The 72,089-nt window shown below is 42.9% G+C and overlaps 2 protein-coding genes across 2 annotated transcripts in view; one reads left to right on the top strand and one right to left on the bottom strand.

The window, feature by feature from the left end:
* LOC145411394 (neural-cadherin-like) overlaps positions 1-1,008 on the bottom strand; it is a 24,800-nt gene extending 23,792 nt beyond the window's left edge. The window contains exons 1-3 of the mRNA XM_080281438.1: positions 961-1,008; positions 508-651; positions 1-112 (exon numbers count right to left, since the gene is read on the bottom strand). The exon at positions 1-112 is cut by the window's left edge and continues 19 nt beyond it. Of these exons, the coding sequence (XP_080137564.1) occupies positions 1-112; positions 508-651; positions 961-1,008 (304 nt within the window). The remainder of the gene's footprint in view (positions 113-507; positions 652-960) is intronic.
* A 36,433-nt stretch (positions 1,009-37,441) lies between these two features.
* Positions 37,442-62,478, top strand: LOC145411387 (neural-cadherin-like). The gene is made up of 13 exons (XM_080281429.1): positions 37,442-37,489; positions 37,773-37,916; positions 38,316-38,446; positions 48,442-48,787; positions 52,692-52,925; positions 53,020-53,358; positions 53,504-53,843; positions 54,582-54,759; positions 54,967-55,199; positions 55,456-55,644; positions 55,792-55,971; positions 61,949-62,116; positions 62,348-62,478. The coding sequence occupies exons 1-13, from the start codon at positions 37,442-37,444 to the stop codon at positions 62,476-62,478; spliced, it is 2,661 nt and encodes an 886-aa protein (XP_080137555.1).
* The last annotated feature ends 9,611 nt before the right edge of the window (positions 62,479-72,089 follow it).

The following is a 72,089-nucleotide window of genomic DNA, read 5'->3' as shown; positions in this document are numbered from 1 at the left end:
GACCACCGTTGAGGCAGGGTGTGTTTGCGCAGGTGTGGTGGTGGCGGACTAAGCAGCTGTGGGCCCGGGTGAGGCGTGGAGTCACCAGGGCAGTGGAGTTAGTGTCCACCACCTGCACACACACACATACATATACACACATGCTTAACGACTGACAATACCTGTTCTAATATATACGTTCACGTCTAAAACACTTAGTTCATATAACTTTCATTATACAAATGTATCCCAGGCATTGATGAATGTTAAGCAAAAGAGTAAGATCAATAACAACGCAGAGAGAGAGAGAGAGAGAGATGTGAGCAGGGAGCAGGGCAGTGAAATGACGGGGGAGAGGGCGACATGGAGGCGATTTGTTTATGACCACCCCTTACGGGATTATGGCGTCTGGCAATAGATAGTTATATTGACTGAACAACGCAAAGAAAATAGTGCATAATTATTAAGATCTAACTGATAACACCAATGTATTCAAAAGTTCAACATGAATGAAAACTTTTACTGTACCTGGAGTGAGAGAGAGGTTGAGGCCCGAGAGGCAGCAGAGGAAGGGTCGAGAGGGCCTTCTGGGTGTCGTGGGTGCTGGTTGTCACTTGTGTCCACGGCTGTAGTTGTTTCCAGCACCACGGTCAGGTTGGTTGAGGCCTGCAGCTGTGGTAAATGCGATGTCATTATATTAATTGGATGCATCACGTCCCGCTGAAAGTAGGTGTGCTACACTCATCTCATTTTCGAGAAACATTGAAGAACCAGGCACGAATATAATTCATATCAAATAACTGTATGAAACACACACACACACACACACACACACACACACACACACACACACACACACACACACACACACACACACAAGCTTATCTCAAATATTTTATACAACTAAGTAAATAAACATTCATACACTCACATAACTCTCAACTCCCAAAAACACACACACACACACACACACACACACACCTGATTGGCATGGAGCAACAAGAGGCCCTGTAACTTAATGGGGTCCATGTAACGAGCACTGGTTTCCCTGACGCAGAGCCACACGACCACTGCTGGTGCGGCGTCCCTGGGAGTGATGGGCTGGCCGACCCTCCACACTGACGATCTCAACTACTTCTTCCACACCCGCCACCTGCTGCACCCTCCAGCACCCGGCTCAGCCCTCCTCCACCATGCTGAGAGTACACGAGAAGGCGGTTAAAGCCCTTGTTGTAAGCTGCACTGAGTCTTCGTGGCACTGCTTACTGAGAGATTTATTTTGCATATTACACCTTATAATCCTCCTCATTGCTACTGTATTTCCATTGGTTTTATATCGATACACTTTGCTACAGTAACATACATAAGGATATTGGGGGAACAATCTGTCGGGCTTCCCTGTATTAAAAACAAAAATATCGAGAATACGAGCAAATCGGTCACAATATGAAGTTACGATGCCTATAGTGCCAGTAAGAGTACGACTGTTAAAGTGTATCACCTGGGCAAGGCTCGTTATTCCCTGCATTACTGTGGTTTCCAACAGTACAGGTGACTTGGGATTAACTTCTATCGAACATATGATCCTCGTTCTCCAATACCGTATAATGTTTTGCTCTTCCTCAACCCTCCACCGTGATGACAGGACAAGAGAGAAGGCCTGGGGTTCATGCTTTGACTGTGAGATCCAGTATCCTCTTTACTGCATACGAGAAAAGAGAACTGAGGATGAATGGCTATCGACGGTACATGATGACAGGACGAGAGAGAAGTCTTGGGGTTCATGCTTTGACTGTGAGATCCAGTACCCTCTTAACTACGTACGACAAAGAAGAAAATTGAGGAAGAATGGCTATCGACGGTACGAAGATAAGTAACGTTTTCAATATGGTCGTCTCTTGTTTTTCTTCTTCAGCCATCCTTCATCACGGGTTCATGCTGAGATCCACTACCCTCTTTACTACATACAAGAATGGAGAAAACTGAAGATGAATGGCTAAGGACGGTACGAAGATAATTAACGTCTTCAATGTGGTCGTCTCTTATTTTTCCAGCCATCCTTCATCATGTGACAACAGAAGAGAGTAAAAGGTTTAAGATCAATGCCTACCAACGTTAAATGAAGACTATACCTAACTCTCCAGATCGAAAAATATCCTGTCTATCTAACTACTGCCAGATCCCTTAATTCCTTTACGGGTGGCCACAAACAAATCGCCTCCTTGTCGCCCTAACCCCCGTCATTTCGCTGCCCCCCCCCCTAGCTCACCCCCCCTCTCCCACATACCTCTCCACTCCATCCCTCCATCTCATCCTCGGTCCCCCCCCCTTCCCTCAACCCCCGTCCACCTCACATACACTCTCCTCGTTAGTCTCTCGCTCTCCGTCCTCTCCACATGGCCAAACCATCTCAGTGTATTTCTCCTAAACGAAAGAAAATCGTGAGGACACAGCAGTAAAAACAATAATGACACTGAATCTCAAAGGGTTAAAGAAAAAAAAAATACTTAGGATAAAATCGTAGAGTGCCGAGTACAAACCAGCTTTTTTCTGTGTGTGTGTGTGTGTGTGTGTGTGTGTGTGTGTGTGTTTACACTATCTCTAGACGATTTTATTCAACTCAGGAGACAGACTTCGAACTGGCTGGTTTTTGGTACTTCCTTCACTAAGCGCTGTCTTTCCCTTGCTGGATAAAATTGGATGGAGGTGGCATGAATAATTAAAAATGCATCACCTTACGGAGGAGGTTTAAATCGTGGGTAACATCACTTGCTATCTGTAAAAGGAAAAGGATGAGGGGGGGAGGGAGACAGGAGGTGGGGGAGAGAAGGGTGAAGAAGAGGGAAGGGAGGGGAAGGAGAAAAAACAGAGGAAAAGGAGACGTAAGGGGGAGGGAAGGTGTGAAGGAGGGTGAATTAGGGGGAAGCTGGGAGAAGAAAAGAGAGAGGGGGAGGGACGGAGTGTGAAAGGGGGGGAAGGAGAGGGCAGGAAAGGGGAAGAGAGAGAAAGGACAAGGGGATGGGAGAGGAAAGGTGGGTGAAGGAGGTTGAAGGAAAAGGAATGAAAGGACGAAGGAAGGTAGGATGAAAAAGGAGGGAGTGGGGAGGGGCTGAGACAGAAGGGGAAGGAGGAGGGAAGGATGTACAGTACACACAGAGGAGAGAGGGAGCAGGGAGGGACGAGGAGAATATGAGGAGACAGAGAAGAAACAGACTATGTTAATACTACAACAAATCCCAAAAGAGCTTTAAGGTAAGTCAAAATTATGAAAAGTAATAACATGATGCGCCTCAGTGGCCTGGTTGAAATGACAAAGATCTCGGGCGTCAAACCAGTTTGTGCTGATTTACTTCGGATCGAATCGTAGAGACAGTCGAAGTTTTATATTGTTCGCCTACTTAACTACCGCCAGGGACATAGAGTGGTGTTCGACGGCCTGAATGATCTGGACTACAGTATACCAGCGTCAGATCCTCTGTAGGCATTATACAGGCATTAGTATATATCTCATAAACACAATGTACAGGATGTAGTGTCTGTTGGAGACGTACACGGTTTCTCACTACGAATGTCAGTTCACATAATGTATATCCACAACCTTGTTGTCCCAGATCATCAAGAATTCTTAACCATATGATGTATAGGCCCTCTCCCACTTCGGCGTAAATAGGCACTATGAAGCCACGATGAAAATCGTGGCTGAAGTCGGTGATGTGTCGACGATTCTGACCAAGAATCGTGGTGTCGGCGTAATACCTGCGACACCAGTACGACAAAACGCCGAAACCTCGGCAGAGTATACGATATAACTGGCGACTAGTAGCCGACATATCGCTGATATGTCGGCGTAATGCACAAGCATTATTCTAAATTCAAATTTTAACGGTTTTTTGATGGCGACTCAATGGCGATAAAGGTACAACGGCGGCGTGCTGTGGACGATGTATCGTCGATGTGTCGGCGAATGCATCGCACACTCCTAGCAGACAAAACGCCGAGGCCATCGCAGGTGCCTCGCCGTCATCAGCGTATTTAAGGCGATTAATCGACGGTTCATCCGCGAAATATCGGCGATATATCACCGACATTCATAAGATGAAATATTACTGTCGCACAATCCGGTACATATCGTACGGTTTACGTAGGCTATGTCGTATTAACCTCACCGATGCATCGCCGATACATTGCCGACGCTTCGCCGTATGACCGTATGACATCTCAACGTTTTTTTTTTCACCGCCGATGCCTCGCCGATGTCGGCGATCATACGTGGTTTATACGCAGGGTAATCGCCGATGTCGTCGAGGCGTCGCCTTGTTGTTTACAACTAATCTGCGAAATTTTACAAAATCGTGGAGGGCCACGACATTTTCATGCAGCATGAAAACGTCGTGGTCCCCCACGACAAATTTCCACCTCGTGCGACGTATCGGCGCCATGCCACGAATGGACAAGATTTTGATGACGAATACCCACGATTAGGGATTTTTGACACATCGTGACTTTATCTTCCACACTTTCGCCGAAGTGGGAGAGGGCCTTATCTCAAACTTCCTCGTAGTCCGGACGACCAAGAATTTCATGACGTATTCAAACACGTGGAGTAACCAGTCCTAGGAGGTTAGTCACGTGAAAGGAAATCTGGCAGACACACACATCCTCTCCAAGCTGTATATGATGTCGGAGAGCTTCCCTTCAGATCAGAAGGGGTTGGAGAGTAGGCCAGATAACACGATGATCAGAGAGAGGGGAGAGAAGGGCTAGAGAGAAGGTCCGAACACTAGGGTCACGCTCCGCCACATTGTAACTCACTATTATAACTGTGTGCAATAAACTTCATGACACAAGAGTGCTGTAACTCACCTCGTTGACACTACGTCTAACTACTTTATTCTGGCTGAGCTAAGCTATCCATAATCGATTTCCTATCTCCCTATAAGTACCTAAGACCACGCTATCGAGATTGGTGGCAAGCGGTAATACAGAACCAACTACGATAAACTACGCCACTCGAGACTGGTGGCGAGCGAAGTAAACGAACCACAATCAAACCACGCCTTAAGAGTTTTTACAACTACGCTATCGAGAATCCCAGGCACACGATCAATCGGGGATCCCAAACGGATAATGAATACCGTACTAATTTTTTAAAATTTTTATTCATTTTTATAATCATACAGACCTCCATTTAACCCTTGGGTGAGGTAAAAAAAAAAAAAAAAAAAAAAAACAGAATGAGATAATAAAGTATGTGCAAGTGGTGGGCCACACTGCCAAACACCCAACATTCAAAAACCCGGAATCCTGGCGCCACCTGATGGGCACAAATTTATTCTACAAGTAACTTCACATTTATGCATCCGACAGTCAGTCCAAGTTTTCAGTAATTACAAATTAGTTTTACAACGGAGGGAGGAAGGACGTGGGAAGGAAGGGGGTAGTAAGGACATAAGAAATAATGTGGCTGGTGAGGAATATGGAATATGAAAGTTTGTTAACAAGAGGGATACTGAGATTGCCTTGGCGTTATAATGACAGTGAAAGACTGGATGAGATTGGTTGGTGGTGAAGGTGTACGTGAGTGAGTCTGAAGGACGTATAGGGGGTGGTGGACCAAAACGAAGGTGATGTGGTTAATGAATGTGTGAGAAAGTGAGGCATGGAAGCTGACAGGGCAAAGTACACTGACAGGAGATCGAATTTACTGGATGAAATAAGTAGTGAAAACCATACGACAAGAGCCTGGCATCTTACTATTAATCCGGTGATGGTAGGTATGTTTATGTGCAGTATGAGAAGTACTTGAAACTGTGGTAGGAAAAACCGGAGCAGGAGTAGCAGCAGGAAGAGGCGAGTTCTTAACGAAAGGAACATATCAGCAGTAATGATAATAATTTTAGTAGTAGTAGTCGTAGTAGTAGTAGTATAACAATACCCACTGCTACTACTACTACTACTACTACTACTACTACGAATAATAATAATAATAATAAAATAATAATAATAAAAATGATAATAATAATAATAATAATAATAATAATAATAATAATAATAATAATAATGATGATAATAAAAATGATAATAATACGGATGAGAGAATGATGGCACGCTAATAACAGCTCAAAATTTGGGGTAAATACTGTACCAACCCCCCCCCAAAAAAAAAAAAAAAAAAAAGGAAACGTGACAGGAAAAAGCATCATAGCAAAAATAAACCTCATGAAGCAGCACAGCACAGGTCAAGGGTTAGAAGCAGCTGCCAACCCTGCTTCACACGGCAAAAGGTGGCAGTTTCAGTATTGATAATTGCTACAAGCATCAGATATAGGGTGATATTCTCGTTCGTTTAGGCGCCTCCTTGTTACCTCTGCCTAAGCGACATATTTTACCATTTACACCTTTATATTCGAGTGTATGTTACAGATGCAAAGTATATTGATATTAGAAAGTATAGGTAGTATATAAGAGAAGGTTAATGTGTAATATTTATAATACTAAAGGCGAGTGTTTGTATGTTGGTTACCTATAAACTCGGCTCCCTTAGGGTCTACCCTCACATATGATACTGTACATATTCTGAATCAGCATGATCCAGGGAGTGTTTTGGTACATAATTTATTTGGATTAATTGTGTGTTGAAAAGTTACATTAGGTATATTAACCGAAGGCCCAATCAGCCCTCCGCAGGAGTTAGCCGAAAGGGGGAAATTTTTCGGCTAGTGCTAAATAAATTGCTTAGGCAAAGGAGATAATTATGAACGACTCCCACGCCAACGAAATGCTTACAACAGTCTTCTCAACACTGTCTGTGGCGCCGTCTTGGAGTCAAATCATACATAAAGCGACTGGCGAAAGGGAGTTATGGTGTGAATCTGGCAAGAGGAAGTGCGTAACCTCACTGGGACGATGTTGCGGGGACTGTGCAATGCTCTCTCTATACAACCAGCCCTGCTTCTCCCCTGAACGCATCATTTACGTATCAGTTAAGACATCAGAGGACGCGAGAAGGGATGGCAGTGCTCAGGTGTTTTTAAGCAGGGGTAGCGGGCGTTCTCTGACATTATGAACTTCTACCCTATGGCGCTGCGTCACAGGGTCTCTGTGGGCTTAACACAAGAAGAACAGATAACAAAGTGAGAAAAATGTCAAGAAAAATCCAGCACATCGATCACGGGCAGTTCAGTTAATCGGTGTTCACATCAGGCAGGAGGAGTCCAATAGGATAAGCTACATGGGTAAAAGCAGAAGAGATAGGAATGAAAATAGTAGAAGTAGGGATAAGACGTAGGGGTAGTACTAGCAGTATGAGGAGCAGAAGCAGAGTATGAGGAATATGAGTACCAGACCTTATGAAAAAGAAATCCAGGAAAAGGAAGGGGACAGTATGAGGAGTATAAATAACAAAATAAGTATGGGATAAAGTACAGTATGAGGCTAGTAATAGCAGTACAGGAAAAATACAGTCTGAGGAGGAGTAGTAATAGCAACAGGTCCATACGAAAGAGCACAGTATGAGAAGGTGTAGCAGCCTCAACAAAAATAAATATCAGAGGTAAACAGGAAGTACAGACAACATGAAGGAGGTAAACAGGAAGTATAGACAACATGAAGGAGGTAAACGAGCTCTAACACCTTTTCCCAAGCGATTTATTTTTCTTTTGGACCTTACTGTCCTACTCTGTTATACAAGTCCTTCAAACCTTATTGTACTCTGCATATATAACATACAAACAAGTTATATCCAAAAAATAAATCGCTAAGGAAGAGGTGCTAGGGAGCCTCCTAACCAGACGAGGATGTGGGCCTTTGAGTGGAGGCGGACGAAGAATAAGAGGAGTTCGAGCCATGAAATATCAGCAAAATCTGTCGCTAAAGAGGAAGTGGTTAAGTCCAGTAGAATATGATCTCCTGCCCCCCTCACCTCGTCCCTTCTCCCACACGACCGTCACAACTCCCTCCCTCTCCCTCCCTTTCGCCTTCTCTGTTTTGTCTCTCTTACTCCCTTCCCCTCATATCTCATGTGGGTATGACCTCCAGTAACAAGAGGATGCGGGCGGTGGTGATAATGACCTTCTTCAAGGCACTGACGAAGGCGAAGGAGAGGGTGAGCCAGAGGGGGCCTTCTCTGTTTTGTCTCTTTCCTCCCTTACTCCCATCCCTTCATATGACCTCCAGTAACAAGAGGATGAGGGCTGTGACGATGATGACCTTCTTGAAGACACTGACGAAGGCGAAGGAGAGGGTGAGGCAGAGGGGGCGGGGATCTTAGCCAACCATCCTCTAGTACCACTCGCACATGCTCTTGAAAAAGGCAAAGCGGGTCAAGGAGAGTAAGACTATGGTGAGCACCGTCCACATCGCGTAGCACCACACCATGAACTACACAAACGAGATCATGGTGAATTTTTGGGGGTTCTAAACACTAAAATGAAGTGACACGGGCTAATGAGGCCAAAATTTATGTTTCTCAATGACAAGGGTAGTTTTGGGGATGGTAAGTATAATGAAATAAGGACAGGAATGACGCCGGATTAAACAGAATACTTTAAGATACTTACAAATTGCAGTGAGACATAAGAAGACCATAAGTGAGTAATCCACTGCAGGTTTTAGTAACATTTTCAACTTAACTGGATAAAGCTGAAGATAAAAACAGAGAAGAGAGGTAATAAAAAAAAAAAACAATCACTAAAGCTTAGAACGTGGACCACAACTTCCCATACCATCCTTTATGCATTTTTTTTTTTTATAACAGAACGGAGGAAGGAAAAACAAATGGGTAAAAAAAAATAATCCATACACCAGATTACTGGTGTCCTCTGTTCATAAAATATCTGTAACAATTAGACTTGAACAGTTGTGGGTTGAAATTTGGAGGAAAACAACTCTGGGGAAGCGGTGGGTAAATTTCTGAGATATCAGTAAAATAATTAAGTACTGGGAAGGGAAGAGCTAGGAAGGCGTACATTGAAAACAGGAATACACACGTAGGCTATATAAAAAAACAGGAACACGGCTAAAATGTGAAGTATGATTAGTAACGACAGAGTAGAAGTAGTAAGCGTACCAGTAGAAGAAGCGGAGGCATTAAAAGTAGAATGGTAGAAGAAGCAGTTACAGTAGAAGAGAATTAAGAGGAATAGTAGGAGACGTAGTAACAGCAGCAGAAGTAACGAAGGAGTATGAGTAGCAGTAGCACTAGTAGAAGGTAAGCGTGAAAGCAGTAAACAGTAGAAGTATCTTGAGCGCATTATGAGGTGGGCGAAGTATAAAGAGCAGACCTAAATCAAAAATAAAATCAATGAAACAAACGTGGAACAGAATACCCATCATCATCACATAATTCGGTGTTCATGGTGAGACTGGCGGAAGAGTGGTGATGATAGGGGAGGTTAGAGCTTCACACTGACTGATAATCCTACCCCTCAAGGAAAAAAAAAAATTGTGCCTGATTAAACAAGGTCCATAATTATAATAGGCTTTTTATATGTGGCCAGCAGAAACTTCGTCTCATTTTTCTACCTGTCGCTCCTCGTTCACGGAAATCATGTAGTGGACGGCAAGAAAAATGTGTGTGTGTGTGTGTGTGTGTGTGTGTGTGTGTGTGTGTGTGTGTGAGAGAGAGAGAGAGAGAGAGAGAGAGAGAGAGAGAGAGAGAGAGAGAGAAATATCCAACAAGTTGAAGTGCTTAATCTCACTGCCAAGACACTGCAAAGGTGTATCGACAGCACTGTTCCTACACATTGTAGACGGAAAGCCCTTCATCGACAGGAAAAACACATCATACACTACCAGAGTGGAGGTTACTATGTTTCTGGACACGGGACAGAGAATATTTTTTTACAAATGGATCAATACAATGGCACTAGATCACCACAGACTTTCTAGGGGCTGCACTCCGGAATGAACAATACAAGAAAACAAAAAGAAAAAAGAACCCAACACACCAACCAAGAGCAGTTCCCTTCACTGGTGTTTACAGCTTCAGGTGGGATCAGTCAGGAGACACGAGATTCTACCCTAAAGAAGGTGAGTTATTTATGCTCGTGGGCCATAGTTTTTCTCAACTTCTACCCCGCCCCTGGTTGAAGGAAAGCTGCAACCAGGACCTTACACTGAACGAAGATCTGCCATACAGTACTAAGGTTGTTGTTATTGGTGTTGTTGATCTTTGATTTATCAGGCCAAGCACACCCGTCGACCACAAGCAAACAACTGCTCCCATGGCGTCGTGGACTGGAAGAGGTACGAACTCTAATTTTCCTTTGTCAACTTTGCACTCATCCGCCTCAGAGGATCCAGATAACGAGCCCGTACGTATACCTGACTGTCCGTGGCGGAGGGTGTTATTGTCAACTAGCACGGATAACTTGAGGATGTAAGACTCAGGCTAAGGGAATAAAGATGCTAGGCTGCGTTGATGTATTTAGTTTTAAGTGAAATAAAGAGAAAGAGAAAAAAGAAACAGAGATCCGAGCGACGCTGGGCTCGTGGAGGGCGACGTCATGGACAGACAGCTCTGAAGAAGGCGGATTGTAGGAACCAACATATAACACGAGGGAATAGCTATTGGGAGGAGGAAGAGGAGGAGGAGGAGGAAAGTAGTAGTAGAAAAAGTGTAATTAGCAACAGCAACAATAGCAGCACAAAAAGGCGGGAACAGCATCAGCAGGAGGAGGAAGAGGATATTATACAGATAAAAGCTTTCATCAAGAGTGGAAGTTGTACGAGTATATGCAGGAAGAGAAAGAGGAGAAAGGGGGAGTCCATTTTTTGCTGTGTGTACGACTGCCTTCCTCGCTATATGCTCCCTCATTGCCCCCTCCCTGCATACCTCTACTCCAGGCCCAGGAAATTCTGACACCCTTGTTCCTGCACTTTGCTCCTCATTCTCTTTTTTCCCCTCTTTTCAGTGCGGTGTTTAGAATACTTAAATAATGAATGGGTACAGTATCCGGCATATTTTACTGAGCACTATAACTATCATACTTGCTCATCTCTGTTTTCTGTTTTCTGGATCCTGCCATCTTGTGTACTGCTGGTCAATAATACACTTACACTACTAGGATTTCTAACTAATGAACCAAACCTGCACCTGATTGTTTTCAATAAATTTATAAGATATAGGTAGGTTTTAACGTTGTTCTATTCTTCTTCTTCTTCTTCTTAATATTGTTATTATTATTATTATTAATATTATTATTATTATTATTATTACTACTACTACTACTACTACTATATTATTATTGTTGTTGTTGCTATTATTATTTATTTTACAGTATGTGTCACGTATATATGTCTTTTATTTGAAAACAAAACTATGTTGCATGTAAGCGACACTAATAAACATCGTGTGTTAATCCTTCCATATGATATAATTACATTCATCTACTCCAGCCTTGCCCTACGAACACATTTCAGCTAAATATTCAAAACATTAAGGCAATGGGATGCTATAGTGAGGGCAGCCAACATGCCGTGTCAGCGATTATGACTGCGCTAACTACATGTGCTTAACTTACCACACACTGGAGCGCTTTGAAGGAGAATGTACTAGGATGTTTTAATATGTGAAAATGTGTTGGGAAGTTCTGATATGCGAGTTAACTGCTGCTATGTGTAAGTGTTGGTTCTTGGTTAATATGAGAGGTGAATACCCGTTACAGTGAATCAGTTCTGACTGATGTGACTGTTAAGTGTTACTATATATGTATGTTAAATTAATGAACTGTACGTGCCATTGTCGCTTGTCAGTGACCAATGTAAAGGGGGAACTACAGTAGTCCACCAGTCTAACCGGCTCGAGAATCAAACTACAGTATTTTTCTTTTCCATGCGCAAAATGGATACGCTAACCAATGAAAAACCAATAAAAAACTATAACAAGGGGAGGGGGCAGGTGGCTTAACTCCCTCTTCCCCCATCCCCCCCACCACAGTACGAGGGAGGGCCAGTGTGTATGGTATTTGGCTTTTTCATTTCGTTCATGCACCCCAAAAGAGATTTAAACAAAGCATGACGCAATGGTGTTGGTAGAATTTGGGAACTAAACAGTGACTTCTACTTAAGTTAAACTGATCTGTTCCATGCCAAAGTGGAAAATACGTTTACGAAAATAAGGATGACGGTGATACAACTTTCTAGGAGTCTAATACGGTATATAAAATGCGACTATGATGCCATGCGCTGTATTCCTGGGAGTGACGAAGTGGAATTTCTTAATCCCCACTATACGAAGGTATTTTACAGATCAAACTTTATATATATGGGCGCTTTTATTTAACTGAAAGTACCCTTTTATTCAGCTTAGAGCAGCGTGTACACACACCAAAAAAAAAGTATCGTTACACCTACTGCACAATACAAACTGACACTACGAATGAAACGTTTGATAACTGCCTTCCTCCAACCCTACCGAGACAGCTGGATTGTACTTTTTTGGGTGTGTACACACACTCAAAAAAGTACCGTTACAGGGAGGTCCGATGAGTTTTGTACTGAACAATCCAGCTGTCTCGGTAGGGTTGGAGGAAGGCAGTTATCAAACGTTTCATTCGTGGTGTCAGTTTGTATCGTGCAGTAGGTGTAACGATACTTTTTTTGGTGTGTGTACATTATATAAGGCCCTCATTAATTCTTCAGTGCTTTGGAGCTTTCAAATTTTACTGGCCAGCAGTAAGATACGATGTTAGGGTTATCACAGTGAAGCAGATTTCGGGTCCCCTTGCAGCTTTGTCTTTCTGTTCTGTTTGACACTGCACAACATAATATTATTATCTCCGACAAAGATAGTGTTTTCATCCCTGTTTGTTAGTTTGCCTGTTAGCAGGATTACTCAAAAACTAAAAGAAATTTGGAGTAAATTTGGTGGGTAGATAGCCATGTCCCAGGGAACAATCGATTAACTTTTGGGACCGATCCGGATCGTATTACAGATTCTGGATCCCGATAACATTTTTTGTGAAACCCTAATCAGTGATGAGAAACCTAACCCATTATGAAGAGTGGTTTGGAAATTACGTTGCCCTTGTCGGAGAAATGCGCTTCACTGAGTGTCCCTTCTCATATTACTTTTCTTATTTCGACCTTCAAAATGACTTTTCGAGCCGCCAAACTAAGTACGACGGGCAAGTAAACACCATAAGACGCACACAAAAAACATCAAACGCCAAAACAACCACTCCATTATAGGCAAGGGTTTTATTCGGTTTCAATCGTACTTTTACGGTACGGAGCCAGTTTGATTCGAACGGCCTTCTAGCCTGCTTATTCGGTGATTCATTCGCTTCATATGAGCTGCGACTACAAACAAGTACACGTATTTACGTAAGTAATGAACTCTGGGATATGTTAGCGCCTTTGATCGCATTTACTGTTTATTTAATTTAATGACGTCTTCCTGTTTTAGCAACTTCACATTTTTTTCTTGTTCACCAAATGGACCAGGAGGTAAATGAGAGCTTATGAGAGACAATACTGATTTTTGACTGAGTATGGGAGGCAGTAGCAAGAAAGTGAAGTGAGGCACCATGCTTAGTAAATATTGTTACATAGCCTATGATTTCATCATCCTTTGTGTAATTTTAACGCACAGTTGCTGCATGTTTGATCACGAGCGTGTTCTGCCTCAGTTCCCCCCTTCTACCGTTATAGTAGAGTAAGTCGTTCTCTCTGTTATTCAGAGCGGGATTTTCAGCTTTTTGTCCCCATGGCTTCATTTGCGCGTCCTTCTTACAAATTGTATCAAGCTCTCCTGGCCCCTATATAATGAGCTCAGTCTCTGCATCATTGCCACTTAGATCTGCTCCTCATTTTGTTCACATCTCTGTCCTCCCCTGTACAGATATTATTATTGTGAGTGCTCAAGAAATCTCCAAACATCTAGCAGCTGTGTGTAATTTGAGTATGAGTGTTATTGCATTTTTTCTTGTACTGTGTAGCATAAGGTTAATTCTTAGGCCTAGTGAGGTTTTTGATTAATGTTGGGTTTTATGTCAGTCATTTTTTATAATAGTTTGTATCTGTAATAATTTATTTGGCATTCACTGAGAATTATCTGGTATCTCATTTTATCAGGGCTGACTTAGATAAATTTACTCTTGCTAATTTCGTGTTAATCGAGGCTATTGCAGTTAACCATATATTTAACCTGTTTATTTGCCATTACATTATCCTTATGAGTCCTGAATGTTTTGTTGTTAGTTTGAGCATTAAACTTTAACTTGTAATTTTACCTAACCCTTTTGTTTTGAACCTGGAACTTTACGGGACAATAGTGACTCTTAGTATTCTCACTTAAAGTGTACGTTATCTTTCTCTGTTCCGTAACATAAATTTGGCGACCTCTTATCAGGATATTCAGGATATTATCATAAGGATATTGCTTGATATTCTGTGACTGTTACTTATTAATTATGTCTACTATTACTACACTTGATGAGGCCAAAGATTTTTTGTCAAATGTGCAAACAGTGTGTGATGTAGAAAACAGAACAAAGAATGAACTTAAGCTTGTTGCTCAACAATTGGGAATTGCTGTTCGCTCTCATCATTCTAAAGATCAAATTGTTGACATGATTAATGAAAGCTTGTTTAATGTAACTCCTCCAAATGAGCAAACGCAGATTGAATTAGCTAAGTTACAGCTAGCCCTGCAGGAGGCTAAGGCTAAGGAGGCGGAGGCTCGTGTTAATGAGGCAAATGCTCGTATTCAAGAGGCACAGGTACAGGCTCAGGCACAAATTGAACTTGCCAGGATTCAGGCAGACCATGAGTATCGCATGAAACAAGGTGGAACTGGATCATCTAGCTCTGATGATTTTGATGTGGCTAAAAATGTTAAACTTGTCCCTCCTTTTAATGAATCTGATTTAACAAAGTATTTTCAGTTGTTTCAGAGGGTAGCTACAGGTTTTAGTTGGCCCAAGGAGTATTGGCCAGTACTCCTTCAAACTGTTCTCACCGGTAAAGCTCAAGTAACTTATGCATCTTTGCCTCAGGATCAATCTGATAATTATGATGTAGTTAAGAGCTTGATTCTTAAGGCCTATGAGCTTGTTCCTGAAGCCTATAGAGTAAAATTTAGGACAACTTACAAGCAAGATAAGCAATCCCATGTTGAGTATGCAAAAATCAAAGAAGATTTGTTAGAGCAGTGGTTAAATTCTAAGAATGTGGATTCTGATTTTGACAAATTTAAGCAGATGATTTTGCTGGAGGACTTCAAAAGGTGTATTTATAAAGATGTAAGCCTATATCTTGATGAGAAAAGAATAGATAATTTGTCTGATGCTGCAGTTTTAGCTGATGAATATGTTCTCACTCACAAGAGATATTCTAAAGAAAAAGGGAAAGCTGAGAGTAAGTACGTTGCCTCTACTCAGAGTACAGGTAACAGGAAAGAGAATAAAGATGATGTTTCTCAGGAAGTAAATACCAGCTTCACCTCTACATTTCAGAAAAGTAAATGTACTTATTGTAGTAAGCTTGGTCATACTACGGAGAAATGTTTCAGGAGACAGTGTGATGTGAACAAAAAGGAGTCTTTAAATATTCAGTCAATTGGTCTAGTGTCCACCCTTGAGAGTTCCCAGAATTCTTTAACTGAGTTAACTGAACCTGCTTTGAGGGGTAACTTAAATTCTCATGATGGAGCTCCTCTTTTGAGCAGTAACGTGGGTGACACTCTCAAGAGTTCATGTGCTAATTTCCTGTCTGATGGTTTTGTCAGTCCTCTGGACAGTAATGACAGGAAATCAGTTCAAATATATCGTGATACAGGTGCTTGCCAATCCCTTATGCTGACCAGTGTTCTAGGCTCTAAAGTTAATTCCTCTGATGAAACTGTAATCTTACAAGGTGTAGGGAATAATTATTTCTCTGTCCCTCTGTGCAGAGTGAATTTAGAGTCTGGTTTTGTTAATGGTTCCGTTATGGTTGGGTTGGTTGAGACGCTCCCAATGTCAGGTGTAACTTTCTTACTTGGAAATGATATTGGTGGAAGTCAAGTGTGTCCAGCTCCTCAGTTGTCTGGTGAGCCGGTGGCTGCGGCCCAGAATTGTGATGTCCCTGATGTGTTCCCTGCATGTGCTGTCACTAGGGCTAAGTCTAAAGTTACTGGTGATTTAGAGGATAATGATGATGATGATGTTATCCTAGCTGACACTTTTCTTGCTAATTTGGACCACTCACCAGATGAGGCAGTACCCCGTAGTGTTGATAATTTGTCTCGTCAAGAGTTGGTTGAGTTGCAGGTTGCTGACCCTGAGTTGAAAGGTCTAGCTAACTCTGCTTACAGTGAAGAAGAGTCAGCCGGTGCTTCTACTTGTTATTATGTAAAGTCAGGAGTACTTATGAGGAAGTGGAGACCCCCAACAGCATCAGCCGACTGTGAATGGGAGGTTGTACATCAAGTTGTCATCCCTCGTGTTTGTAGGCAGGATATCATTCGAGTGGCTCATGATTCCAGTTTGGCAGGACACCTTGGAGTGAGGAAGACTGTGGCACGCATTTTGAAACACTTCTACTGGCCAGGTATCTTCAGGGATGTTTCCTGGTATTGTAAGTCTTGTCACACCTGTCAAGTTGTGGGGAAGTGTAATCAGACCGAAAAGGTTGCACCTCTAGTTCCCATTCCTCCTTTTGAGGCGCCTTTCACCCGTGTGTTGGTGGATATTGTGGGCCCTCTTCCTAAGACTTCTTCAGGATTTTCTTATGTGTTGACCATGATTGATATGGCTACTCGTTATCCTGAAGCCATTCCACTTAGAAATATCTCAGCAAAGAACGTGGTTAAGGAAATGCTAGGGTTCTTCACAAAGTTTGGTCTGCCCAAGGAGGTACAGTCAGACCGGGGAAGTAATTTCATGTCAAACGTTTTCAAGCAGTCTCTGAAAGAGTTGGGCATCACCCAGATCACGTCTTCAGCTTACCATCCCCAGACCCAAGGAGCGTTGGAGAGATACCATCAAACACTCAAATCGATGCTCAAGAAATACTGTTTGGAACATCAGAAAGACTGGGATAAAGGTCTTCCATTCGTTGTGTTTGCTGCAAGAGAATCTCCAAATGAATCACTGGGCTTCTCACCTTTTGAACTACTGTTTGGCCATGAAGTAAGAGGACCCCTTAAGTTACTCAAGGAATGCTGGCTGTCGGAGGAAGATGACGTCAACCTGCTGGAGTATGTGATGAAGTTCAAAGAACGGCTGTCCACTGCTTTACAGCTGGCGAGAGAGAATTTAGGAGCTGCTCAGGAGAAGATGAAGACTTGGTATGATAAGAAGTCCAGGTTACGCCACTTTCAGCCAGGAGATCAGGTTTTGATTCTGCTACCAGTTCATGGGCAACCTCTTCAAGCCAAGTTTAGTGGCCCTTATTTCGTGGAGAAGAAACTCAGTGATGTCAACTATGTCATCGCCACACCAGATCGTAGAAAGAGCAAGCTACTATGTCACATCAACATGCTAAAGTTATATCACAGGCGGGACGAAAATAATCCAGTCTGCACTGTAGCTGTTCCACCCGAGTCTACAAGTGAAGCTCTCCCATGCAGTATGAGCCTGAGTGATAGTTTGGGGAAGAATCCTGATATCATGAATGATCTCCAGACTAAGCTTTCTCATCTACCTCACGAGGAAAGGCAGGAGTTTTCGGCGTTACTGCAGGAGTACCCGCAAGTGTTCCGTGCCACTCCAGGAAGAACCACTGTGTTGATGCATGATGTCGATGTTGGAGACGCAAAGCCAATTAAATTGCCTCCTTACCGTGTGAACCCGGTGAAAGTTCCTCTCATCCAGAAGGAGCTTGGCTACCTGTTGGACCACAAGATGATTGAGCCCTGTCAGAGCGAGTGGAATTCTCCTGTCACTCTAGTCCCTAAGCCAGGTGGGTCACAGCGGCTTTGTATCGACTACAGACGTGTTAATCAGATAACCAAAGCAGACACTTGCCCTCTCCCTCCCGTGGAAGGTTGCATAGACAAGATCGGAAAGGCTAGGTACATAAGTAAGTTTGATTTGTTAAAGGGATACTGGCAAGTACCTATGACTGAACGTGCTAGGGAGATCTCATGTTTTGTAACACTAGGAAAGACTTTTGCATGTTCTGTAATGCCATATACAGATTGTTTTAGAGTAATAAGAAATTTCCTTTGTAAATTTCTTTTTCTTTGTGGGGAGGTGTTACATAGCCTATGATTTCATCATCCTTTGTGTAATTTTAACGCACAGTTGCTGCATGTTTGATCACGAGCGTGTTCTGCCTCAGTTCCCCCCTTCTACCGTTATAGTAGAGTAAGTCGTTCTCTCTGTTATTCAGAGCGGGATTTTCAGCTCTTTGTCCCCATGGCTTCATTTGCGCGTCCTTCTTACAAGTTGTATCAAGCTCTCCTGGCCCCTATATAATGAGCTCAGTCTCTGTATCATTGCCACTTAGATCTGCTCCTCATTTTGTTCACATCTCTGTCCTCCCCTGTACAGATATTATTATTGTGAGTGCTCAAGAAATCTCCAAACATCTAGCAGCTGTGTGTAATTTGAGTATGAGTGTTATTGCATTTTTTCTTGTACTGTGTAGCATAAGGTTAATTCTTAGGCCTAGTGAGGTTTTTGATTAATGTTGGGTTTTATATCAGTCATTTTTGATAATAGTTTGTATCTGTAATAATTTATTTGGCATTCACTGAGTATTATCTGGTATCTCATTTTATCAGGGCTGACTTAGATAAATTTACTCTTGCTAATTTCGTGTTAATAGAGGCTATTGCAGTTAACCATATATTTAACCTGTTTATTTGCCATTACATTATCCTTATGAGTCCTGAATGTTTTGTTGTTAGTTTGAGCATTAAACTTTAACTTGTAATTTTACCTAACTCTTTTGTTTTGAACCTGGAACTTTACTGGACAGTAGTGACTCTTAGTATTCTCACTTAAAGTGTACGTTATCTTTCTCTGTTCCGTAACAATATCCACATAATCATCGCTCCTGGGCAGGACATATTCAACCACAAGTTCTTGAGTCAAAGTTCAAGCTGAAACTCTCACGCTTACAAATCATATTACAAATTTTAGATTTTTTTTCTTCAACAGCTTCCAGCAACAGCTGGGAATAAACTAGCTAGATTTGGCACCTGATTTAACTTCCAGTCCAGAGAAACAAACTATATCAAGGCTAACCCCAATATGGGGGTTCCTTTAAGAGGATGTTTGGCGTCATTTTCATGTATGTATGTCAAACCACTAAGGTCTAGGGCGTCCTTTTCAGTAGGCCTACATTCTTATCATATGACAGTTCATTACCTCCGCCAACGAAGTTAGAGGACGTTATGTATTCAACTGTGTTTGTCTTTTACTTGTTTGTCTGTCCATAAGATTTCAAAAAGTTATTGATGTTATTTCATGGAAATTTTGTGGATATGTGGGTCATGTGCCAGGGAAGAATTTACCAAACTTTGGTGACGATCTGAGTGCAAGTTCCGTTTCAGGACTTTTGCTTGCCTGCAAGATATCTAAAAAGAATTATGGATGAATTTTAGTGAAATACTGTGGGTCATGGACCAAGGAGGATGTTTATAAAATTTTTGTGGTGATCTGTTCTCCAGTATAGGCGTCGACGGAGGTATGCACTCTCTGGGTGTGCTTAACTTGTTAAGACTTGAATAGACTTTTCTACCAGGAGGGGTTGGATATTATGTTAATAAGCCTCTTCGATACCGGAATAATTTCCGAAGTTGAATAGAATCACCTGGTAGAGCCAGAATAAACTAAAAATGACGTGACCCGGAAATGAGTGATAAGTGACACCACTCCGAATGTCAACGGTCTTACCCCCCGTCATGATTAAGTCAACTCCTGTATTCTCGTCTATTTTGCACCTGACAACTGTACTGTACTGGAGTAAGATCTAGGAGCTTGAGTGTGTTAATATTATCACCATTATTCCTCTCTAGGCCAGGACAACTCTAAGTATTCTATTCTGTCAGACACAAGACGAAGTTATTCAGCCAAGAGGGTGGCAAAAGAGTCCAGGAGTGTTAACCTCTCGTAAAAGCGGGCATGATTTGAAGGCAGAAAGAAGGTATAAGGCAACGGGTAACAAAGCAGAGTATGACGTAAATAAGAGCATACTGATAAAAGTACCTTAGAAATAAAGAAGTAAGGAAGAGGGTAATTGTGTTCGTTAAGAAAGACATATTTAAAGCAAAACATATTCAGTAAAGAAAAAATGAACCCTAACCCAACCCAACCTAACCCAACCTTACCAAATCACACCAAACTAAACCTAACCTAACCCAACCCAACCTAACCTAGCCTAACCCAACACAACCTAACCTAGCCTAACTTAACCCAACCCAACCTAAGCTAACCTAACCTAACCTAACCCAACCCAACCTAACCTAACCTAATCACACCAAACCTAACCTAGCCTAACCTAACCCAACCCAACCTAACCTAACCCAACCCAACCCAACCTAACCTAGCCTAACTTAACCCAACCTAACCTAGCCTAACTTAACCCAACCTAACCTAGCCTAACCTAACCTAACCTAACCTAACCCAACCCAACCTAACCTAATCACACCAAACCTAACCTAACCTAGCCTAAACTAAAACTAACCTGGCCAAATCTAACTCACCCTACCCTAACATTCTATCATAGCTAACAGTGACCCACACGAAGAAGAAAGGGATGGGGTTAAGTAAAAAAGAATGTTGTGTACTTACCCTGTCTCGCCAAACTTCCAAATCCGATTTAAAAAAAAAAAAAAAAAAAAAAGGTCATGTACTGCAACGATTAAAGTTTGTTAATAATTCCTGCCGGCACTGTATGCGAGGGGGTGGAAAGGGAGGGGGAGGCCGAGGATGAGATGGAGGGATGGGGAGGTATACGAGAGAGGAGGGTGCGAGCTGGGAGCAGGACAGTGAAATGACATTGGACAGGGAGACATGGAGGCGATTTGTTTGTGGCCACCCCTTACGAGACTGAGGCGTTTGGCAATAGACAGATAGACTGTTTACTGTTCTCCATATTTGTCATTCCACCTCGAACATCACAGAGTAGCCTTCCCTCTGATATTCTTCTGCTGTATGTTTCTGTGCTTTATAATGCTAGCTTGAAAATATATTTCATACACTCTCCATCGACAAAGCCAGAGGGAAGTGTCAGCTAACTTTTGATATTGACAGTACAGTGGTTAAGTATTACAATGGATTCTACAGTGAACTTGTAATGATCTTATACTTATGTACCGCCCCTAAAACTAATTTTCAAAAATGCAAAAGGGTGGCACTGCTCAGCTAGGGAGTAACATTTTATTTTCTAACGTGAACAAGACTACTGGTGGCAAAATTTCTCCTGTACTGCAACATCTGCAGAAGTGTATTGGTAATGGTGCTGAGTCCAACTTGGGTAGAAAGGGGTGGTGTTACCTGAGGTCCATCCCGGGGTGTGGGCCTGGGTTGTGGTGGGGGTGGGGGGGAGGGGGGCAGCGTGAGCCAGGGCGTCAGGAGGTAGCACCCGCACCACCACCGTCACGTTGGCACCCACGTCCTTTGGCCCCACAGCTGATCACTCACCGCCAGACGCAGCTCGTACCTGCACGTACACAAAGTTGGCCTTACCGACAGCATACATCCATTAACAGCTACCCTGCACTGTATCACATATCAAGAACTTACCGGTGAGATGGTATGGCAGTTATATGGACTTTTCTTCATTACCTGCCTGGAATGTAGTACGGCACTCCATTCTGATATTTTTAGGGAGTTTAATCAGACAGCAGGAGCCTTAGCTAGTTTATGGGCTGTGTATCTAGAACAGTGTATGAGATATAAATCCAAGAACAGAAATTTACACTTATTTGTGCATCCTTCAAATGGTGGAATACAGACTGATGTCTTGCGTCTCATTAATGCTTTGTAAATGCTCTCGTTATAACTTTAACACAGGCAACTTATGTGCGTTTTATAACAGCTCTCACAGTTGAAACTAATAAACAATGAGTGTGAGAACTGACTCACCTTCCCTCCCTGACCTGGCTGGACGCCAGGAGGTCGCCAGTGTGGGTGTTGAGGGAGAAGAGCGGGTGTGGGGAGCCAACCCAGCTGAACGTTTTGTCGTTCAAGTCCCAGTCGTCTGGGTCCTCCACGAATACTCGTCCCAGCGGGGCTTCCGCTGCACCACCCTGCCAAGAAAAATCAGACTTTGAACCCCATTATGAAGAACTGGGCAGCTACAAGAAGTGCAGAGTTATTGAAGCCGATAATGTAAGTACACAATAACATCAAACGATAACCCTAACGTTTGAATTCAAAGTAAATGACAGTCTTTTGCTGCATCACTTACTTTTCAAGGACCTTCTAGGAACGTCTGTAGACAGACGTTCCTAGAAGGTCCTTGAAAAGTAAGTGATGCAGCAAAAGACTGTCATTTACTTTGAATTCAAACGTTAGGGTTATCGTTTGATGTTATTGTGTACTTACATTATCGGCTTCAATAACTCTGCACTTCTTGTAGCTGCCCAGTTCTTCATAATGGGGTTCAAAGTCTGATTTTTCTTGGCAGGGTGGTGCAGCGGAAGCCCCGCTGGGACGAGTATTCGTGGAGGACCCAGACGACTGGGACTTGAACGACAAAACGTTCAGCTGGGTTGGCTCCCCACACCCGCTCTTCTCCCTCAACACCCACACTGGCGACCTCCTGGCGTCCAGCCAGGTCAGGGAGGGAAGGTGAGTCAGTTCTCACACTCATTGTTTATTAGTTTCAACTGTGAGAGCTGTTATAAAACGCACATAAGTTGCCTGTGTTAAAGTTATAACGAGAGCATTTACAAAGCATTAATGAGACGCAAGACATCAGTCTGTATTCCACCATTTGAAGGATGCACAAATAAGTGTAAATTTCTGTTCTTGGATTTATATCTCATACACTGTTCTAGATACACAGCCCATAAACTAGCTAAGGCTCCTGCTGTCTGATTAAACTCCCTAAAAATATCAGAATGGAGTGCCGTACTACATTCCAGGCAGGTAATGAAGAAAAGTCCATATAACTGCCATACCATCTCACCGGTAAGTTCTTGATATGTGATACAGTGCAGGGTAGCTGTTAATGGATGTATGCTGTCGGTAAGGCCAACTTTGTGTACGTGCAGGTACGAGCTGCGTCTGGCGGTGAGTGATCAGCTGTGGGGCCAAAAGGACGTGGGTGCCAACGTGACGGTGGTGGTGCGGGTGCTACCTCCTGACGCCCTGGCTCACGCTGCCCCCCTCACCCTCACCCCAACCACACCCGAGGCCCTCACCCGGGGATGGACCCCTCAGGTAACACCACCCCTTTCTACCCAAGTTAGACTCAGCACCATTACCAATATCCTTCTGCAGATGTCTCAGTACAGGAGAAATTTTGCCACCAGTAGTCTTGTTCACGTTAGAAAATAAAATGTTACTTCCTAGCTGAGCAGTGCCACCCTTTTGCATTTTTGAAAATTAGTTTTAGGGGTGGTACATAAGTATATGGTCATTACAGGTTCACTGTAGAATCCATTGAAATACTTAACCACTGTACTGTCAATATCAAAAGTTAGCTGACACTCCCTCTGGCTTTGTCGATGGAGAGTGTATGAAATATATTTTCAAGACAGCATTATAAAGCACAGAAACATACAGCAGAAGAATATCAGAGGGAAGGCTACTCTGTGATGTTCGAGGTGGAATGACAAATATGGAGAATAGTAAACAATCTATCTGTTTGTCTATCTATTGCCATATGCCTCAATCTCGTAAGGGGTGGCCACAAACAAATCGCCTCCATGTCTCCCTGTCCAATGTCACTTCACTGTCCTGCTCCCAGCTCGCACCCTCCTCTCTCATATACCTCCCCATCCCTCCATCTCATCCTCGGCCTCCCCCTCCCTCTCCCCCCTCTCCACCTCATTCGCATACAGTGCTGGCAGGAATTATTAACAAACTTTAATCGTTGCAGTACATGACCTTTTTTTTTTTTTTTTTTTTTTTAAATCGGATTTGGAAGTTTGGCGAGACAGGGTAAGTACACAACATTCTTTTTTACTTAACCCCATCCCTTTCTTCTTCGTGTGGGTCACTGTTAGCTATGATAGAATGTTAGGGTAGGGTGAGTTAGATTTGGCTAGGTTAGTTTTAGTTTAGGCTAGGTTAGGTTAGGTTTGGTGTGATTAGGTTAGGTTGGGTTGGGTTAGGTTAGGTTAGGTTAGGTTGGGTTAAGTTAGGCTAGGTTAGGTTGTGTTGGGTTAGGCTAGGTTGGGTTGGGTTGGGTTAGGTTAGGTTTGGTTTGGTGTGATTAGGTAAGGTTGGGTTAGGTTGGGTTGGGTTAGGGTTCATTTTTTCTTGACTGAATATGTTTTGCTTTTAATATGTCTTTCTTAACGAACACAATTACCCTCTTCCTTACTTATTTATTTCTAAGGTATTTTTATCAGTATCCTCTTATTTATGTCATACTCTGCTTTGTTACGCGTTGCCTTATACCTTCTTTCTGCTTTCAAATCATGCCCGCTGAATCATGGCTGAATAACTTCCTCTTGTGTCTGACAGAATAGAATACTTAGAGTTGTCCTGGCCTAGAGAGGAATAATGGTGATAATATTAACACACTCAAGCTCCTAGATCTTACCCCAGTACAGTACAGTTGTCAGGTGCAAGATAGACGAGAATACAGGAGCTGACTTAATCATGACGGGGGGTAAGACCGTTGACATTCGGAGTGGTGTCACTTATCACTCATTTCCGGGTGACGTTATTTTTAGTTTATTCTGGCTCTACCAGGTGATTCTATTCAACTTCGGAAATTATTCCGGTATCGAAGAGGCTTATTAACATAATATCCAACCCCTCCGGGTCGAAAAGTCTATTCAAGTCTTAACAAGTTAAGCACACCCAGAGAGTGCATACCTCCGTCGACGCCTATACTGGAGAACAGATCACCACAAAAATTTTATAAACATCCTCCTTGGTCCATAACCTACAATATTTCACTAAAATTCATCCATAATTCTTTTTAGATATCTTGCAGGCAAACAAAAGTCCTGAAACGGAACTTGCACTCAGATCATCACCAAAGTTTGGTAAATTCTTCCCGGGCACATGACCCACATATCCACAAAATTTCCATGAAATACATCAATAACTTTTTGAAATCTTATGGACAGACAAACAAGCAAGAGACAAACACGGTTGAATACATAACGTCCTCTAACTTCGTTGGCGGAGGTAATGAACTGTCATATGATAAGAATGTAGGCCTACTGAAAAGGACGCCCTAGACCTTAGTGGTTTGACATACATACATGAAAATGACGCCAAACATCCTCTTAAAGGAACCCCCATATTGGGGTTAGCCTTGATATAGTTTGTTGCTCTGGACTGGAAGTTAAATCAGGTGCCAAATCCAGCTAGTTTATTCCCAGCTGTTGCTGGAACCTGTTGAAGAAAAAAAACTAAAGTTTGTAATATGATTTGTAAGCGTGAGAGTTTCAGCTTGAACTTTGACTCAAGAACTTGTGGCTGAATGTGTCCTGCCCAGGAGCGATGATTATGTGGATATTTACTAAGCATGTTGCCTCACTTCACTTTCTTGCTACTGCCTCCCATACTCAGTCAAAAATCAGTATTGTCTCTCATAAGCTCTCATTTACCTCCTGGTCCATTTGGTGAACAAGAAAAAAATGTGAAGTTGCTAAAACAGGAAGACGTCATTAAATTAAATAAACTGTAAATGCGATCAAAGGCGCTAACATATCCCAGAGTTTATTACTTACGTAAATACGTGTACTTGCCTGTAGTCGCAGCTCATTTGAAGCGAACGAATCACCGAATAAACAGGCTAGAAGGCCGTTCGAATCAAACTGGCTCCGCACCGTAAAAGTACGATTGAAACCGAATAAAACCCTTGCCTATAATGGAGTGGTTGTTTTGGCGTTTGATGTTTTTTGTGCGCGTCTTATGGTGTTTACTTGCCCGTCGTAGTTAGTTTGGCGGCTCGAAAAGCCATTTTCAAGGTCGAAATAAGAAAAGTAATATGAGAAGGGGCACTCAGTGGAGGCCTTATATAATGTATACGCTGCTCTAAGCTGAATAAAAGGGTACTTTCAGTTAAATAAAAGCGCCCATATATATAAAGTTTGATCTGTAAAATACCTTCGTATAGTGGGGGTTAAGAAATTCCACTTCGTCACTCCCAGGAATACAGCGCTTGGCATCATAGTCGCATTTTATATACCGTATTAGACTCCTAGAAAGTTGTATCACCATCATCCTTATTTTCGTAAACGTATTTTCCACTTGGCATGGAACAGAGCAGTTTAGATTAAGTAGAAGTCACTGTTTAGTTCCCAAATTCAACGAACACCATTGCGTCTTGCTCTGTTTTAATCTCTTTTGGGGTGCATGAACGAAATGGAAAAGCCAAATACCATACACACTGGCCCTCCCTCGTACTGTGGTGGGGGGGATGGGGGAAGAGGGAGTTAAGCCACCGGCCCCCTCCCCTTGTTATAGTTTTTTATTCGTTTTTCATTGGTTAGTGTATCCATTTTGCGCATGGAAAAGAAATATTGTAGTTTGATTCTCGAGCCGGTTAGACTGGTGGACTACTGTAGTTCCCCCTTTACATTGGTCACTGAGAAGCGACAATGGCATGTACAGTACATTAATTTATCATACCTATATAGTAACACTTCACAGTCACATCATCCAGAACTGATTCACTGTAACCGGTATTCACCTCTCATATTAACCAAGAACCAACACTTACACATAGCAGCAGTTAACTCGCATATCAGAACTTCCCAACACATTTTCACATATGAAAACATCCTAGTACATTCTCCTTCAAAGCGCTCCAGTGTGTGGTAAGTTAAGCACATGTAGTTAGCGCAGTCATAATCGCTGACACTGCATGTTGGCTGCCCTCACTATAGCATCACATTGCCTTAATGTTTTGAATATTTAGCTGAAATGTGTTGGTAGGGCAAGGCTGGAGTAGATGAATATAATTATATCATATGGAAGCATTTACACGCGATGTTTATTAGTGTCGCTTACATGCAACATAGTTTTGTTTTCAAATAAAAGACATATATACGTGACGCATACTGTAAAATAAATAATAATAGCAACAACAACAATAATAATATAGTAGTAGTAGTAGTAGTAGTAGTAATATTAGTAATAATAATAATAATAATAATAGTAATAATAATAATAATAATAATAATAATAATAATAATAATAATAATAAAAATATTAAGAAGAAGAAGAAGAAGAATAGAACAGCGTTAAAACCTACATATATCTTATAAATTTATTGAAAACAATCAGGTGCAGTCTTGGTTCATTAGTTGGAAATCCTAGTAGTGTAAGTGTATTACTGACCAGCAGTACACAAGATGGTAGGATCCAGAACCCAGAAAACAGAGATGAGCAAGTATGAGAGAAAGTTATAGTGCTCAGTAAAATGTGCCGGATACTGTACCCTTTCATTATTTAAGTATTCTAAACAGCGCACTGAAAAGAGGGGAAAAAATAAGAGAATGAGGAGCAAAATGCAGGAACAAGGGTGTCGGAATTTCCTGGGCCTGGAGTAGAGGTATGCAGGGAGGGGGCGATAAGGGAGCATATAGCGAGGAAGGCAGTCGTACACACAGCAAAAAATGGACTCCCCCTTTCTCCTCTTTCTCTTCCTGCATATACTCGTACAACTTCCACTCTTGATGAAAGCTTTTATCTGTATAATATCATCTTCCTCCTCCTGCTGATGCTGTTCCTGCCTTTTGTGGTCCTACTGCTGCTGTTGCTATTACACTTTTACTACTACTACTATTCTCCTCCTCTCCCTCCTCTTCCTCCTCCTCCTCCTCCTCCTCCTCCTTCCAATAGCTATTCCCTCATGTTATAATTATGTTGGTTCCTACAATCCGCCTTCTTCAGAGCTGTCTGTCCATGACGTCGCCCTCCACGAGTCCAGAGCTCTGTTTCTTTTTTTCATTCTCTTTATTTCACTTAAAACTAAATACATCAACGCAGCCTAGCATCTTTATTCCCTTAGCCTGAGTCTTACATCCTCAAGTTATCCGTGCTAGTTGACAATAACACCCTCCGCCACGGACAGTCAGCTATACGTACGGGCTCGTTATCTGGATCCTCTGAGGTGGATGAGTGCAAAGTTGACAAAGGAAAATTAGAGTTCGTACCTCTTCTAGTCCACGACGCCATGGAGGCAGTTGTTTGCTTGTGGTCGACGGGTGTGCTTGGCCTGATAAATCAAAGATCAACAACACCAATAACAACAACCTTAGTACTGTATGGCAGATCTTCGTTCAGTGTAAAGTTCTGGTTGCAGCTTTCCTTCAACCAGGGGCGGGGTAGAAGATGAGAAAAACTATGGCCCACGAGCATAAATAACTCGCCTTCTTTAGAGTAGAATCTCGTGTCTCCAGACTGATCCCACCTGAAGCTGTGAACACCAGTGAAGGGAACTGCTCTTGGTTGGTGTGTTGGGTTCTTTTTTCTTTTTGTTTTCTTGTATTGTTCATTCTGGAGTGCAGCCTTTAGAAAGTTTGTGGTGATCTTGTGCCATTGTATTGATCCATTTGTCAAAGAACATTCTCTCCCGTATCCAGAAACATAGATAGTAACCTCCACTCTGGCAGTGTATGATGCGTTTTTCCTGTCGATGAAGGGCTTTCCGTCTACAATGTGTAGGAACAGTGCTGTCGATACACCTTTTTAGTGTCTTGGCAGTGAGATTAAGCACTTGACCTTGTTGGATATTTTTCTCTGTCTGTCTGTCTGTCTGTCTGTCTGTCTGTCTCTCTCTCTCTCTCTCTCTCTCACACACACACACACACACACACACACACACACACACACACACACACACACACACACACACATTTTTCTTGCCGTCCACTACATGATTTCCGTGAACGAGGAGCGACAGGTAGAAATAAGAGACGAAGTTTCTGCTGGCCACCTATAAAAAGCCTATTATAACTATGGACCTTGTTTAATTAGGCACAATTTTTTTTTTTTCCTTGAGGGGTAGCATTATCAGTCAGTGTGAAGCTCTAACCTTCCCTATCATCACCACTCTTCCGCCAGTCTCACCATGAACACCGAATTATGTGATGATGATGGGTTTTCTGTTCCACGTTTGTTTCATTGATTTTATTTTTGATTTGGTTCTGCTCCTTATACTTCGCCCACCTCATAATGCGCTCAAGATACTTCTACTGTTTACTGCTTTCACGCCTACCTTCTACTAGTGCTACTGCTACTCATACTCCTTCGTTACTTCAGCTACTGTTACTGCATCTCCTACTATTCCTCTTAATTCTCTTCTACTGTAACTGCTTCTTCTACCATTCTACTTTTAATGCCTCCGCTTCTTCTACTGGTACGCTTACTACTTCTACTCTGTTATTACTAATCATACTTCACATTTTAGCCGTGTTCCTGTTTTTTTTATATAGCCTACGTGTGTATTCCTGTTTTCAATGTACGCCTTCCTAGCTCTTCCCTTCCCAGTACTTAATTATTTTACTGATATCTAAAAAAATTACCCACCTGCATAAAGGATGGTATGGGAAGTTGTGGTCCACGTTCTAAGCTTTAGTGATTGCTTTTTCTTTTATTACCTCTCTTTCTGTTTCTTGTCTTCAGCTTTATCCAGTTAAGTTGAAAATGTTACTAAAACCTGCAGTGGATTACTCACTTATGGTCTTCTTATGTCTCACTGCAATTTGTAAGTATCTTAAAGTATTCTGTTTAATCCGGCGTCATTCCTGTCCTTACTTCATTATACTGACCATCCCCAAAACTACCCTTGTCATTGAGAAACATAAATGTTGGCCTCATTAGCCCGTGTCACTCAATTTTAGTGTTTAGCACCCCAAAAAATTCACCATGATCTCGTTTGTGTAGTTCATGGTGTGGTGCTACGCGATGTGGACGGTGCTCACCATAGTCTTACTCTCCTTGACCCGCTTTGCCTTTTTCAAGAGCATGTGCAAGTGGTACTAGAGGGTGGTTGGCTAAGATCCCCGCCCCCTCTGCCTCACCCTCTCCTTCGCCTTCGTCAGTGTCTTCAAGAAGGTCCTCATCGTCACAGCCCTCATCCTCTTGTTACTGGAGGTCATATGAAGGGATGGGAGTAAGGGAGGAAAGAGACAAAACAGAGAAGGCCCCCTCTGGCTCACCCTCTCCTTCACCTTCGTCAGTGTCTTGAAGAAGGTCATTATCACCACCGCCCGCATCCTCTTGTTACTGGAGGTCATACCCACATGAGATATGAGGGGAAGGGAGTAAGAGAGACAAAACAGAGAAGGCGAAAGGGAGGGAGAGGGAGGGAGTTGTGACGGTCGTGTGGGAGAAGGGACGAGGTGAGGGGGGCAGGAGATCATATTCTACTGGACTTAACCACTTCCTCTTTAGCGACAGATTTTGCTGATATTTCATGGCTCGAACTCCTCTTATTCTTCGTCCGCCTCCACTCAAAGGCCCACATCCTCGTCGGGTAAGGAGGTTCCCTAACACCTCTTCCTTAGCGATTTATTTTTTGGATATAACTAGTTTGTATGTTATATATGCAGAGTACAATAAGGTTTGAAGGACTTGTATAACAGAGTAGGACAGTAAGGTGCAAAAGAAAAATAAATCGCTTGGGAAAAGGTGTTAGAGCTCGTTTACCTCCTTCATGTTGTCTATACTTCCTGTTCACCTCCTTCATGTTGTCTGTACTTCCTGTTTACCTCCTTCATGTTGTCTATACTTCCTGTTTACCTCCTTCATGTTGTCTATACTTCCTGTTTACCTCCTTCATGTTGTCTATACTTCCTGTTTACATCATGTTGTCTATACTTCCTGTTTACCTCCTTCATGTTGTCTATACTTCCTGTTTACCTCCTTCATGTTGTCTATACTTCCTGTTTACATCCTTCATGTTGTCTATACTTCCTGTTTACATCCTTCATGTTGTCTATACTTCCTGTTTACCTCCTTCATGTTGTCTATACTTCCTGTTTACCTCCTTCATGTTGTCTATACTTCCTGTTTACATCCTTCATGTTGTCTATACTTCCTGTTTACCTCCTTCATGTTGTCTATACTTCCTGTTTACATCCTTCATGTTGTCTATACTTCCTGTTTACCTCCTTCATGTTGTCTGTACTTCCTGTTTACCTCCTTCATGTTGTCTATACTAACTGTTTACATCCTTCATGTTGTCTGTACTTCCTGTTTACCTCCTTCATGTTGTCTGTACTTCATGTTTACATCCTTCATGTTGTCTGTACTTCCTGTTTACCTCCTTCATGTTGTCTGTACTTCATGTTTACATCCTTCATGTTGTCTGTACTTCCTGTTTACCTCTTTCATGTTGTCTGTACTTCCTGTTTACATCCTTCATGTTGTCTGTACTTCCTGTTTACCTCCTTCATGTTGTCTGTACTTCATGTTTACATCCTTCATGTTGTCTGTACTTCCTGTTTACCTCCTTCATGTTGTCTGTACTTCATGTTTACATCCTTCATGTTGTCTGTACTTCCTGTTTACCTCCTTCATGTTGTCTGTACTTCCTGTTTACCTCCTTCATGTTGTCTGTACTTCCTGTTTACCTCCTTCATGTTGTCTGTACTTCATGTTTACATCCTTCATGTTGTCTGTACTTCCTGTTTACCTCCTTCATGTTGTCTGTACTTCATGTTTACCTCCTTCATGTTGTCTGTACTTCCTGTTTACCTCCTTCATGTTGTCTGTACTTCATGTTTACATCCTTCATGTTGTCTGTACTTCCTGTTTACCTCCTTCATGTTGTCTGTACTTCATGTTTACCTCTGATATTTATTTTTGTTGAGGCTGCTACACCTTCTCATACTGTGCTCTTTCGTATGGACCTGTTGCTATTACTACTCCTCCTCAGACTGTATTTTTCCTGTACTGCTATTACTAGCCTCATACTGTACTTTATCCCATACTTATTTTGTTATTTATACTCCTCATACTGCCCCCTTCCTTTTCCTGGATTTCTTTTTCATAAGGTCTGGTACTCATATTCCTCATACTCTGCTTCTGCTCCTCATACTGCTAGTACTACCCCTACGACTTATCCCTACTTCTACTATTTTCATTCCTATCTCTTCTGCTTTTACCCATGTAGCTTATCCTAGTGGACTCCTCCTGCCTGATGTGAACACCGATTAACTGAACTGCCCGTGATCGATGTGCTGGATTTTTCTTGACATTTTTCTCACTTTGTTATCTGTTCTTCTTGTGTTAAGCCCCCAGAGACCCTGTGACGCAGCGCCATAGGGTAGAAGTTCATAATGTCAGAGAACGCCCGCTGCCCCTGCTTAAAAACACCTGAGCACTGCCATCCCTTCTCGCGTCCTCTGATGTCTTAACTGATACGTAAATGATGCGTTCAGGGGAGAAGCAGGGCTGGTTGTATAGAGAGAGCATTGCACAGTCCCCGCAACATCGTCCCAGTGAGGTTACGCACTTCCTCTTGCCAGATTCACACCATAACTCCCTTTCGCCAGTCGCTTTATGTATGATTTGACTCCAAGACGGCGCCACAGACAGTGTTGAGAAGACTGCTGTAAGCATTTCGTTGGCGTGGGAGTCGTTCATAATTATCTCCTTTGCCTAAGCAATTTATTTAGCACTAGCCGAAAAATTTCCCCCTTTCGGCTAACTCCTGCGGAGGGCTGATTGGGCCTTCGGTTAATATACCTAATGTAACTTTTCAACACACAATTAATCCTAATAAATTATGTACCAAAACACTCCCTGGATCATGCTGATTCAGAATATGTACAGTATCATATGTGAGGGTAGACCCTAAGGGAGCCGAGTTTATAGGTAACCAACATACAAACACTCGCCTTTAGTATTATAAATATTACACATTAACCTTCTCTTATATACTACCTATACTTTCTAATTACAATATACTTTGCATCTGTAACATACACTCGAATATAAAGGTGTAAATGGTAAAATATGTCGCTTAGGCAGAGGTAACAAGGAGGTGCCTAAACGAACGAGAATATCACCCTATATCTGATGCTTGTTGCAATTATCAATACTGAAACTGCCACCTTTTGCCATGTGAAGCAGGGTTGGCAGCTGCTTCTAACGCTTGACCTGTGCTGTGCTGCTTCATGAGGTTTATTTTTGCTATGATGTTTTTTCCTCTCACGTTTCCATTATTTTTTTTTTGGGGGGTGGTTGGTACAGTATTTACCCCAAATTTTGAGCTGTTATTAGCGTGCCATCATTCTCTCATCCGTATTATTATCATTTTTATTATTATTATTATTATTATTATTATTATTATTATTATTATTATCATTTTTATTATTATTATTAGTAGTAGTAGTTAGTAGTTAGTAGTAGCAGTAGCAGTGGGTATTGTTATACTACTACTACTACGACTACTACTACTAAAATAATTATCATTACTGCTGATATGTTCCTTTCGTTAAGAACTCGCCTCTTCCTGCTGCTACTCCTGCTCCGGTTTTTCCTACCACAGTTTCAAGTACTTCTCATACTGCACATAAACACACCTACCATCACCGGATTAATAGTAAGATGCCAGGCTCTTGTCGTATGGTTTTCACTACTTATTTCATCCAGTAAATTCGATCTCCTGTCAGTGTACTTTGCCCTATCAGCTTCCATGCCTCACTTTCTCACACATTCATTAACCACATCACCTTCGTTTTGGTCCACCACCCCCTATACGTCCTTCAGACTCACTCACGTACACCTTCACCACCAACCAATCTCATCCAGTCTTTCACTGTCATTATAACGCCAAGGCAATCTCAGTATCCCTCTTGTTAACAAACTTTCATATTCCATATTCCTCACCAGCCACATTATTTCTTATGTCCTTACTACCCCCTTCCTTCCCACGTCCTTCCTCCCTCCGTTGTAAAACTAATTTGTAATTACTGAAAACTTGGACTGACTGTCGGATGCATAAATGTGAAGTTACTTGTAGAATAAATTTGTGCCCATCAGGTGGAGCCAGGATTCCGGGAGTTTGAATGATGGGTGATTGGCAGTGTGGCCCATCACTTGCACAGACTTTAGTATCTCATTCTGTTTTTTTTTTTTTTTTTTTTTTTTTTTTTTTACCTCACCCAAGGGTTAAATGGAGGTCTGTATGATGATAATAATGAAGATAAATGTTAAAAAATTAATACGTTATTCATTATCCGTTTGTTATCCCCGATTGATCGTGTGCCTGGGATTCTCGATAGCGTAGTTGTAAAAACTCTTAAGGCGTGGTTTGATTGTGGTTCGTTTACTTCGCTCGCCACCAGTCTCGAGTGGCGTAGTTTATCGTAGTTGGTTCTGTATTACCGCTTGCCACCAATCTCGATAGCGTGGTCTTAGGTACTTATAGGGAGATAGGGAAATCGATTATGGATAGCTAAGCTCAGCCAGAATAAAGTAGTTAGACGTAGTGTCAACGAGGTTAGTTACAGCACTCTTGTGTCATGAAATTTATTGCACACAGTTATAATAGTGAGTTACAATGTGGCGGAGCGTGACCCTAGTGTTCGGACCTTCTCTCTAGCCCTTCTCTCCCCTCTCTCTGATCATCGTGTTATCTGGCCTACTCTCCAACCCCTTCTGATCTGAAGGGAAGCTCTCCGACATCATATACAGCTTGGAGAGGATGTGTGTGTCTGCCAGATTTCCTTTCACGTGACTAACCTCCTAGGGCTGGTTACTCCACGTGTTTGAATACGTTATGAAATTCTTGGTCGTCCGGACTACGAGGAAGTTTGAGATACATCATATGGTTAAGAAATCTTGATGGTCTGGGACAACAAGGTTGTGGATATACGTTATGTGAATTGACATTCGTAGTGAGAAACCGTGTACGTCTCCAATAGACACCACATCCTGTACATTGTGTTTATGAGTTATATACTAATGCCTGTATAATGCCTACAGAGGATCTGACGCTGGTATACTGTAGTCCAGATCATTCAGGCCGTCGAACACCACTCTATGTCCCTGGCAGTAGTTAAGTAGGCGAACAATAAAAAACTTCGACTGTCTCTACGATTCGATCCCAAGTAAATCAGCACACACTGTTTTGACGCCCGAGATCTTTGTCATTTCAACCAGGCCACTGAGGCACATCATGTTATTACTTTTCATAATTTTGACTTACCATAAAGCTCTTTTGGGATTTGTTGTAGTATTAACATAGTCTGTTTCTTCTCTGTCCCCCCATTTCCTCCTCGTCCCTCCCTCCTCCCTCTCTCCTCGTGTGTACATCCTTCCCTCTTCCTTCCCCCTCTGTCTCAGCCCCTCCCCACTCCCTCCTTTTTCATCCTACCTTCCTTCATCCTTTCATTCCCTTTCCTTCAACCTCCTTCACCCACCATTCCTCTCCCATCCCCTTGTCCTTTCTCTCTCTTCCGCTTTCCTGCCCTCTTCTTCCCCCCCTTTCACACTCCGTCCCTCCCCCTCTCTCTTTTCTTCTCCCAGCTTCCCCCTAATTCACCCTCCTTCACACCTTCCCTCCCTCTTACGTCTCCCTTTCCTCTGTTTTTTCTCCTTCCCCTCCCTTTCCACTTCTTCACCCTTCTTTCCCCCACCTCCTGTCTCTCCCTCCCCCCTCATCCTTTTCCATTTACAGATAGCAAGCGATGTTACCCACGATTTAAACCTCTTCCGCAAGATGATGCCACCTCCATCCAATTTTATCCAGCAAGGGAAAGACAGCGCTTAGTGAAGGAAGTACCAAAAACCAGCCAGTTCGAAGTCTGTCTCCTGAGCTGAATAAAATCGTCTAGAGATAGTGTAAACACACACACACACACACACACACACACACACACACACACACACACACACATACACACACACAGAAAAAAGCTGGTTTGTACTCGGCACTCTACGATTTTATCTTAAGTATTTTTTTTTCTTTAACCCTTTGAGATTCAGTGTCATTATTGTTTTTACTGCTGTGTCCTCACGATTTTCTTTCGTTTAGGAGAAATACACTGAGATGGTTTGGCCATGTGGAGAGGACGGAGAGCGAGAGACTAACGAGGAGAGTGTATGTGAGGTGGACGGGGGTTGAGGGAAGGGGGGGGGACCGAGGATGAGATGGAGGGATGGAGTGGAGAGGTATGTGGGAGAGGGGGGGTGAGCTAGGGGGGGGGGCAGCGAAATGACGGGGGTCAGGGCGACAAGGAGGCGATTTGTTTGTGGCCACCCGTAAAGGAATTAAGGGATCTGGCAGTAGTTAGATAGACAGGATATTTTTCGACATTGAGAGTTAGGTATAGTCTTCATTTAACGTTGGTAGGCATTGATCTTAAACCTTTTACTCTCTTCTGTTGTCACATGATGAAGGATGGCTGGAAAAATAAGAGACGACCACATTGAAGACGTTAATTATCTTCGTACCGTCCATAGCCATTCATCTTCAGTTTTCTCCATTCTTGTATGTAGTAAAGAGGGTAGTGGATCTCAGCATGAACCCGTGATGGAGGATGGCTGAAGAAGAAAAACAAGAGACGACCATATTGAAAACGTTACTTATCTTCGTACCGTCGATAGCCATTCTTCCTCAATTTTCTTCTTTGTCGTACGTAGTTAAGAGGGTACTGGATCTCACAGTCAAAGCATGAACCCCAAGACTTCTCTCTCGTCCTGTCATCATGTACCGTCGATAGCCATTCATCCTCAGTTCTCTTTTCTCGTATGCAGTAAAGAGGATACTGGATCTCACAGTCAAAGCATGAACCCCAGGCCTTCTCTCTTGTCCTGTCATCACGGTGGAGGGTTGAGGAAGAGCAAAACATTATACGGTATTGGTGAACGAGGATCATATGTTCGATAGAAGTTAATCCCAAGTCACCTGTACTGTTGGAAACCACAGTAATGCAGGGAATAACGAGCCTTGCCCAGGTGATACACTTTAACAGTCGTACTCTTACTGGCACTATAGGCATCGTAACTTCATATTGTGACCGATTTGCTCGTATTCTCGATATTTTTGTTTTTAATACAGGGAAGCCCGACAGATTGTTCCCCCAATATCCTTATGTATGTTACTTTAGCAAAGTGTATCGATATAAAACCAATGGAAATACAGTAGCAATGAGGAGGATTATAAGGTGTAATATGCAAAATAAATCTCTCAGTAAGCAGTGCCACGAAGACTCAGTGCAGCTTACAACAAGGGCTTTAGTCGCCTTCTCGTGTACTCTCAGCATGGTGGAGGAGGGCTGAGCCGGGTGCTGGAGGGGGTGCAGCAGGTGGCGGGTGTGGAAGAAGTAGTTGAGATCGTCAGTGTGGAGGGTCGGCCAGCCCATCACTCCCAGGACGCCGCACCAGCAGTGGTCGTGTGGCTCTGCGTCAGGGAAACCAGTGCTCGTTACATGGACCCCATTAAGTTACAGGGCCTCTTGTTGCTCCATGCCAAGCAGGTGTGTGTGTGTGTGTGTGTGTGTTTGGGAGTTGAGAGTTATGTGCGTGTATGAATGTTTATTTACGTAGTTGTATAAAAGATTTGAGACAAGCTTTTGTGTGTGTGTGTGTGTGTGTGTGTGTGTGTGTGTGTGTGTGTGTGTGTTTCATACAGTTATTTGATATGAATTATATTCGTGCCTGGTTCTTCAATGTTTCTCGAAAATGAGATGAGTGTAGCACACCTACTTTCAGCGGGACGTGATGCATCCAATTAATATAATGACATCGCATTTACCACAGCTGCAGGCCTCAACCAACCTGACCGTGGTGCTGGAAACAACTACAGCCGTGGACACAAGTGACAACCAGCACCCACGACACCCAGAAGGCCCTCTCGACCCTTCCTCTGCTGCCTCTCGGGCCTCAACCTCTCTCTCACTCCAGGTACAGTAAAAGTTTTCATTCATGTTGAACTTTTGAATACATTGGTGTTATCAGTTAGATCTTAATAATTATGCACTATTTTCTTTGCGTTGTTCAGTCAATATAACTATCTATTGCCAGACGCCATAATCCCGTAAGGGGTGGTCATAAACAAATCGCCTCCATGTCGCCCTCTCCCCCGTCATTTCACTGCCCTGCTCCCTGCTCACATCTCTCTCTCTCTCTCTCTCTCTCTGCGTTGTTATTGATCTTACTCTTTTGCTTAACATTCATCAATGCCTGGGATACATTTGTATAATGAAAGTTATATGAACTAAGTGTTTTAGACGTGAACGTATATATTAGAACAGGTATTGTCAGTCGTTAAGCATGTGTGTATATGTATGTGTGTGTGTGCAGGTGGTGGACACTAACTCCACTGCCCTGGTGACTCCACGCCTCACCCGGGCCCACAGCTGCTTAGTCCGCCACCACCACACCTGCGCAAACACACCCTGCCTCAACGGTGGTCGCTGCATCCACGGGGACAGGTAGATCTGAATCTTACAAGTAAAGAATCAGACGAGTAATAGGATAAGTTTGAGCTTGATAGTGATTTTAGGTTGTCTTGCAGACTGTTTTTCATATTAATCAGCTAGAACGACGATGTGCCTTTGCGTAAGAAGCCCCCTTTGCTAGAGTTACAGCTAGTTGATGATTTCTGTGTACTGGTAAACAAATTGATTGCATCCCAATAGTAACTGGGCAAACTGATTGATATTGTGATATTTGTTGATTTATGCTACCTTGTTTATAGATTGAGTCAATTTCAAAAGGCGAAATTGTCACATAATTTGTACACTCTTCCTGCATGTGCTGATGAAGTTGCTAAGATACATTCATCACAGTGCCGAACAGTTGAATCACCACATCTCTGCTTCAGTACATAAGCATAACATAGTGTACAGCACCAGTTTTGAATGAGATAGCCCGGATTCAGTATGGACGGTGGACATTAACGCTTAAGTGGTGATATGTGTTGGTGTGTGGTGCGTGGGAGGACTGCTGAGCCTCACGAAGTGAACTGTTAAATTTATGGCAATACTCGAGAATTAAAAAAAAAAAAAAAAAAAAAAAAGAAAGGAAAAATAAAATGAAGAGCATAATCAGGGTGAACAAATATTATAATGGGCCAGAGCACTGAGTGGTCCTGCCATCTGGTGGGAGTCTGTGAACTTCTCCCAGAAAAACGTTTTCCGGGTTTCAAAGATAAAAATTTTTCTATGCACTTTTATGTAGTTTCCTCAAATCACAAAATTTTTCAAATGCCTTTGACAATCATGCTATTGGTGTGTAAGTGGCATTAGAAAAGAAAAAAAAATCGTTAAACAGGAACCATCATCTCCATGGAATCAACTTCTGCATACAATTTACTATTCAATAAACATCCCATATAATTGGTGTAGGACTATAACATGGTAAACATATGAGGAAATGCTTTCATGCACAAATTTTGCCATGTTTTAAAATTCGCTGCCGAAGCAATGTACGACATGTTTTCCTTGTTGCTCTCTCACCACCTCTTCTACGTGGCGTGTCCCACAGCCTACGACGTTTGGCGAACATGTTTGATGGAAACCTGGCATCCTTTCACTTATTTCATGAATGAGTGCTGGTCTGCAGTGAAAGTTGAATTTGATTTCAATCAGCCACGATGCAAACAAAGTTTGTAATTTTGGTAACTGTTCTTATTGTCAATGTCACACCGCTAAATGCTAAGTATAGAAACCCACAACTCTCAACATTGAACAAATCACATAGTTAATCAACTAAAAACGGTTACTCCCAATTCTCTGTGAATATCCGGAATATGGACCACAATACTAACAAGCACTACATTCTTGCTATCCTCTGTTCTATCCTCCACAGACCAGGAACATTCAACAAGCACTCCGCTACCTAGCAATAGCCGCTAACAACTGCGCTTCTAAGGCAGTGTAAGGGAGAAATACTAATAATAATAAAAAAAAAAAAAGTGTCATGTATAGACTGTATAGTCAACTAAACAGTTGTGATGATCTCAAACGGAGAGAGGTGTATTCTTACAGGGTGTGTGTGCCTTATGTTTCCTAGTCATAGTTGCTAAAAAATGTACTGCTTCAAGCCAGTGTAAGCAAAACTCTACTGTGTATCAGTGGAGAATATGTACAGTATAAAATATAAGCACGACAAAAGGAAGGGAAGATCTGAAACGAAGAGAGAGTTTAGTGTAGGGAGAGTGTAGGTGTGATGGTGGTGGAGGGTGTTGTGGCCTCACTCATCGACCTGCTTGTAAGGCGATGCTGTATCATCACCTTCGGCCACGGTTGGTACTGATTTGTTTCACAATATTCCTTTACTGTTCTAGTACTACCCTATACTCCTATATGTAATACGTCATACCAATGCCTCCGTATTTCATAACATAGAGTGTAACCTAATTTTTTTTTTTAACAGTATGCGGCTACACTCACACACACACACACACACACACACACACATAGGTGGCCACACCCACGATTGTCCAATTACTAACTGTATTGGCTGAAGGTGTGTGGCACGACCCACCACCTTTTATTGTATTAGCACTGTGTACCTTTATGACAATAAACATTTCAGTTCAACCAAGTCATCCCATCACCGATGCACCTCGCCAGTCTCGTGTTTGTTATAATCGTACGTTTGGAAGAGCCGAGTACCGAATGGAGATGTCGCATGCCGAGTTTATCCATATCTTTCATCATTGTTTTTTAAGAAACGGAAATCCTATTACCCTTATTCGAATTATTTACTGTCTTTATACATGCATGAAGGCAATATTTCCACATAAACCCTCTTTAATACATCCCTAGAAATCACCTGATAGATAGGAGTAGAACATACATTTGAATGCTATTTTTTTTCCCAACCTATCTTCTTTCTAAGGCCATGAATATTGTAGAACCCTTAGTTTTTTTCGTGTAAACCTGATGTTCAATGTAACAACACTTAGCTTTAGCTGGTTTTGGGTAGAATAACATCAAATATTGGTAGCTGTAACCCTCACACCCGCAACAGCTGGATCTGGGAGAAGTTCACAGACTCCCACCAGATGTCAGGACCACTTAGTGCACTGGCCCATTGGCAGGCCACATCCAGACATTTGTTGAATTTCCTGAGTCACACATAGTTGAGATTCATATGTTTAACCACTCCAGTACAATGATGCCTCTTTTACTTTTATCAAGTTATGAACAGACAATTTCATGCAGCCTGCCAAAGGTCTGTAGTAGAGAGAGTAGGCCAGCATGCACTCCAATACAAGTTTCTCTATCAACACCAAACTACATGCACAGTACACACCACACTTCCTTTTCAAAATTTTGAAAAATGGCGCCGAATAACGTAGCCTCGGAGTCCCCAGGGGGGGGGGACCATAAATGCCCCAACCTTCTGCCCCTCTCCCGGTGACGACTCAAGATGCCTGGAACCACTGTCTGACTCTTTTCTTCATTTCTGCAACATTCGTGGCCTTTCCTCTAACTTTCGCTCTGTTGAGCACCACCTCTCCTCGTCTAAACTTCACCTTCTTTTGCTAACTGAGACTCAGCTGTCTGAGGCAACTGACAGCAGACCCTTTTCTGTATCCTCCTGCTTTCTCTATACTCATTTCAAACCCAAAAGTGGCTGTTGCATATATATACGCAACAACTTATATTGCTTTCGTGTTCCTGAACTCGATTCTTCTGAATTCTCTACACTCTGGCTTCGGCTTTCCTGTCATTCTCTGACTAAATATATCTGTGTTGTTTACTTATCTCCTAATTCTACTAACTATCAAAAATTCTTTGACTATCTTACTTCTACGATGGAACACATTCTTCTCTGATATCTCCATTCTAGGAGATTTCAATGTTCACCACCACCTTTGGCTCTCCTCTCCTTTCACGGATCCACCTGGTGAACAAGCCTACACCTTTTCGATCCTTAATGACCTAGAGCAGCTTGTACAGAACCCTACCAGTATCCCTGACTGCATTGGAGAGAGCTGCAACATACTTGACCTCTTCCTTATAACTAATCCTTCTGCTTGCACTGTTAATCTTTTCTCTCCGTTGGGCTCCTCCGATCACAACCATATCACCTTAACCTGTCCTATCGCTCCGGTATGGCCTGCGGACCCTCCAGAGAAACATCGTCTGTGTCACTTTGGAGCTGCAGATTGGGAGGCCCTCAGGCAGTACTTCTTTGATTTTCCCTGGAATGATTATTGCTTCCATGGCCAGGAGCCATCCAGGTGTGCCTTGCGCATTACGTAGGTTGTTCTCTCGGGCATGGAAGCATACATTCCTTTCTCATATCCTTTGACTATGCACGAAAGCCTTGGTTTAATCACGCTTGTTCTAATGCTGTCCGCAACAAGGAGAGGGCCTATAAAAGGTACCGGAGCCAACCCACCCCTGAATTACATCTTTTATACGTTTCTGCACGCAATTGTGCTAAGTCTGTTCTTTGCTCTGCTAAAAACAGTTTCATCCAAACAAATTGCTCTCAACTCTCTAACTCGAATTCTTCCCGCTCTGTCTGGCACGTTGCCAAAAACCTTTCTAACAACTTTACCTCATCATCCTTACCTCCTCTTTTCTACTCTGATGGCTCTGTAACTATTTCTTCTACTGATAAAGCAGATCTCTTTGCTCAGACTTTCTCCTCCAATTCCACCTTGACGATTCCAGTGCTGTTGCTCCATCACTTCCCCCCTCAGACTTCCTCATGGCTAACATTAAAATTTCTTCAGCTGATGTATTTTCTGCCATCACAGGCCTCAGTGCTAATAAGGCATATGTTCCTGATGGAGCCCCTGCTATTGTTCTCAAGAACTGTGCTTCTGTGCTTACACCCTACATAGGCAAACTCTTTCGCCTTTGTCTATCAACTTGTACCTTTCCTTCTTGCAGGAAGTTTGCTCTCATTCAGCCAGTCCCAAAGAAGGGTGACCATTCCCAACCCTCTAACATCCTGTATCTCAAAAGTTTTCGAGTCTATTCTTAATAGAAAATTTTTAAAGCATCTTTCCTATCACAACCTTCTTTCTGATCGTCAGTATGGGTTCCGTCTGGGATGCTCCACAGGCGATCTTCTCACCTACCTTTCAGATTCCTGGTCATCCTCCTTTCGGGACTTTGGTGAAAGCTTTGCCATTGCACTTGACATCTCAAAGTCTTTCGATCGAGTCTGGCATAAATCTTTAATTTCCAAACTGCCCTCTTACGGTTTCTATCCTTTTGTCAGTGCCTTCATCGCTAGCTTCCTTTCTGGTCGTTCTATAGCCGCTGTTGTAGTCGGCCATCAGTGGTGTTCCTGAGGGCTCTGTTCTATCACCAATTCTCTTCCTTTCATTCATCAATGACCTTCTAAGCTGTACATCTAACCCTATCCACTCATACGTTGATGACTCCACCCTTTACCTTTCCATTTGATTCCCACAACCTCCATCTCAACAGTTACTTCAGCACATAAGGGATGAGGCTATAACACACCTAATGTCTGACTTGGCTCGTATCTCTGACTGGGGTAAAAATATTCTGGTTGTTTTCAATGGACCAAAGGCTCAGTTTTTACACCTATCAACCTGACAAAATCTTCAACAGGTATACCCACTAATGTTTAATAATATTCAGCTTAATCCTGCATCATCATTGAACATGCTTGGGGTTTCATTTACTCGGGACTTATCTTGGAAAGATCATATTACATCTCTTGTACAATCTGCTTCCAAAGATTGGGTGTGCTAAGCCGACTCCGTTCCTTCTTTACCCCTGCACAATTGTTGACTTTATTCAGGGGTTTTATCCGCCCCTGTGTGGAGTACAACTCTCATGTGTGGGAAGGCTCCCCACATAGAGCTCTTCTCAATAGGGTGGAGTCAAAGGCTTTTCATCTCATTAACTCCCCCTCTTACTGACTCCTTTCAACCTCTGTCTCTTCACCGCACTGTTGCATCTTTATCTCTTTTCTATCGCTGCTTCAATGGTTACTGTTCCTCTAAACTATCTACATGCATTCCTCCACCTCTGCGACGGGCGCATAACACCCGTCTGGCAACAAACTCTCACCCCTTTTCTGTCCAACTCTCTAATGCAAGAGTTAACCGTTACTCCCAATCCTTCATTTATGCAACAGGTCAGCTCTGGAACCGTCTCCCTCTGTCTGTATTTCCTGCTTCCTATGATCTCCAGTCTTTCAAATGCAGTGTGTCCAGGCATCTCGAAATGAATGGATCTTAAATTTGGCTCTCTCTTGTATTTTGTTTTCTCTTGGAAGGAACAGTTTTGCGGGCTCGTTACCTTTTGTTCCTTCTTCCTTACATTAAAAAAAAAAAGTGATGGGGTTAATTATGGGTATATTTAACCTCTCTAGTTTCAAAAGTCTTATCTAGATAAATATTATCTTCTGGAGAAAGCAAGAATAAAATGTAAAGTGCGTTGCCAGATTGAATTTAACGTTGGTGTATCGTCGCATATACTGGGAATAAAGAAGACAATATCGATGAAAATTGCACGTGGTAGAACATAACGAAACATTAAGACTGTACTCTATGGTAAAACAAAAAATACCCTTTAATACGTGGGAAGCATCTTGCTGTGGAAATATGCATTTACTTTCTTCTTTCCTGTATCGTCTCTGGACTGTCATGCAGATCACAGAGGCTGGTGTATTTATAATTTTGCTTATCTGATAGGAAAATGGCATTTTTTTTTCTTTTTATCATTCGGTGACGGCCCAGGCCAGTGTATGAATATTTTTTATATCTGACAGTGAATGACTGCTTTTTTATCACTGGTGGATCTAGTGACGAACAAGGCCATTTATGAAACGCAGGCCGTATTTTGCATGACCACATAGTACAAGAATTAATAAACGAATTGTAGACAAGATTAGTTACATCAGCACAGCTTAGACGAAGGACATATTGCTCCATCACACATAAATTATTTCTATTAATATTTTTACCGTATCCATACGATAAATCACCTGGTAAAAGCAAGAAAAAATTGAAATACAGAACGTTTTTTTTTTTTTTTTTTTTTTTTTTTTTTTATGCGAGGAAGAAGGAACCAAAGGCCATGGCCCGCAGTAACAGTTCCCTCCAAGAGAAAAACAAAATACAATAGAGAGCCAAATTCAAGATCCGATCATTTTGAGATGCCTGGACACACTGCGTTTGAAAGACTGGAGATCATAGGCAGCAGGAAATACAGACAGAGGGAGACAGTTCCAGAGTTGACCTGTTGCATAAATGAAAGACTGGGAGTAACGGTTAACTCTTGCATTAGAGAGTTGGACAGAAAAGGGATGAGAGTTTGCTGCCAGACGGGTGCTACGCGCCCGTCGTAGAGGTGGAGGAATGCAAGCAGACAGTTCAGAGGAGCAGTGACCATTAAAGTAGCGATAGAAAAGAGATAAAGATGCAACAGTGCGGCGAAGAGACAGAGGCTGAAGGGAGTCAGTAAGAGGAGGAGAGTTAATGAGACGAAAAGCCTTTGACTCCACCCTATTGAGAAGAGCTGTATGTGGGGAGCCTCCCCACACATGAGAGTTGTACTCCACACAGGGGCGGATAAAACCTCTGTATAGAGTCAACAATTGTGCAGGGGTAAAGAAAGAGCGGAGTCGGCTTAGCACACCCAATCTCTTAGAAGCAGATTTTACAAGAGATGTAATATGATCTTTCCAAGATAAGTCCCGAGTAAATGAAACCCCAAGCATGTTCAAGGATGATGCAGGATTAAGCTGAATATTATTAAACATTAATGGGTATACCTGTGGAAGATTTTGTCGGGTTGATAGGTGTAAGAACTGAGTCTTAGATGCATTAAAGACAACCATATTATTTTTACCCCAGTCAGCGATACGAGCCAAGTCAGACATTAGGTGTGCCATAGCCTCATCCCTTGTTTTTTGAAGCAACTGTTGAGATGGGCGTTGCGGGAACCGAATGGAAAGGTGAAGGGTGGAGTCATCAGCGTATGAGTGGATAGGGTTAGATGTACAGCTTAGAAGATCATTGATGAATAAAAGGAAGAGAGTTGGTGATAGGACAGAGCCCTGAGGAACACCACTGTTGATAGATCTAGGAGAAGAACGATGGCCGTCTACAACAGCGGCTATAGAACGACCAGAAAGGAAGCTAGCGATGAAGGCACAGATAGAAGGATAGAAACCGTAGGAGGGCAGTTTGGAAATTAAAGATTTATGCCAGACTCGATCGAAAGCCTTTGAGATGTCAAGTGCAATGGCAAAGCTTTCGCCAAAGTCCCGAAAGGAGGATGACCAGGAGTCTGAAAGGTAGGTGAGAAGATCGCCAGTGGAGCGTCCCTGACGGAACCCATACTGACGATCGGAAAGAAGGTTGTGATAGGAAAGATGCCTTAAAATTTTTCTATTAAGAATTGACTCGAAAACTTTTGAAATACAGGACGTTAAAGCAATTGGACGATAGTTGGAGGGTTGGGAGTGGTCACCCTTCTTTGGGACTGGCTGAATGAGAGCAAACTTCCAGCAAGAAGGAAAGGTACAAGTTGACAGACAAAGGCGAAAGAGTTTGCCTAGGCAGGGTGTAAGCACAGAAGCACAGTTCTTGAGAACAACAGGAGGGACCCCATCAGGCCCATATGCCTTGTTAGTACTGAGGCCAGTGATGGCAGAAAATACATCAACTGAAGAAATTTTAATGTCAGCCATGAGGAAGTCAGAGGGGAGAAGTGATGGAGGAACAGCACCGGAATCGTCTAAGGTGGAATTGGAGGAGAAAGTCTGTGCGAAGAGATCTGCTTTATCAGTAGAAGAAATAGCTACAGAACCATCAGAGTAGAAAAGAGGAGGGAAGGATGATGAGGTAAAGTTGTTAGAAAGATTTTTGGCAAGGTGCCAGAAGGAGCGGGAAGAATTCAAGTTGGAGAGTTGAGAGCATTTAGTATGGATGAAATTATTTTTAGTAGAGCGAAGAACAGACTTAGCACGATTCCGGGCAGAAACGTAAAGATGATGTGATTCAGGTATGGGTTGGCTCCGGTACCTTTTGTAGGCCCTCTCCTTGTAGCGGACAGCATTAGAACAAGCGTGATTAAACCAAGGCTTTCTTGCGTTAGTCAAAGGATATGAGAAAGGAATGTATGCTTCCATGCCCGAGAGAATAACCTCCGTAATGCGCAAGGCACACTCAGATGGCTCCCGGCCATGGAAGCAATAATCATTCCAGGGAAAATCAAAGAAGTACTGCCTGAGGGCCTCCCAGTTCGCGGCTCCAAAGTGCCACAGACGACGTTTCCCTGGAGGGTCCACAGGCCGTACCGGAGTGATAGGACAGGTTAAGGTAATAAGGTTGTGATCGGAGGAGCCCAACGGAGAGAAAAGATTAACAGAGTAAGCAGAAGGATTAGTTGTGAGGAAGAGGTCAAGTATGTTGGGGCTCTCTCCAAGGCGGTCAGGGATACGGGTAGGGTGCTGTACAAGCTGCTCTAGGTCATTAAGGATAGAAAAGATGTAGGCTTGTTCACCAGGTGGATCCGTGAAAGGAGAGGAGAGCCAAAGGTGGTGGTGAACATTGAAATCTCCAAGAATGGAGATTTCAGAGAAAGGAGAAATGGACAGAATGTGTTCCATCGTAGAAGTAAGATAGTCAAAGAATTTTTGATAGTCAGTAGAATTAGGGGATAAGTAAACAGCACAGATATATTTAGTCAGAGAATGACAGGAAAGCCGAAGCCAGAGTGTGGAGAATTCAGAAGAATCAAGTTCAGGAACACGAGAGCAAGATAAGTCGTTGAGTATGTATACACAACAGCCACCTTTGGCTTTGAAATGAGTATAGAGAAAGTAGGAGGATACAGAAAAGGGTTTGCTGTCGGTTGCCTCAGACAGCTGAGTCTCCGTCAGAAAAAGAAGGTGAGGTTTAGAGGAGGAGAGGTGGTGCTCAACAGAGCGAAAGTTAGATGAAAGGCCGCGAATGTTGCAGAAATGAAGAAGAAGAGAGTCAGACAGTGGTTCCAGGCACCTCGAGTCGTCACCGGGAGAGGGGCAGATGGCGGGGGCATTTATGGTCCCCCCCCCTGGGGACTCCGAGGCTTGATTAATAGACGCCATTTGTATTGATTTTTGAAAAGGAAGTGTAGCGTGTGCTGTGCATGTAGTTTGGTGAAGATAGTTAGAGAAATTTGTACTGGAGAGCATGCTGGCCTACTCTCTGTGTTACGTCGCAAAGAGGTTTAGTCAACATTATTTCCGGTCCCTTCGCTGCGGAAGTTCTCCCCTAGACGTAACAAAAGCTTCAAACTGTAGTAAGAATTAAGCGTATATCACTGTTGCAGTGAAGATGGTTAAATGCAATGTGCACTGTCCCTTAAGAAACTCATGACTTGATTCCTAGAAGGGAAACAAATCTGTTGCATAGTAATATGTTGTACCTGTTATGTAGCACGTATGTAAGGGTTTGCATGCCCGATGTACAGAAACATGTGATTGTCAGGTGTGTGTGTCCAGGTGGGTCGTGGGGGCCCCAGTGCAAGATCCTGAGCCGCACGTTCTCTGGGAAGGACTGGGCCTGGGTGCGACCACTGCCACCCTGCCTTCCCCTGACCATCTCCCTCCGTGTCCTCACCAGCCGCCCCCACGCCCTGGTGCTCTACTCGGGGCCCCTGGCGCCCCTGCCACGCCAATCCCATCACCCACCCACGCCCATGTTGGCCCTTCAGCTGAGGCGCGGCCGCCCACAGGTCATGGTGGAAGGCGGAGCAAAGCCTGTTGTGTTGGAAGTTCCCACTGTGGTCAGTGACTGCGAGTGGCACACACTACACATTAGGCTCAACACTCAGGTAGGTCATAGTGTACCTTAAATTAGCAACACAGGTAAATAATAATGGAATTTATAATCACTACTATAGAGCATTCAAGTGACTTCTTTTGTCCTGCTGGTTACTTTGTGTTTTTCTGTTTTCCATACACGACAACTATTGCCTTTTATTGCTTTCATGGTATTTTCCAGTGCCTTTCTTTTTCCATGTGGTCTCCCTCGTGCTTTCTAACGGAAGTGTTTTCCGATTCCCGTCTGGTGTAAGCACAGTTTAACGGGAAGACCTAACCGGCAGGTTAGGTTATTTCAGGCTAGTTTGGTTAGGCTAGTTAATAAATGGTAGCTGGGTTTTATGATTGACAGTGATTACAGCACACGAGAGAAAATGTATGCAAGTGGGAAAACGGAAAAATATGTAGGATGACAAGACGAAGACGAACAAATCGCGATACACAACAATAAAACAAGAAGCATTCCAAGAGTGCAACATCTTTTCCCACCAACTGGTCTATAGGCCGAAAATTTGACATTGCCTTGTGATCTTGGCCCTCAACTGATAACTCGGTCGAATGACTACATTCTTGCCCAGTCCTTAGTCTTTTCAACAAGTTTGGTTCAGATCAAATTAAAACTGAATTTTCTTTGCCCAGTGGCCTTGGCCTTTGACCTTTCCCAGTGATCTTGATGTTTGACTGTTTGGTCGCAAAATTGAATCTCATTAGTCTTATTTGAACTTTAAACCTCCCACAAAGTTCAGTAAGTCGGATGAACATTATACGTTGACCTTGCAATGTGACACTGACTCTTTGTCTATTGTTCTCAAAACCAGTGTGTCAGCCTCTTTGGTGACCCTTAACCCATCCACCAAATTTGTTCCATATCATATCAGAACTCTGTTATTTTGTTCACACAAAGACATACTGGTCTGTCTTTGACCTTGCCCTCTGCCCTTGACCTTTGATTGTTGCCAAAAGTGAATCGCCTCATTGTTGTCAGATCCTTAGCCCTCCCACGAAAACTATTTTTGTACTTCATGTCCTGCGACCTTAATCTTTGACCTTTCTTTGTAAGTGTGACCCCAGGAATCCTTTATTCTTGTCTTATCCTCAACCATTCCACAAAGCTTGGCCTCTATTACATAAATTTTAAGTTGACCTTACTCTGTGACCTTGACCTTTGATCTTTTGTTTTAAAGAAGAGTGTTTAGTCCTTGGTATACCCTCAACCCGACTACGTAGTTTGATTAAAATCGGATTAACACACACACACACACACACACACACACACACACACACACACACACACACACACACACAAAACACCCGCTCTTGCTTCACGGGAGCCGATGTAAAAATATCTAACGTATTTAGAAGGAAGAAAATTAATGTTTGTAGGAAGCTGTATCTGGTGGTGACCATAATCTCGATACTTACTGGAACGTATCTCAGCGACTTCATTTACATGGTCATTTTATGCAATATAGTCAGGGTCCTTATTCTCAGAGCTTCTTATAAATTTTTGTGTGTCAATTCTCCACACAGCTACCCACACTCACGAGGGTCCAGAATATTGCAAAGGTGTGTGTGTGTGTGTGTGTGTGTGTGTGTGTGTGTGTGTGTGTGTGTGTGTGTGTGTGTGTGTGTGTGTGTGTGTGTGTGTGTGTGTGTGTGTGTGTGTGTGTGTGTGTGTGTGTGTGTGTGTGTGTGTGTGTGTGTGTGTGTGTGTGTGTGTGTGTGTGTGTGTGTGTGTGTGTTAAAGTATCGTAAATAGCCTTTTAAAAATACAAAGATCTTTGTTTTCATTCACTAGTTCCCCTGACATTTTGAAACTGATTTTTATTTTTAATGCTATACTACATTCCGTGCGACACACGTGTGGAGTCTGTGTTGTTTTGGTACGTGTTTATTCGTACCTTCAAAGCTCTTAGGCAATGGTACGGATTTGTTCCTCGTCTGTGTGCCGTGATATATCTTCAGAACCACGTGACAAAACTAATGGAAAAATTCTGGAAAAGAGTTCATTGAAATCTAGAACCTCCTTGAAAATAACTAAGATGTGCACGTGCACGCGTGTGTGTGTGTCGTATTTATTACATTTGTAGCTCGTGTCAACCAGAAAAGGACTTCAGAACGTGTTGCACTATTACATGAAATAAAGTAGTGGTATTTTGTTTAATTTATGTAAATTTTTAGCGACTCCGAATACAAAAAGTGCTGTCATTGAGCCTGTCTCATGTATGTAAGCTATGTGTATGTATGTATGTACTGTATGTATGTATTCTGTTTCATGAATATGATCCGATTTGGATCAAAGTTGTGTGTGTGGATCTGGAAAGATGTTCACTTTTGATGCTGATCACTCAAGGATGACGATCAAGGGTCAAGAACAAAGTTCAAGAAATGCCATTATCATGGATGCTTTTTTTTTTTTTTTTTTTTTTTTTTAATGTGTCCGACTCTGGGCATAGGCTTCACAGCCTGTTTTCAAGGCCCAGTAGTCCTCCTACATACCATACACCTCTACATGCTTGGTCCGATCTAGATCAAACTCGGTATACAATGTGTATGGCGATGTGAAAAAGTTATTCGATTTTGGTGCAGTCAATAAAAGGTTGTCGAGGGTGAAGGTTAGTGTTGGGACGCGGGGCCATCCTGCATTTTGAGCTCTAGATATTTTTTAATGACCTTTATATGTAGGCGATGTGACATATTCATAACGTTTCAGTATCCACTGAAAATCTACTGAATCAACTTCCTGGTTACATAGCAGGGTGAGATCATTTCTGTATTACTCTAAAAAATGGAGTTGTTAGGGCTCCGGAAATAAGAAAGAGAACATATAAAATCACGAGAACTATCAGTACAATGTTAGATGAGGCGGACCACACAGCTTTTCACTCATCATTCCGGCCTTCCAGATCTCAGCTCCAATTTACACGCAAAAACTATCCACATTTTATGTGTGCTTCACAGTTGGTAAAGGCCATTCCATCAGTCAAAATCCCTTGTCGTATGCATCTCTGTAATTATTAAATTGGTACATTTCTGTCCTTTGTTAATTCTTTTTCACCCTTAAATGCCATACGCGTTTGCCAGTCATTTACCACATCCAGTCATCTTTTCGATCTTCCAACCCTTTTTACGCCTTCACGCTTAGTGACACATATAATATTTTACCACGCTGTTTGTATTAATTTTCGCATTTAAAACAGAAACTTTCGATCGATAGACTTCCTTCCTCCACATATTTCATGGTTCTCTGTGTTCCTTGTCCTATCCAACCAACGCCACCCACATGCATTTCTGAACAGTTCCACTTTCCACTGCTCTCACTCATCCTTTTTCAAACTAATGCTATGCCCTTTTAATATCGACAACAGTAATAATAGTAGTAGTAGTAGTAGTCATAGTAGTAGTAGTAGTAGTAGTAGTAGTAGTAATAGTACTAGTAGTAGTAGTAGTGGTGGTGTTTTTGGTGGTAGTGGTGATGGTGATGGCTTATATGAAATGTGAATCCTATGGAATGCAGACTTAAATTGCCCTTTTCCTTCAGTCCATCCTCCTCCTTTCAGGGGATAGGGAAGTAGTTGAGGGCCGATTGATTAAATAGGCAGTTGTGCCCTGATTATTTCTGTGCCACCATATGAAGGCGTCCCGTTATTGAACCACTGATGAATATAAATTATGTACCAGCATTTAATACCAATTATCGAATTTTGAATGGAGCACAGAGAACTAACTTTAAGGCCCTAAATAAAAAAAGCAGCAGCAAGTGAGGATTGGAAAGATTTAGAACTGAAGGAGTGAGAGGATTTTACTGTTTGTAGAGGAAGCGAAGTACAGTTTCATCATCTGATGGAAGGAAATACCAGAGAATACTATCCTAGTTTGTAACAGGTAGCCTAATTGTACAGTTCATGCTCACAGGGCATGGCGGTGGTGGTTGACCTGTGTGGCCGTGGTCTTCAAAACTCGTCACTGGATGATTCACACTGTGCAGCACGGACGTCTTGGCGTGACCTGAGGCTGCTGGACACCTGGCCTCTGCAGGTGGGTGGCCTGGCCCACGATCCTCCGAGCTCTGCTGACCATGGGTGGAAATATGCTCCCACACCACGACCACTGGTTGGGTGCATCTCACACCTTCGCCTCAACGGTCAGGTAAGAATTTATAGATTAAAGGTGTGAGTATTGAAGTTTTTTTTTTTTTTTTCTGAGGCACAGCAGCCTTTACTGTTCCGTAGTTTTCTTGCAGCTGGTGGACCTGGGCGAACCAGCCTACAGCAAGGGTGGCATAAGTGGTTGCCAGCCCCAGGAAGAGATGTGCAAGGGTGGTTGTGGGCATCGGGGCCAGTGTGTGGGCGGCCTGCATCAGCCACAGTGTGTGTGTGACCCAGGGTGGACGGGGCCAGGATGCACAACATCCACACTCCCGGCTACCCTCGTCTCTGCATCTTACTTCAGGCTGGTCCCAAGTTTAACTCCTGGATCGCATATCCTGACAGCACAACTGAGGTTCAGGATCAGGGATAGTAGCAGTATCATTCTTCTTAGCTTGCTTACTCGCCATCAGGATGCTGTCTTCTTACTGCACGTGAGTCATTCTTTCCATTTTGACAAGAGCAATAATTTGTCAGAAAGATGCAGCATTTGCAATGAAGTTGTTCATAATGTAACAGTGTTGCTACAGAACTGTTTGCACTGTAGAGGTTCAAGGTTCACCCCATGGTCCCCCTCAGCTACAGGCGGGGATAGCGTGTGTTCGAGTGTTCGGAGAAGGATGGGCAGGTAATTCTGTCTGTGCGGAGAGCCAGCCACTGGATGATGGAGAGTGGCACATGGTGACGGCTGAATACCACCGCTACAGCTTAGTGATCGCCGTGGATGATGGTGATGGTTGGCATCACAACGAGTCCCTTGTGTCTCTGGCTGCCTCAGAAGAGGATCACCTGAGAACACTGGTTCACTTACCTTCAGTGCCTCCACTTTTTGACGACAGTGACACAGTGATGCTGGGTGGCGAGGTCCCGGGATATTTGAGACAGAATCTTGCTGAGCCATTGGATGACCCGGATGACAGTAAGTGTTGTTAGCTTGAATGTTTGTTGTCAAATAAATCAAAGCGTGTAACGACCATTTCTGCACTGTTTGCAGGTATTTTCGTTAAAACAGATCCAAGTGCTCATTTGCCAACCACGTCGGTACAACAGCATTAAACACCACAGAATTAGAATACATTATAATTGCCATAAATATGAATGACGTCTCAATGCAATTTCACACTCAAAATAGTGATACTCCAGACCTTTGTAATTTACCTGTTCAGCTTTCAACATTGTCCTCCATGGATAACCTTCCTCTTTCTTCTCTCTTATTCAAAGCCGTAACAGCTAGTCATGTTTGATTTGATTTTTAGCCCTTATAGAGCAAGAGGTAACTTCTATTCTGAATAAAATAATTTGGCGATATCCAGAAAACAATAGTTCACTTTTGCAACATCAGGATGGATTAGTGCAAACAGCTGTTAATACCAACCTGTTAACTGTTAGATTATAAGAACTGGACATTGAGGACAATAATAACTGATTTTTTTACTGATGTGCAGTAAAGTTCAATAAACAATGGTTTTTCAGTATGTCTCATGAGATTCACAATTTAACCTAAGAATGTGTATAACTGGTGTTTTCTCTCCGTGCTCTAGAAACATGTTTGCATGAATTAATAATGCCATCCATTCTTATTAAGAAAATGTTAATCATGTGCTAAGACCATATTTATTTCTTAAGCATGTTCCATTTTTCTTTTATCTTTTTGCAGATGTATCAGTGTGTGTGGATGACGTGCGGGTGTGTGGGCATGCTGTACCGCTGCTCCCTACCACCAATGACAGCAGGTGGGGCCTGGAGTCCGGTTGCTCCGCCCCTGACGCCTGTCTGAGCACCACCTGCCTCCCACCTCTCACATGCATCTCCACCTGGGGCGTTGCAACCTGCAGGTGTTGTACAAATTCACTCAACATTATGCACCATGCTATGTATCTTGATATAGCTGGCCCTGTCTGACAAGCAGTCTTAGCTTTTCACCACAGAGAAATGTGTCCTAGATTTTTTTCTCTTTTATTGCTAAATGAAATCAGATAATACGATATGATTTCACTTCATGTTCCCACAAATGACCCATTGTTGACGTGACCCTGGTGCAGCTGCGGTCCTGGGCGTCAGGTGGCGGGCCACGATTGCCGTGACGTGGACGAGTGCCAGTGGCAGCCGTGTCTGCATGGTGGGTCCTGCCACAACCTGCAGCCCGGCTACCAGTGTGTGTGCAGCCCCACCCACACGGGGGACCACTGTCAGTGGACACACATTGCAACCGTACCATACCCACTCACAGTTGCTTTAGTTATTGCCGCAGTCACACTATCTATACTTATCATTGGTATGTTTCACTAATGTTAGACAGTTTTATTAAGTAAGTGAGGCTGGTCACTCTCATCTTAAATGCCAGGACCAGCCTACCTAGTCCCAGACTCCTACGCTCCTCATTGAGCACCACAGGACTGGATGATGATGATAGAAATTATCTTACGGAAGTATTACTAACTATGATGATCTTGAAATATGGCGTAACATTTCTATTTTGCTGCAGCAGGCAACGTAATACATTACATTAATTTTGCCCGTGCTCCTGCCAGTGGTTGTTGGCGTATTTATTTCAGTGAAACTCCGACACCAGTGGTTCACGCTGGGACAGAGAGGTGACCACAAGGTGACGCAAGAGGGGACAGGCCAGGAGGGCAACACCATCCTACAAGGAGATGAACCCCACTACATTCTGCTCAAACAACAGAGACTCTCTCCAACCACCAGCAGACAGTATCAAGGTACACATCTCGTACGAATTCATCTCAGGCCAGTCTTATATTAAAATGTAAAATGTATGGAGCATTCGATATATGTCTCTTCATAGAGACAAAATTCTGTTCAGAACAACATCACATGCAGTAGGCTTAATATCTTTCGCCTCCCAGGAAAAATGCAGACAAGTAAAAACGATAGTGAGGTGGAGGGCAACAGTGAGGCTCCTGATGTGGCTGGGGTCGAGGGCAGAGCTTCGTGGCCCAAACCGCTGCCAGCCAAGGACGACCTCAGAGCCTATGCGTACGAAGGAGATGGGTCCAGTGCTGACTCCTTGTCTTCTGCGCTGTCCGGTCAGTACCAAATCAATGACCAGGATATATTATCTAACTCCTTTAGCAAACTAAGACTATAAGCTTGATACACCTGCAGTCTTTGCTTGTGTGTGTGTGTGTGTGTGTGTGTGTGTGTGTGTGTGTGTGTGTGTATAATTCACCTGGTCGGTCAAGATAACTTGATGGTCGTGATCGTCAGCTTTTACCCTGCCGGAAGGGAGCTGAGAACTCATATAGTCCGATCTATGGGCAAGGCTGTGACCTTCACACACGCACACACCCGTCCCCTTGCTCAAGGGGGACAGTAACCACCCACTTCGTCAGTGAAACTTTTCGCAACCTGAGCGAGGCGCGAACTCCCGTCCACCAGTTGGCAAGCGAGAGCGTTACCACTGCACCAGCGAGCTGTGTGTGTGTGTGTGTGTGTGTGTGTGTGTGTGTGTGTGTGTGTGTGCGCGAACGGTATAACTTTATCTTGATCGATCTGAACAATGTTAAATATAAGGGTATGACAGATAAGGTGGTAGTGATTTGATTTTGACAATTGTAAGCCAAGATTAAGGTCACTGGAGAAGGCCAGTCCTAACAGTTTTAACTTGGTTTAAACGAAACTTGGTGAGGGTTGAGGGTCAGCCAAGGATTTTAAGAATAGGTCAGAGGTCAGGGGCACAAGACAAAAATAGCGTCGATTTGATTCGATTTGGACATAGCTGGGTGAATCAAATAAGGCTGAGGTAACTCGGCTATTGAATCATTTGTAAAGCGAGGGTGTTGCATTGTATTGTACTCCTTATACATTCACGTTTTCTCCAAATTATATTAAACTTACGGGAGTGGTAATGGCAATATATAATCTATCTAGTTTGGAAGGAGTACCCTAAGGTGAATGAAAATGTCAGGAGAGAAAGAGAAGAGAATAAAACAGGAAGGGGTGCTCAAGGAGGGCAACATAGCGCCGTGAAAGTGATCCAATGGCTTAATATTTTACTTTGCAATCATGAGCTTCAACCGATTCATCTCAAAATCGAATCATTCCATTCATTTCTTTTTCTGAACCTTTCCACAAAGATTGGTGTAGTTCGGATAAAAACTAAACGAATTGACCTTGCTCTTTCACTTTGATTTTTCACCTATTGTTTTCGAAAATGCATCACATCATTTCAAAACCCTCCATCATTCCACTGAGTTTAGTGCAAATCAGATCAAAACCATTTGAGCTGTTGGGTCGGACACTTGACCTTGCTCTGTGATCTTATACCTGGACGCATCATTCTCAAAATCAAAGCACTTTATTGTTGATTTACTCTGAGACTTTCAACTAAAATTGGTCCAAATCGATTGATAACTGTAAGCTGGCCTTCTCGCACAACCCTGACCTTCGACCTATTATCAGAAACAGTAGGCCAATCCCTTGGTGAACCCTCAACCTTTCCGCCAGGTTTGGTTGAAAAGACCTTAAGAAAAAAAGTTCATGTTATTTTAGTCAAGCACAATCACCCACGGATAGAAAAAATGACCTTCCTCTCTGACCTTGACAGTTCTTAAAATCAGATCTTTTTATCCGTGCCATACCCACAGTTTCACAAAATTTGTCTACTGTTTAAGCTGACCTTGCGATGCCACCTTTCCCCTGTGAAATTTCTCAGTGACTTTGGCCTTTGATTTTTCTCAGAGTCGAATACCGGTACCTTTATCCATCCCTTACCCAGAACCATTCCACGAAGACTGGTTTAAATCGGATAAAAAACTGTCTGAATTTTGTTGCCGTGGGACCACGAGCATTAACTGTTGTTATAAAAAAACTAAAGACCTCTGGCAGACACTCATCCATTCAACCATATGACAAATCAGATCAAGATTTTTTTTTTTCTAATGCTCACGTAGATACAAATGGACCAATATTTAACCTTAGCCTGTGACCTTATCGTTTGCCTAATTGTCATCAAAATCGACTAAGTTCGTTCTTGTCATCGCCTCAACTCTTCCACCACGATTGGCCTTAATTAAATCAAAGTGTTTAAGTTCACCTTGCCGTGTGACCTTCCCCCGTGAATTATTGTTCTTAAAGTGTCATCCCCTTGCCTGACCCTCAAACCTTCCACAAGGCTTGGTTAAAATTGGATCAAAACTTTTTTAACCCTCCTCAGATACACCTACAGTTTCACTTACAACTTAGGTACACCTGAGTCTGTCAAACCCAGCTTTTAAAAAATGCTGTACTGATCCTGAATATACTACAAAGTATTAGGTCTTATCAGTTATTAAATTATACAAATGTTTTGAGTCACGTAACTCTACATATTTTAAAAAGTGAAAAAAAAAAGGCCAACCCATATATATATATATATATATATATATATATATATATATATATATATACCTAGGCTGCTTCCCCCAAGGAAAGGGAGGTAGCCGAGACAGGACGACACACTCCCCATTTACTCATCCATTCAAACACATTCATTCGCATCTTAGCCCCAAAGGGGAGAACGGACAGATCCTCACCGCACCACACCACACAAGGGTCAACTCCGCAATGCAATCAGTGACATCCGCAGCAGGGCCCGAGAGCAGAACTGGTTTACCCCTGACACATCATAACAGACCCATCCCCTTACCCGCACCTGACCTGACTAGCTGATCAGTCCAAATGCGGGAGAATATCCCCTCAGGGCTGTGTCATCACTTATTCATTCACAGTTTCTCTCCATTTATTTCTGTCATGCACAGCCACTCTTCCTTGCTCAACAGACATCTCTCTCGCATCCAGCACTCTCTTCACACTGTCCATCCATCCTATTCGTGGTCTTCCTCTCAGCCTTACACCTCTCACATCAGATCTCGTTATCTTTTTCACCAATCGCTCATTATTCATTCTCTCCATATGCCCAAACCATCGCAACACCCTCTCCTCAACTCTACCAGCCATCTCCCGAACAACTCCAGTTCTCCTTCACACTTCATCATTTCGCACCCGATCCATACGCGTCACTCCACACATACTCCTCAGACACCTCATCTCCATTACATTCAAACTTTTCCTCTCTGCTACACCGATATTCCATGTTTCAGCCCCATATAACGGAGTCGGTACCACAACATCCTCATACAGCCTTCTCTTTACATCCATTCTAAGCGAACGACATTTAAACACTTTTTTCATTCCTGCCAGCACCTTTCCTACTTCATTTATTCTAAACTTCACTTCTGCATCTATTCTTCCATCCACAGCAACATGTGACCCTAGATATTTAAAACAATCTACCTCCTCAAGCAACTCACCATTCAAAACTATATTCATCCCTCTACCATCTATCAATCTCGTGCACTTCATCACTTTACTCTTATTCTCATTTACTTTCAATTTCCTCTTTTCACACACCCTTCCAAACTCCTCGACCAACTGTCTCAATCTCTCCTCTGAATCAGTCACCAGTGCAGTATCATCTGCAAACAGCAGCTGCTTCAGATTCCACTCTCCACCATCAACATTCACCAGACTCAGACCTCCACCTAAAACTCTTGCATTCACCTCCCTTACAACACCATCCACGTAAATATTAACCCGCGCCGTCCCGAGGACGTACTTCCACGTCCTCACGTTTTGTCACAGCTAATCCCGAGGACGTACTTCAACGTCCTGCAATTGCAAGGTTCATAATTTCCACAGTTTTCAATTTTCGCGAGTCATTTTTGGTACATATACACGGGACACCTTCCTCAACAAGATGCCAGGCAGAGACAATGCCTTACCCAGCATGACCTTTCCCCCCCCCCTGCATGCCCTTTTCTCAGCAATTCACCTGTTATCAGTGACCTGGCCAGTATAGCCATGTCATGCCATGGTACGAAATTCAGGGCCAGAGTGATCCCCCAATCAATGACAATGTGGAGGACAAACTTTACATAGCATTAGAGGAAGAAACAGTTAGAAATGATGATCAGGTAATGTGGCAAAAAAAGGTCAGGTATTAGTGAGTGAACCAATGCTTATAATGCCTATATTACTGCTTGAAAACCAATATACTCTTGTACTACATATAAATTCGTAACAGTAAATAAATAAATACCGTTTATGAGTGGTGTGAAATAGTTATCCTCCCATAGAACTCGTTTTCTTTGGTGCCAGCCTGATAGAAAACCCAGTAAGGTAAGGAGGCTCTCCTACCTGTAATGAGTATTTTAAACCTCAGGTGAGCGATTTCTCTATGAATTTTCGATGTTTCTCACCAAAAGCGAAAGTTTTAGCAAAAAAAAAAAGGTCGAAAATTGCCCGGGATTGGGGGGTACCAGTGGTCGAAAAGTGGCCGGGACGGGGCGGGTTAAACAACCAAGGCGACATCACACATCCCTGTCGCAGCCCCACTCTCACGGGAAACCAATCACTCACAGCATTTCCCACTCTTATACACGCTCTACTATTTACATAAAAACTTTTCACCCCTTTTAGTAACCTACCATCAAGTCCATACAATCTTAAAACAGTCCCTATCAGTTCTGTCATACGCTTTCTCTAAATCCATAAATGCCCAAAACACATCCCTTGCCTTTCGCTAAATACTTTTCACACACTTGTCTCACAGGAAACACCCGATCAACGCATCCCCTCCCTCTCCTAAAGCCACACTGCTCATCACCAATCACTCCCTCTGTACCCTCTCTAACTCTCATAATTAGCACTCTACCATACACCTTACCTACAACACTCAACAGACTTATACCCCTAAAGCTAGTACATTCATACTTATCACCCTTGCCTTTATACAACGGGACCACACAAGCACTTGCCCAGTCAATTGGCACCATACCTTTCACAAAGCACACATTCAACAATCTTACTAACCAGTCAACAATAGTCACTCCACCACCCTTCAGGCATTCCACAGGACACCCATCCATACCTGCAGCTTTCCCTGTTTTCATCTCCTTTACTGCCTTCTCCACTTCCTCCTTCGTGATCAAAGAATCACTCAACTCTCCCAACACATTTATTCCTTGCACCCTTCCATCCGCCACAATCTCAGCCACCCTTTCCTCCTCTACATTTAACTGTATATATATATATATATATATATATATATATATATATATATATATATATATATATATATATATATATATATATATATATATATATATATATATATATATATATATATATATATATATATATATATATATATATATATATATATATATATATATATATATATATATATATATATATATATATATATATTGGCAGTGGCCATACACGAAAACAAAGAACACTATAAGCCTAGCACTTGTGTCAGCACTTGAGAGATGGAGGTCCTTCATTATGGGCATTGTGGATCCCAAACAGCATAAAAACAACCTGCAAACTCGGAGTGAAAAATTCTCCCCTCTCCTCAGGTACACCAGGGTCTCATAGACCCAACATGCAATTCTAAGTGATATATTGCAAAACAGAGAGACACGAAAGTAACCCCCCTACACCCTGCATGGGCAAAAAAAGTTAGGAAGCTATTGAGATAGACAGGGATCCCTGGCATCTATAAGTTACTGAACTATAGCATCGAAAGAATCGCCCGGGTCTGTCAGATCCAGGTGTTCCTGAGGAGGGTTAATGCTCAGAGACAGAAAGCTCTTTGGGTGTCGCCACATTTGCACCAAACATGTGATTCACAAGAGGGTCGAGGCTCAGCCAACCCTTGAGTGAATATAATTACTTATCTGGATGAAGAGGTTATACTTGCAAGTTCTGTTGAAAGCTAATCTTGATAACCTCCTTTGACGTACTTAAAAGGTTGCAATATAATCGCTCCGTCATAAAGATTCAGTTCAGTTCTGTTGATAGTAGAGAATTATTGCCTTTACAACGGCACTTCTCTGCACTTATATATCTATTTAAATAATTATCTATTTCTTGTGGTGTTCAGAGGTAAAATATGACTGACAGAAGGTGAAATCAAGGTTTTACCCTAAGCTCACCTTTGCTTATAATGCCCCACAGGTGTGAGAGAGGAAACACTGGAGGGAGAGAGCATAATGCATGTCACGCCGGGATTCTTGGAAGTGATGGACCTCCTCAGACACCTTCCAGAGGCCGTCCGGTCGCCGCTACTCAGGCCCAAACCGCCAGATCTCAAGCAGGACCCCGGTGCAGGAGAGACGCAGAAAGGTAAGAGTTGTTGGAAAGTAAGAAATGTAGCTTGATCGATGGCCGTAGTCTTAACTGGTGTGTGTGTTCTTAACTGATGCGGCCCGTAAAGTCTTTCTTGGGAACAGGCTATGTTCACAATTGTAATTTTGTAGAAGTAACTTTCTTCTTTCAAACTAACACACCTCTTTGTAAAAGCCCGCTGCTGATCTTCCTTGTGTGTTCTGACATAAGGGCCTGCCTCTCCTCCAGGCCCCTCCCCCACACCCGCCCCTGCCCCCGTCCCACCAGAGTCGTCCACTACGGCGCTGTCCCGTGAGGACTGTCGACCCCCCTCACCATCACCACATCCCGCTGTGCACAATTTGACGACGGGCAGCTGAGTTAACCATGGCCTGCTGAGTTGACCACAGCCTGCTGAGTTAACCACGACCTGCTGAGCCACGACACACAGATATAACTTGACCATCCCCTACAGAACCACGTCACGTCACATACAATCACAAACACTGATCTCTGAAAAGTGTGTGCTTGATGATAAAGTTTTCTAGACTGATAAGAACTTCAGACAGTGTTCCCTTCAAGGACTCAGAGTGAATTACAGTGTGTTTAAAGCCCATGTTGTGTAGGAAATATAGTGTTCTCTCAGGGATTAGCATGATATCTGGCGACTAACTGAATTTCTTGAGAGAGAGAGAGAGAGTCAGTACTTAAAAGGCATCGATGCATAATCATTTTTACTTGTCTGTGTAAGGTAAACGAGAGAGAGAGAGAGAGAGAGAGAGAGAGAGAGAGAGAGAGAGAGATTACACAGAAGGCATCGATGCATAATCAATACTTCTCTGTATAAGGTTAACATAACTTTTTAAGAACTGGGATCAACATTTTAACGTAACTTATATTTCTCCGTAGCATCAACAAGAGTAGTGTGAATAATATTGAAAGTCTGGCTGTGAACATGTTATCGAGTTACAGGAATTATTTAATTTTCTAATCAAGGTACCAACTTCGACAGTATTCTGGTATCGCCTTTTATACATTTATAGACTCTACGAAATATACTTTTGAAGCATCACTGTAGTTTTCTTATTATCAAGCATTTCACTGTTCCATCCATCTATCTATAGCCCGTCGCCTTAATCCCGCGAAGGGTGGCTGCAGACAAAACGCCTCCAAGTCGCTCTGTCACCCACCATTTGCCTGTCCTCCCACCAACTCACTGCCCCCTCCCTCATATACCTCTCAACTCTAACCCTCCACCTCTTCCTCAGTCTCCCCTTCCCACTCCCTCCCTCCACTTCACCTACATACACCCTCTTAGTCAGTCTTTCATTCTCTTTCATTCGTTAACTGTTCTGATCTTCGAAGTTTCCATGCACATCCTTGGGGCTAAGGTAGGAATAAATGTGTGTGTGTGGATGAGTAGATTGGGAGTGTGTCGTCCTGTCTCGGCTACCTCCTGTTCTTTGGGGGAAGCAGCCTAGGTATATAGATAGATCGATCGATCCTTGGGAGTGGAAGAAAAGGGAATGACAAAACAAGGAGATATGGATGGTAAGAAGGGCCCCTGAGTACAATTAGAAAATATAACCTCTATGTCCCTTTTTTATATAACTTGGGAAAAATAAGTGTTCCAGTACTGACAGGTGGACGTTCGAATAATGAGTCATGTATAGTGGTTTTGGGTCCTTACGTTTGCATTTCATCGTACATTATATCTGTCAATTTGTCTATCATCCAATCTTTTATCGCCCCATGAGGAGCATAGAGTCCTAGGAGTAGGCTTCATAGTCGCGAAATAAGGCGAAAGTAACCAGCTGCTTGCCCCTGATTGGTATTGAACGAGTAATAAGCCTTAGCCACAGGATGGATGCAGACCCTTGTGGGCCTCATCAGCTTAGAGTGTCCTAACCAAATAGACCACCAGGCAACCATTTGTTATACAATTACCATCCAATGTAGTGAATGGTTTCCTGGGGTAGAATATAATATTGGACTTGCAACATAAAGGTAGCATTACATCAAGTGAGTGGATGGTGGATGCACTCACATACATCTACATCCCTATTCATCTGCAGGCCCAAAGGATTACACGGAATGAAATCCATAACACAGCAGTCATCCCACTTCACTGTCTCATCTCTGGATATCATTTGCTATACTTACCAGCAAACCAAGACGTTATGAATGTGATACCTTTATTGCGGGGTATTGATCTGTATCAGTAGAATTAGGGTTTGAAGGGGATTTCTTTCAGGCAGAGTTGCGGAAGGCGTGCGTGAATGTGCGGTTCTGTGGTGGGGGAGATGGAAACGCTGGGAGGACAAGGCAAGACTTCTAGGAACTTGTTAGTGCGTTATTAATATTTGTTGACCATGAAAGTAAATTACACGAGAAAAAAATAACAGTTCACAGAGTCATTAACTTGTAATAATCTCATATAAATGACACATCTCGGTCGACTACAAGCTTCGTCATACCTTATATTCAAACCGATGCCTCCACATGTTAATCAGAATGCATAGAAAATCAAAGTGCCTAAGTCTTTTACACATTCTCCCTCTCTCTCTCTGAGTCGGGTTACATGAGGATTTTGTTTAACCCACCCCGTCCTGTCGACGTATGGGTACGTTGCAACGATTTGCATTTGCCAGTCCCGGTGACGTACCGGTACGTCGTGCAATTGCAATGTGCATAATTTCGACAATTTTCAAATTTCGCGCTTGATTTGCGGTACTTACCCTCGCATGACCTTCCCCTACCTGCCACCAGGTGGGAACACTCGGCGACCCTGCGCGACCCGCGCTAACCCACCACTCGTCCACTCACCTGGTAGCAACGGTCCTGCTCAGACATGGCTAAGAGAGGTCTCTCAGACAGCGAAATTCAAGCCGCCCTGGACACCTTTACAGGCGACAGTGATTCCCCACTTGACGACGAGGTTATGGATAAGGATTATGTGCAGCCAGAGGAGGAAGAAACCACCAGCAGTGACGAGGAAGTTCCATCTCCCAGGAGGCGGCAGTACGTGACTTACCGTGCTGCTAGAGAGGGGCAGCAGGCAAAGAAGGCACGTGCAACATCCTATCCCTATCCCCAGCGTGATTTGGAACCAGAATTCGAGGTCGAGGATGAGGACGATGACGATGACGGAGCCGTGGGACGTGCTGCCACGTTGTATGGACGTGAAGTCATAACTCATCGTGGCCCAGAGCGCACACCACATCGTATGAGCAGGTATGGGCCTAGCATTTTGTTTGGGGAGTTAGGAAGTGAAGTGGAGGGAGTGGGGAGTGAAAGGGAAAGTGCAGGGAGGATTAGGGAAAGTGAGAGTGACGTGAGTGAGTCATTGCTCTCCCTACATAGTGTGAGGCGGCGTAGTGGATCATGTGGGCGAGTGCGGGTGCGTTCATTATCACGTGGGGTTGTGAGGGAGGGGGAAGGTGGGGAGGAACCACTCCCAAGCACGTCTTATGCTCCCCAATATCCCCTAACACGTGGTCGAGCTAGGGTGCGTGAGAAAGCACGTGGTGTTGTCATGGAGGGGGAAGATGGGGAGGAACCACTCCCCAGGACGCCTTCTGCTCCCCAGTATTCCCCTATTTCATCCCCACAGCCCCCTAATGTTCCTCAAGGCCGTAAGGGTGAGGGAAAGGGAAAGGGTAAAGGCAAAGGGAAGAGGAGTGACAGTGGGGAAGCCCTCCGCACTCCTCCCCCACCTCCCCAACCAGAATCTCCTCCCCACCCAAACGAAGGCGGTGATGGGAATGATGGGGACGAGGGATTTGTGGCATGGAATTGGGAGGATGGGAGTGATTTTTCTCCCCTCATTCACCCCTTCACTGAGCAGGGGTGCTCTGGTTGCATTGCTCCAGGAATTCACCGTAATTCCACCAGGTTGGATTTTTTCCACCTGTTTTTCAGTGAGGCATTTGTGGAGCAGATTGTATACCAAACCAACCTGTTTGCAAGCACCCAGCGCCTAGAGAGTGAAAGATTGGGAACAAGGAGTAGGCATTCTATCATCTATGATTACCCTGTCTCCCTTCCAGAAATGTTCTTATTTTTTGCCCTGGTCCTTTTGATGGGTATTATACGAAAGAATAGAATTCCTGCTTACTGGACTAGGGACCCTGTTATGTTTACCCCAATATTTGGTCAAGTGATGAGCCGTAATCGGTTTCAACAAATTCTAAGTCGCCTCCATTTCTATGATGCTCATGACCCTGCAAATGCAAACAACACTGATAAAATGAGGCGAATTAGGTTGATCTTTGATCACCTCAGGCAAACCTTTCGTTCCTCATTCTATCCCTATAGAGACCTCGTCATAGACGAGAGTCTCGTGTTGTGGAGAGGCAATATTTCATTTAGGCAGTATATACCCAGCAAAAGGCACCGTTTTGGGTTCAAGATCTTTGTTATGTGCGACTGTAGGACTGGATACGTGCAAGACATAGTCTTGTACACCGGTGCACAAACAGACATAATAGAAGATCGAAGTATTGGACTGTCGGGAGCAGTGGTAAAGACGATGATAGAAGACTACCTTCATCGTGGTCACGTTCTCTACCTGGACAATTGGTACACTAGCCCTCTTCTCGCTCGTTATCTTCACACACATGAAACTGGAGTCTGTGGAACAGTGAAGGTGAACCGGCGTCACATGGCCAAGGTAGGGCGGAAACTTGCAAAGGAATGAGGTTGTCTTCTTCAAAGCCAACAACATCCTTGCAACTGTGTGGAATCACAATAGAGAGGTAAGCCTATTGTCAACGGTTCACTGCCCCTTGATGCACCGTACTGATTCAGTTGATTACCGTAGCGAGAACAGGCGTTGTATTTGGAAACCTGAGTGTGTCATGGATTATAATATAAACATGCTCCTTGTGGACCAGTCAGACTCCATGATATCGACGGTAGAGTGTGCCAGGACCACGATGAAGTGGTATAAGAAACTGTTCTTTCACTTGCTAGATATCACTGCTCTGAATTGCCACCACCTTCACGCCATGACAACAGGAGTTCAGGAAACATTTGAAGGGTTTGTGAGGGAGCTCACAAGAGAAATCTTTGCACGGTATGCTGTTGAAAGGCCCCAACATCGCACCCGCACTGCCCCTATTGCACAAACTCCCCTGAGAATATCCGGCCGCCATTTCCCCACTCCTATCCCTCCCCAGCCAAACAGACCTAGGCCCCAACGCAGGTGTCACGTGTGCAGTAATTCCCAGGTGAGACTCACGACACAGAGGAAGGACACCCGCTATGAGTGCGTGCAGTGTGACGTGGGTCTCTGTATTCACCCATGTTTCAGCGAATATCACACGTTGACGCAATTCTGATGTGGTGTGAATGCGACAGGACGCTGAAATTATGAGGTAAATGCGACAGACAGACGCTCAGTGAAATTATCAGTCATGTTGATCTCCAAATATTAGTATAAAGTGCATACGGGTATAACATAAGTGCAAAAATTGTATGTAAGTGTATAAATATGCCGTAAGTGGAAACATACATAGCGAGGGTTTGATGATGCGATATTCTGTCTCTCAGTGCAATAAATACGGCCCGTAATTATATAATTATTATTATTGGAAATGCTTACGGGTAAAATATAAGTTCAAATTATTGTAAGTGCTGAAATATATTCTAAGTCAAATATTCATAGCGTGTGTATAGAGATGCGATATCCTGACGCTTAGTTGAATGAATAAGGCACGTATTAGTGAAAATAAAAGTCACCAAGTGGTAAAGTGTGTAATATATGTGAAGAATTAGTATATAAGTGTGTGAGTATTATGTTGGTCGAAACATTCATTGCGAGGGTATTTTCATGCGATATTCTCACGCTCACTTGAATAAATAATGCCAGTAAGTATGTACAGTGCATTATAGGGGTGTAAAAGTGTGTAATGTAAGTGGGAAATTATAATTGGAGTGAATAAATAAAGTAGATGATGAAACACGAGTGTTTGAGATCGTGGTTGCTACGTGAATATGCGCTAGCATATCGCTAAATGCCCTCGGAATGAATGAAAATAATTGAAAACATTACAGTGGTGGAGGAAAGGTTCTATGTAAAGGGAATAATAATTGGAAAGTGATAAAACAATTTGGTATGTTGAAATACGAGTCATAGTGAGTGCGCTTACTAAGCTGATGGGCGCTAGACTTATGCTGCATGTCATCATAATGAATGAAAACATCTGAAAACACTTACAAACAGTTGTAATTGGTAAAATGTCATTGAAACAGAAGTATACAAGTAGAAAAAATGATAGGTTGACTGATACAAGAAACTTAGCATATAGCATGTTATGACTCGGACCAAACTCGCTATGCTCGCGCGATGGTACAATGCTTATTTTTCATATATATGTGTCTGAAATCCATTATATTGTTACTGTTATTGTTTATTAGTTCAAATTCAATAAATATAGAGGTGTTGTGTGTTGTTTCTCCCAGTATTCCTTACCATAGAAAACGTAAGCGCATATCACGTCCATTATAGAACACGACACCTGGCTCGGGGGACCTCACCTGTATGGACCACTTATACTCGTAGACCGCGGGAACCACTTTCTTTGTGATTTTCCTTCGTTTCTCAACCTAAGCGGAAGTTTTAGCCAAAAAAAATTTTTTCCAAAAAGGCTCGGGACTGGGGGATGTCGGAGGTGCGGAAAACCTCGGGACGTGACGGGTTAAACCTCTGTTTTATCTGTTTATTATTTGTTACCACTGGAGATGTTAAAGGGGAGTCACCCTGGAATGTATTTTTGTATGAGGTGATATTGAACTAGGTGGCATCAAGAAAGGAATTGGTAAAATCAAAATTAGAGGAATGAAGAGAGACTATAGAAGACAACGTAGGTATGATCAGCAGAAAGAACGTGGAATATTTGTTGTTTAGTAGGCAGAATCAGGAGGAAGGATTCAGTCAATAAGATGATAGATTTAAAAAGAAAGTTTGGAATATCCGGGGTCCATTTTGTCCGATGATATAAATTTGGATGCTGAGAAAAACTACAGAATTCAATATGGATGGGAGAACTATGCAGTCATGTCAGAGAGAGAGAGAGAGAGAGAGAGAGAGAGAGAGAGAGAGAGAGAGAGAGAGAGAATTGTAAACTGCATAAAACTCTGCTAAGACCCGCGATGAAGTGCAGTGCAATTTGACGTATGCAAAAATACAGGGGAGAGAAACATGCGCAGTAGAGATGAAAATGCTGAGATGAATATGCGAAGTTATGAGATTAGGAACGGAAGAATTAGAAGTATAACTAAAATATGAGTTATCTAAAAAGTAAAGCATAGAAGATTACGGAGGCATGTTCAAGTTATGGGGAAGGAGCAGGACTAAGTGGGTAAGGAAATATAAGTTCACGGAAGGAGGACAATAGGACGAGCAAGAACAAGAATAAAATGTATAAGAAGCGAGCTAAAGGAGAAAGGCTTAGCTGGAGAGAAGGTGCAAGACTGGAGCGAGTGAAAGAGGCTGATAAAATACTGTAACCCAACTTAAACCAGAGAATGAAGCAAACCACAGAGAAAAAGATTCGTAATTCCACTTATCAATACTGAGGCTGTGTCATTTTTGGCCCCGCGATATCACAGAGGAGTTTAAACATTCTATCCTTCATTAATACAAAAGGATGAGTAGAATGTCAGGGTAGTTTTTGAGGACGCAGCGATGTTATCAACAGTAGTAGTAACAAGCGTCCCTGAAACTGAGCCACTTCATATATCAACTAAAGAAAGCATCCCTTAATGTATTTTACAGTGTTATACTTCACTGTAGAAAATCCTTTAAACAGTACATATCAAAAAGAAATAATCCAATAAGGAGTTTGATTCTGACAGTACTGTGGTGTTTCGTCCAGCTTTCGAGTGAAGCAGTAGCGGCCAGAGAGGTAACCGAGTCGAACGCACGAGATCTGAACAGTTGATGCCGTGGATTCATCAAGTGAACAGGATAGCTACTGCGTTCATTGCTTGACCTTGTAGAATGTCCTTATACAAAACAAAAACAAGATATTCTTCCTGGTGAGGGTTGTAGACTAACACGTTTAGTCTGTACTGAGTGAAAGAACAGCGGGGCCCACGAAGGTAACAAACCTTCTTACAAGAACGAGATACAAACCAAGAAGCAGCTGTTCGAGGACAACAGCAACTTCAGGTAAAATAGCCATTACCTACATGGGACCAGTGTTAATGACACTTGTTTTCCTCTCTTTATTCGTGGCCTATGTATCCTGTTGAGATGAGTCTGAATTTAGAAGCCTAGCAAAAAAAATAGCTAGATCTAACGCTGCCTTGAACTGTACAGAGTCGTAACACAACCTGACCGATCAGTGTCGAAGCTTTCCAGAACATGTGCCATAACCTTACCCTCGTACCACGGTGTTCATAAGGCCCCTTTGCCACTCCTTTACGATTTTTTATTTGCGTTATTTTTACTGGTACCAGACGATTTGATTCAGTGTACGAGACTGCAAACTGGAGGGGTTAGAAACAGTCTTCATAAACCTATCCACTAGAAGACTCAAGATGAATAAAATCGTTAGTTGCAGCCTGAGTAAAATTAAGAGCATCATCGGAATCAAAGGGTACGGGAAATTTGTCTCTTGGGAATAATATTGTGGTTTGTTAGTGCTTTACTATGTATTTACTTTCCCTTATTTTTACTGGGACTTATCTCTTTCTAAGTTTGTACTGTATTTATTTTACAATTCACAATATTGGTTTCTTATTGTTTTTGGTTTCCTTTCGTTTACTTTTGATTGAGTTATTCTTTTTCGAGAGCTTTTCTTTGTTTTACTGTTCTGTTGGAGATTACGACGCGACGGTCGGGTGGATAATCTGTACATCTAATTTCTACTGGCAAAACCCCACCCGGGCGTGAACATTTAAGAGGGTGAGTAGTATGTCCTTGCATGGGATTTGACATGTTCTCACCCTATCGAGGTTCCTAGGTGACATGACCCCTCACAAACACGGTCACTACAACATAATTTTCACCCTAAGCCTTCCACAGCCATACCCATGCGTGAAGCACTGGGCGCAGGCAGTGGCAGAGTAGAGTTTCCAGCTCTGTGTATTGGTTGCCATTTAAGACTGAAAATACTGCATAAAGGTAGTCACATCAAGAAGTATCGCGCAGGTAAGGCACGATGATATCCGAAATGACCATTATAGATCATGAATTCTTGGTAAGGTTTATTTGTAACTAATTTGCTATACATATAATAACAATACGGACTAGAAAATGTTAAAAACAAACCATATATTACATCCTTGAGAGAGCAAGTTTGTTCAGTTTCCAGTAGCCACCTTCCTTGTCTCAAAATACTTTGCGTCAAGATTGTGCATCGATACTTTTTGGTGCGAGTGTACAGTCGTGGCCACAAACAATCACCTATCCTCCTGTACCCCATGCCCCAGGCTGGCTCCTTTATGCGCGGCAAGTCACACTGGCGCAAGAGGGGCTGAGGGGGAGGGGCCAGAGAGAGAAAGGAAGGTGGGTGGGGGGACGAGCGATGATGCTGGGATGGAGTGAGGGAGGGGAGGGAGTGCAGGTAGAGGAGGGAGAGTGAAATGCGATGTTGCGGCCACATAATTTGTTTATTTTCTTTCATTCAGGGCATCATATAAAGGAATTACTATGCGATAGATAAAGCTGGATTACACCTTGTATAGCGGCGTCAGATAACAAGCTTTAGATAGGTGGTGATATCAAGGGCTGGCTCGTGAGAGAAATATACTGACGTGACAGATCAAACATTAGTGCGGAGCCAGATATTTGTGCTTATCCGTGTATTTTGACTTCAGACGCAGTATGGAATCTGGATGGCGTTGACTTCCGTAAAATTTTGAGTAAGAAACGTCTTCTACCCTTACATGTAATTAATTTTTGGAACTAATATTATATGCAACCTTTAACATGGCTGTGTCCACAGTAAATATGATCACCTTTGCCGTATACATTCCGTCT

The sequence above is a fragment of the Coenobita brevimanus genome, chromosome 11 (assembly GCF_032717465.1).
Source record: "Coenobita brevimanus isolate Jiangsu-jjx chromosome 11, ASM3271746v2, whole genome shotgun sequence".
Classification (NCBI taxonomy): Eukaryota; Metazoa; Arthropoda; class Malacostraca; order Decapoda; family Coenobitidae; genus Coenobita; species Coenobita brevimanus.
Note: the sequence above shows the minus strand (reverse complement) of the source record. Positions and strands in the feature narration are given on the sequence as shown.

What these genes read in the sequence shown, in the direction of transcription:
- LOC145411387 (XM_080281429.1), top strand. Translation starts at nt 37,442, where the DNA reads ATGGACCCCATTAAGTTACAGGGCCTCTTGTTGCTCCATGCCAAGCAG. An exon ending in ATTGGATGACCCGGATGACA is followed by an intron (nt 53,844 to 54,581) that starts GTAAGTGTTGTT and finishes ATCTTTTTGCAG; the next exon opens with ATGTATCAGTGTGTGTGGAT. An exon ending in TGCAGGAGAGACGCAGAAAG is followed by an intron (nt 62,117 to 62,347) that starts GTAAGAGTTGTT and finishes CCTCTCCTCCAG; the next exon opens with GCCCCTCCCCCACACCCGCC.